Below are 72,089 nucleotides of genomic sequence, written 5' to 3' on the forward strand. Positions count from 1 at the left end.
CCAGAGTTGACCTGTTGCATAAATGAAAGACTGGGAGTAACGGTTAACTCTTGCATTAGAGAGTTGGACAGAAAAGGGATGAGAGTTTGCTGCCAGACGGGTGCTACGCGCCCGTCGTAGAGGTGGAGGAATGCAAGCAGACAGTTCAGAGGAGAAGTGACCATTAAAGTAGCGACAGAAAAGAGATAAAGATGCAACAGTGTGACGAAGAGACAGAGGTTGAAGGGAGTCAGTAAGAGGAGGAGAGTTAATGAGACGAAAAGCCTCTGACTCCACCCTATTGAGAAGAGTTGTATGTGGGGAGCCTTCCCACACATGAGAGTTGTACTCCACACAGGGGTGGATAAAACCCCTGTATTGAGTCAACAATTGTGCAGGGGTAAAGAAAGAGCGGAGTCGGCTTGGGGAAGGCTGAGGTGATCTGGATTTGTGAAGAGAATGGAGAATGAAAATTGAATAAAAATATGTGTGTGTGAATGAGTAGAGCACCATGAGGCATACCTAACAAGACTTGACATGAGGTCCTACATTATGACCTCAATGTTAAGGGACTGAACAGTGATGCTGCCTGAGTCCATGCAGCATGGAGAGCTATCATCCAGTAACAGTGGCTGACATATATATGCATGTACAATTCTTTCAATACAAAACACTTTCAGCAGCCTACAACCCACTTCATGTACTCTACTTATTCGTCATAGTGCCAGTCTTTCATAAACTATTTCCAGGATTATAAACATCATCATCATCATCTAATGCTGTGTTGCCCCATGAGGAGTTTAGGAGCCCAGGGCTAGGCAAGCTGGTCCTGACATTTGAGAGTGACCAGCCTCACTCATCCCTGAGTGGCATAATGTGAGCAGTAAACCCCAGCCACCCCTTGGATATAAACCTGCACAGGCTCAATCCGATTGGAGTGCCTTAATTACCCACTAAACCACCAGATGCCATAATTTGGTTACATGGTTACCACCCAGCATTATTAACTTTTTCCTGGTGTACAGGAAACAATTTGGATTACCACTCGGAGCTGAGTTGCCTGTAGACACAAGGAAGAGAAAAGAATGAAGGAAAGAAAGACAAAAAAGGAAGGAAAGAAAGAAGGAAGGAAGAAAGGAATGGGCAGTCACTGAAGAGCAGCACTACATCAAATGAGTGGATGATAAGTGCCCTGATTTAGCATTATAAACACAATATATAATTCTTTTATTCTAAATAACTGTCATCTACTTGTCCACAGGTAAAAATCTGACATTCACACCTTCCAACCTCATATACATCAGTCTTCACTTTATAAATAAAAAACCTATAGTACAATCCTGTAATTCATTTTCCCTTAAAAAAAAAAAAAAAAGTCTATTGCTACTCCTGTTGCACTAATGGCACTATTACGCCACAGTACAACAGCTTCTCACAGACATCCTACCTAACCCTCCTTTTTTCTTTTTTAACACCAATGGACATCAATGCACTCGCCTCCATCTAGATCAAGAGAGTCTGGAGTGGCATTTGGGTCTAGAATCTCTCCATCAAAAATAAACTTCAAGTTTTTTAGCTTGGCTTTCTGTAGTTCAGCATACCGAAGCATAAGGATCTTCATTTTATCATACTTGTGGAGATGAAGGGTGACAGAGCCCTTACGATCTGAATTCTGCACTTTCAAAAGAATGGAATCTGGGTCTTGGGTATTAGGCTGCTGGCTCACCTCCTCAACTCTATCACATCTGCTACCCCCACTGACATCCTCTTCTGTCAGGATGCCACCCTCTGTTGAGTATAGTATGAGCTATGACAAAGAACGAGAAGAACACAGAAGCATATATGTTACTGGATTTACATTCACTAAAAGCAGGGATATATTGTCTGTGTTAATAACCTACATATGGTGTAGGATGTAAAACTTGTATTTATGTGAAACATCACTGCAGTATAGTAGAATTAAAGGAGTCATTGCAGTGCCTTATCATCATCTTTACCATGATCCTGAACTTCTGACCATTATTCCTACCTAAATATGGGGTGGGGCTGGAACCAAAAACAAGGAAACAGCAAGCCTCAACTATGCATGTATAATGGAACCACGATTCCTATGACTTCAGTGATGTGTAAATGACTGTATGATCTATTCACTATACATGCTGTTGATACTGCAGTTCTCCCATTTTTAAGCTTTCCTTTTACTTGTTTCTGGATCGTACCTCACGTTATTTGTAGGTGGAAATAAGTCTAGATTATGATGACGAATATCATCTGGTAAACATCCAATAATTGTTTTTAAAAGAAATTCCTTGAACTGAAGTAGTTAACGAAGAAAACAAAGTTAAAGAAATATCTCTTCCCTGATTCAAAACTGACCAATGAAATCAGCAAGAGTGATGGCAAGGTCACGTGGACAGAGGTCAGGAGGGATGAGCCGGTCATTGTGGCTGAGAAGAATCCTGGTTGGGCTGACCTTGTGCTGCTCGCCTAAAACACGGTACACCTCTGAGAATGGCTGCAGCTGGAGGGTCATAATAATTCTTTGTAGTAGCACTGGTGCAAGGTATTGCGTTATATACCCCACTTTACACAAGCATACAATCAAGCAATCAGTCAATGCATGTATTACACGTAACAATAGGCACAAAAAACAGGAGGGTGATCAGCCTTGTGTCTACTTGGGCATAATACAGTCGTTTGTAAAACCGCTATGAACTGGTTAGTGACAAAGCACTTATCTCTGAGCTAAGATGAAGTATAATGCCTCCCATCAACATCAACACGTATATAAGAATGATTATTAATGTGTTAAATGTGAGTTTTGTTGACACTTGAGCATACAAACTTTATCAAATAAACTTCTTCAATCAGTGCTTGACCAGGCAGCCTCCCCCATCTTTAAAGTTTTGGTCAATCAGCTGATCAGCTGTATTCATTGTTAGTGAACAGCCGTTCACTAACAATGAATACTCATATTTCAATCTTAACTGACTTCTTATGTTTACAGTGTGTTAGTTGGTTGTAATCTGTTGAGCATTATACATATAAAACTATATGTGATATATATATATCAAACAATGGAAGTCAAAAATAAAGCTAAGCATACTGGCTCATAGATCTTTTATTTTTGCAAACTGCAGGCAATATTACAGTGTACAAACAGAAACAGGAAACTGCAAGAAAAATACTTCAAAATTATTTGAGACTAACTACAGTGAACATAAACTCAGATTTTCTACTCGTAATGTAACAAACCGAAAAAGGGACTTGCAAAAAAAATACATCATAATTATTTGACACTACAATGAACAAAAACTCACGTTTTTCTACTTGTTATTGCATTTTTTAAAAATGTGTCGAATCTCAGATGTGCAAGTTCCACACAACAATTTTTTTGCAATGATAACAACATACCAAAAGTTCGGTTCTTCTTACAGAGTATCTTCACTTGGCAGTACTTTTTTTGTTCTGTTTGTTGCTGTGTATCCTTTCATTAAGCTTCGCTGTGAGTGGCCTTTCTTGACTGCATATATGGCTCGGCTAGCTCTTCTGCCAGATTTTGGAGGAATGTTCTTCTGGAAATATTCTCCTTGGTGATTTCCTTGTAAAGGATCCATGCATTTATAGCGCCTAGATCCAAAGTATTTTGGAACAAGTGTACAGGCCACCATCTTGTGCTTGCAAGAGTGTAATGTACAAAGATAGCAACAAAGCCGCTTCGTCGTGTTATATTCTGGTTCGTGTTACTTTAGATGTGCAATATAATGATATAATACTTTTGGATTTTCTTACAAATAATGAGGTATAAATGAAATCATTCACACTACTATTAACTCCAATGATTTCACAATGAACCCCAGAACAACTGAACAACTACATGTATAGTCACATTAACTGAAAACAACACTTCAAATCAGTATATCAAAAAGGAGTCAAAACGACTCCCCTGGGCATTGGTGGAAATTTTTAAAATATCAACTAAAAATATGACTGTAGCAAATCCTCCTACATGTGTTTGTGTAAAGCCACTGAAATCATTATAAGTCACCAATGAACTTCGGTCAAATGAAAGAAACAGAAAGGGGAAAGCCGTTAAAAGAGCTAGAAGTTGTCAAAATGACTCCTTCAGGCATTCTAGTGTTAAATTGGGGGTATAAAAAAAATTTGCACCACAGGAGGGGAGAAAAAGTGGACTTTGGGGAAGAGTGCGGAAGGAAATAGGGGTTTTCAAGAGGCCCTCTAACGCAATATTTGCCTAATGCGAGGTCGGTGAGGAAGCTAATGCCCGTGTTAGGGCAGGAACATCTGTATAAAAGTTCTACAAGCCACAGCTTTCTGCGCATTAACCCCTCCGTGGCCACCGGCGTCGAATGACGTTTAGCCGATAAAAGGCTGCCGGCGTTGTTTGAGCATGGCCTATAAAAAACTGCAAAAATTTCTAGGAAGTGAACAAACATTCTGAATGTCTTCACACGGATCTACACTACACTCCCATACACCTCATCAAGCAGTTCAGAGCCTGCTGCTGTGATAAGTGGATTATCAGTTTTTCCCCTCCTGGCCATAACTAAACAAGCACAACTACACCCATTTTCTCGATCTAGGCAGAACATATCATCTTTGTCCTCTCTTGCAAAACACACACAACCACCTGTTTATGATTATAAAGTAATACAGGCACATACAAAAATGACATGATAATAAGTGAAAAATACATTTTTGTCTTGGTCTCTCTACCTATTTGCTCAGGTTTGCTGGAATGGTTTTGGATCATTAGATGCAGTGCAACTTGTAGAAAACTGTGAAAACCTTCGGGAAGGGAACGAAAATCTGGGACATGGGACTGACCTTGACTTCACCCTCTCACATATCATCTGTCAGTTCACCACCTGCTGTCGTGACAAGTGGATGTACAATTTTTTCGCTCGTGGCCATGCCTAAAAACACATAGTTACACCCATCATCTCGACCCAGACAGAAAATACAATCTTTTTCCATCCATCCATCCATCATCCAATCCTACATTGCCCCATGAGGAGCGTAGGAGCCCGGGGCTAGGCAGTTGGTCCCGACATTTAAGATGAGAGTGACCAACCTCACTCATCCCTGAGTGGCATTACGTGAGCAATAAACCCCAACCACCCCTTGGATATAAACCTTCACTGGCTCAATCCGATTGGAGCACAATAATTACCCACTAAACCACCAGGCGCCAAAATTTGGTTATATGGTTACCACCCAGCGTAGTAAATGGTTTCCTGGTGTACAGGAAACCATTTGGCTTGTCACTCAATGCAGAGTCACCCACAGGCAGAAGGAAGGGGAAAGAATGAAAGAATGAAAGACAGAAGAGGGAGTGTAAAGTCACCCATAGGCAGAAGGACAAGGAAAGAATGAAGAAAAGAAAGACAGAAGAAGATGAAAGGAAAGAAGGATGGAGGAGAGGACAGGGCAGACACCCGAGAGCAGCACTACATTGAGTGAGTGGATGGTGAGCGCCCCCACCTACCACTAAGACAGAAAATACAATCTTTTTCCTCCCTTGCAAAACACACACAACCACCTTGTTTACAAGACAGCAATATATGTTGCGAAAATAACAAGGTAAAATGATAAAGACGAATGTAAAATGATAAAGATGAACATGTTATAACGGAAAAAATACGTTTTCCCCCATCTGTAAACGTATTTATTTCTGTTTTGTATCTGTATTCGTAATAATTAGACTTATTCATATGTCTGAAACTGCATTATGATTCTATTTTTAGTCATGCTCGTGGTGTGGGAGCTTGAAGTTGCTACTTAACTTCCGTATTGCTAATCGGATCTGACCCTCCACTTTATTCTTCCATGGCAGAGTCTAACCTTGGAGGACGTGCAATTTTCTCATTTAGGACTGGAAATTCAACTCTTTCGCTCCCTTTTCCAAGCATGAGCACAATGATAACGTACAAAATAACTTGAAACTACCACAAACATATTTTATGTCAAAAAAGTGAAAGTATTCATAACATTTTTTTTTCCAGCCATTCCTAACAGATTATGTACTGAAATCATTCGATATCATCATGTCTCATATATGTGCAACATTTCAGCACCATTTGCATTGTTTTGGGAGGTAAAAAAAAAATAAATAACAACACCTGCCCTGTTGCGTTCTGGCAGTGCCCCTGGGCGGCGGATAGGCTATTGATTGCCGATATTTCTGCAACTTCTGTGCTCCATTGCAAACCACAAAATGTGTCTAGGACGCTGGGATTTGCACTGTTAGGTGCATCTGAACTTTCTCTTCAATATGGCAAGAAAAAAAAAATCAATTTTCGAAACTTCAAAAAATGGCCCCGGCATCGGCCTGGCATGCACTGAAAATTTAAGGCCTTCGGCCACACAGGGGTTAAATGAATGTTGGGATGTTACTGTCCCCCCCCCCCCCCCCGACACTGGGCAAAGGCTTCAGGGCCTATCCCCAAGTCCCAGTAGTCCTCCTACACCTCCACATGTCACCACATCGGTGCTAACACCCACCGTCCATATTGATTACATGCTAGGGCTGTCTCATACAGGACTGGTGTACTGGTATTAGTGGGGGCATTTTTACGATATGTCGATGGGTCGTCTGGTAGATCATTAAAGTCTGCTTTGAAATTCAAATCCACAAACTGTTCCCTGCCTCAGCCAAGATTCGAACCTGGGTCCATCAGGACTGCAGGCCACCTCTCTACCAATTCAGCCACCGCCAATCATTAACTGTCAACAAGGAGGGATAAAGGAATGTTCTGCAGCAGTTCTGTGATAATTTTAGGGCTGTTCTTTCCCCTAAACAAATGAAATTTGGTTTGTGCAAGATCATGTTATGCCTTATACAGCTCATGACACTGTCACCTTCTTCAAGGAAACTTTCCCAACTGCATGGTCAATCTTGGCATCATTCATGAACAGGTCTCAGACAGTTCTGTTCTCAACTCTCTCAAATGTTTCTTTTGGGGTACTGTGAAATGCTAGCTTTATACAGTAAGTATAATCCCAAAACCCAACTTTTCTAAAGACTGATGTGGAAATTTACACCTTTAATAATGCCCATTACCCTACGTCTCAAGTGGGGTTGGTGGAGGATTAGTGCCCCTCCCTGTAAAACAATTAACTCTAAGCCCTTGGCCACCCCATTTGGGATACATGGCGTCTGGCAATGAATGAATGAATGAACATGTCACAGTTACTAAAAACCCTGGAATCAGTGTGTATTCCAGCTGACAAGGTACTCATACTGAAAAAGTCAATTACTTGTAAAAGCAATGTGTGTAAAATGGTCACTTTCTGAATTTCTTAGAGTGAATTTCAATAAATCATCCTTCATTTCTTATCAAAATTTCTGTAGTGCAGTATCTATACTACAGTATAGAAATTTATTTTATTTATTTATTTTGTTAAAACACCCTGTGACTTCTTACTCAATACATAACACAAGGCAGCCTACTGTAGAATAACTAGAAAGTGGAGCTGTGTTAATGAGGATTTAAGGAGCTCTGCTGAGGCCACCCAGGATGATTTCTGGCACTGAGTGTCTGGCATCAAATGGATAACTGGTTAGCTATGTCTAAATCACTGTCGCACTCACCTGTCTTATAGGAACACGAAGAATACTAGAGCCCCATTTGATCCTCAAACGTATCTCTCGATTGACCTCCTCATCTTCGTCATCGCTCAGTACTGTCACCTCGCTCTGGTTGTGCTGATCATATGCCTAACACATGGAGGATAAATATTTTTTGAGACAGAACAAAATGTGAGACATTTTTCTCATAATGTTGCAATTGATTACTGTATATTACAACATGACATGTATTACCATAGGCTGTGCTACACAAAGTAAGGTAAAATTCTTACAATATATTTTAATTATATTTTATAAACCACCTCCAATTTTAGGGTGTACTGGAATTTAGTAAAAATGCACGCTTAAAAGCTTGTACAGTAATCACTCAATTATCCAGATGCTCCACATTCGACATGCTCTGTATCCAAACGTTAGGCCTTGGCTCTATTATATCTGTATCCAAACATAAAGTTTCTGATATCGCCAGTTGGGAAGCTACAAATTCAAAAAATCAGTTTGGTGGCCAGCCAGCCTCTCTGGCCAAGCATGGATAATAGACCCTAACCCACAAGCCGAGCAAATATGGTTGTCCGGCTGCTCACCAGATGGTCAAAGCCCCCTAGCCATCCACATCACTTGGAGGTCACCAGCTGCGCATGAGTAATACAGACCCTAACCCACAAGATGATCAAATATGGCTGTCCGCCTTCTCACAGAATGGTCAAAGTCCCCCAGTCGCCCGGATCACTCGGACGCTACCGGCTGCGTGTGAGTAATACAGACCCTAACCCACAAGCTGAACAAATACGACAGTCCACCTCCTCACCAAGCAGTCCCCCAGCCTCCCGGATCACTTAAAGCCAACTGCCGTGCATGAGTAATACAGACCCTAACCAACAAGCTGAGAAGTAATAGCTGTCTGCCTCACTACTGAATGGTCATAGTCGCCTGGTCCCCCTCTTGAGCCGAGCTGTGCACTGGTAAAAGAACGTAACGCACCAGCTGAGCGGAAATGGCTGTCTGCCTCCTTACTGAATGGTCAAAGTCACCTGGCCCCCCTCTCGGTCTGAGCTGCATGCTGGTAAAAGAACGCAACCCACCAGCTGAACATAAATGGCTGTGTGCCTCCCTACCGAATGATCACAGTTGCCTCACTCGCCAGTACAGACATGGCATCACTGTGTTCTGTGGCAGTTACCACATGTCCCTACTCTTTGTCCATCTGCAACAATTGGGGAAGGAGGAGTTTTCCAACATTTGTTAAGTGATTACTAGTGATGGGCAATACCAGTGATTAAATATAAATATGATACCGATTACTTTGTTCGAAAGTATCTGTGGTATCGATTACCGATACCAATAGGTATAGAGTTTTGCAATTAACACCTTTTCAGTCCGATGAACTACCTGAAAGTTTAATAAAATTACTCAACGGGCTCAGTCTGGCTTAAAATAATTATATGGCCACTGTTTTAGGGGAACATGAGCACCAAAACTGCCACTCGGTCCACTAATAAATCTTAAAATCATCACTTCCCAATGAAAAAGCATTTTTGAAAATATATTTTCAGTTAATCGGGGACTTGTGAAACTGCCTACCACTAAAGGCCACCACCGTTTACAGCTTGTCCGCCCCGAGTACGTGTTTTACCACGATTTTTCTCTGTTGATGTGAGAACCTTTGTGGCAAAATACCATCATACACTGTTGAAGTACTGAAAAAGCTTCATTTACAAAAATATAACAGGGGAGAATACATTGCTCTCATTGTTTTATTTCCCCCAAAACAAATCCCGAATTTTGAAAACCTGGCACTTATATATTTCTTTTCATCATTTTTAATGAAGCTGCTACAAAGCTGAGTTAATTCTTGCCTCCTGAAATGTTTGATATACACTGTAGCTTTAGCCAGGCACTTGTTTTGTTTGTGTCAGTCTCTCTCTTGGCAGAAATTTAATGATGATGTATTAAACTATTCTACATCAGCCATCCGAGCTCTGAGACTGTCCCCATTCCAAGATTTGATATGACTTATTTGAAAGTGGTGGTAGCGTGTTTTCCTAGGGGGATAAGTCACAATCAAATCTTGGAATGGGGACAGTCTCTGAGCTCGGATGGTTGATGTAGAATAATTTAATACATCATCATTAAATTTCCACCAAAAGACAGACTGACACAAACAAGTGCTTGGCTAAAACTATAGTATACAGTAATCCCTATACTACAGTATCTGGATGCCCACTTTCCGGACACCCCACTTACTGGAGATTGTGGGCCTGGACCTTCAGAACCCAAAAATGGCCAAAAAAAGAAAAAAATACCCCCCAAATCTGATTTTTTCCCCTCCCGTAATTTGAAATTGCCGCGCGGCGCCGAACAGCTGTTTACACCATGGCCCCTTCACCCCCTTCTTCCTCCCCCCCTCTCCCCTCCCCTGTCAGGGTTGCCATTTGGTATTTTTCATTGCCAAATGTGGGCCAATTTGGTAATGAAAAATTCGTTTGGTAATGAATCAGAATAATGCATTACCAAATGGATTTTTCACATGTTTGAGGATACACAGGATGGAGATGGTGGATTGTCTGTTCTCTATGATTAATCTGCTAGCCTACATAGCGTGAAAATAATCAACATGCTGTTAATTATAAGGAGAGTGATTACATGTATTTCCACTTGTATACAGTATACAATTAGTGAAGAATAAATGCTAGCTTTACAAATTTGGTAATGAAAAGTTAAATTTGGTGATGAAAATTGAGAAGCTTGGTAATGTGGCCATTGCGATCTGGCAACTCTGTTTCCCCGTCACCAACAGTCACTGCTTAACTTCAATCGCGAGCAGATGCTTTTCGCAGTGGATGCCACACGTGGTCGTTTTTTGTGAATAAACAGTGAATAAACTGCAATACCTCGCCAGCAGACCAAACGGGAATTTATTGTGTTGTGCAGTGTTAAGAAATTAGAATTTAGAGTGCAAAGGATTAACTGTGGAGTGGAAACTTGCGTGGTGCAGTTAACAATGTGCAGTGTTAAACAATTATAACTCACAGTGCAAAGAATTACTGTAAGTGCAGCACAACACTGGATTACTGTATGTGCTTCAAGAGTATTTTCACCACTGCCAAAGCCTTAAAGAAGGGCCACACACGTGCTGTAAGTACCCTGGCTGAGGTACAGTCACTTTTATTTCCTCATTCTTTGGTTCCTTTTCATTTATTTCATGCTTTATGTCCATTATTGGTGTGACTAGGGTCTTAAAAAGGTTTAAATAGGTGCTATGCATGTCTGGTAGGGAGTTATTTAGGTGGCATTCAGAGTTAGGCTAGGTTAGGGTCCTAAGTACCAATCCAGCAGGCACGGGCCCACTTTCCGGACATGCCTTTGGCTCTATTACATCGGATAATGGAGGGATTACTGTATACTGAACATCTCAGGAGGCAAGAATTAACTCAGCTTTGTAGCAGCTTCATTAAAAAGAACGAAAATAAATATATAAGCGCCAGGTTTTCAAAATTTGAGCTTCGTTTTGGGTGAAATAAAACAACGAGAACAATGAATTCTCTGTTATAATTTTGTTATGAAGCTTTTTCAATACTGTACTTCAATAGTGTATGATGGGACAGTATTTTGCTACATGGGTTCTCACAGCAATGGAGAAAAATTACGGTAACTGATCAAGTGCTCGGGACAGAGAAGCTGTTAACATTGAGAGACATCCGGTGGTTGATAATTTCCAGAAGTCCTTCACTGGAAAGTCCATTTTAGTACAGTAGGCCCTCCACATTCGCAGTAGTTAGGGGACACAGACCTCCGCGAAAGCACAATTTCTGTGAATGTTTGGCGCGTCACCCCCCTCCCCCCCAAAATGCCTCTACAGCCACAAATTACCCCTTGTGAGCAAATGTGTACATACTGTACCTAATAAACCATATCTGGGACCTGAAAGCAGCATAAAATATCACAAATAGTAACAGATCAACTGTATAAAAAAGTTTAATAACAAATAAGTTTTGATTGGGTATGGCTGTACAGTACTAAGTTAGGGTAAATATGTACCTGTGGACAATCCACGAATGTTCGAAGCCTGCGAAAGTTGAATCTGCAAATGTAGAGGGCCTTCTGTACTCACAATAATCAATACCTCACCATCAGTATCGATATTTGTAGATAAAGAGTTAGTATCGGAAGTATCAATATTTTGGTATTGATAGGGCCACCAATAACGATTAAGTTAGCCACCAGACCACATGGGATTACTGTACACCAACTACAGGCTAGTGGATTATGATGCCTGTCTAGCATTCATGGGGTAGTAAGTACTGTACTTACCACCCAGTGGATGAGTGTGTGAGGAAGAGAGGTTTGGAAGTCAGTGAGGCTAGGGGACTGACAAGAGACTGAGACGGCTGGATGAATACTGTGAGAAGAAGCACATGAGCAGAGATTTGGCACCGCTTTTTAACGTGACTGCGTCCGGATTGACTCTATTTTGATACGTTTATGTGGAGCTACAGAACGTGGTGAATGTTTTTGGCATATCAGATAGAGGCAGGATTCCGGTGACTTGAATGGTGAGTGAATGGAAGTGAGGCCCATTGGATTGGGCAAATTTGGGCTGTCTGGACATTACTACTCCTCACCCTGCCCTAAGGTGGGAAAGGAGGACTGGATGATGATGATGATGATGATGATCCTGAATTTTTATCAATCAGATTAAACAAATTTTTCATCAAATTTCAGATAATTGTGTATGAACCTAAGTGGTGATAAAAATTATAATAGCTTAACATATACAGCTTAACCTAATCTAACAGTCAATTGTCAAGCAAAGTCAACCCTAACTTTGGCTTAAGGCATTGGCAGGGATGTGAAAATCTTATTCTATCTGGCTCTATCTGATATGTTACTAAAAAGATGTTCAAACACCACTAATACAGTATTCCACAGGAGTCTAGCTGTCTACAGTATCTTGAAAGAAAAAACAATGAAACATTTCAGTCTTTGTGATATCTCCTCTACGTATTACTGCCCAATTTCAGGGTTATATGCCTCTGGGGTCAGGACCTAGCAATACTGATACTGATTCAGTTCATAAATCACTTCATTACTACTTTATCAAATCTAATCTTGGTGCTACTGAGTTGTCCTACAGGTACTGTACTTGGTTCTCGCAAGGTTCGCTGTCATTACCAGTCACTCTAAAACTAACACAACTCTTCACTAAAGCACACACATAACATACTTCAACTTTAAGAGAGCAATTACACTGTCTTATATGCCTATCATGATAATAACAGCTGAATATCAAAGAAATCTTCTCTTTACTGGAGTATGATTCTCAGACATTGTAAGTGACAGTCAGTTGTGGGCCTGGCATGGATTGTGACGTCATAGTGAGGGTGCATGTTTCGCGCAAGGTACAATAATCTCCAACTTTGATTAACTATTTTTTTTTCATAAATATTAAATTGGAGAGAAAAATTAATGATATTCCAATGATCAAGAGTGACCATTTTATTACTTATGTAACTTATGCATGACCATCAACCAGTCCACTGGGCTGATGCCAACATTACTGACATACATTTTTTTCTATTCAGATAAAATTTCAACTAAATAGCATTTGACAGATTTGGTTAACAAGAATTTTTTCAGAAAAGTAAAACAGTGGCTGGCATTAGGTCCCACCATTGCTTTATACCTACATCAATAAATTATCTGAACATGAAATGAACACCACCAGATAATAATTGAGGCACTGAGTTCAATACCGGGCTCAGTGCCAAAATGGCCACCAAGCACCTACATGCACTAAGTAGCTAAATCATCTCTCAATACGCCGGAAATAAAAAAATGCTAAGAAACAACCTACAAAGGGGTCAAAACCCTGGTTAAGTAGACATGTGTGTTGCACCGTCGCACCACACAGCAAAAGAAAAACCATCCGGTTCCGCACTAGTGCTCAAGGCAGGCAACTGGGTCCAGAATTCCGCCAGCTGTATGGTCGCTTTTCCTATGAGTTCAGCCTGTCTATGTTCCTTATGTCGACTCCTCGTGGTGTTGGAGCGAATGTGATTTCATTACTGGGCAATATCCAAGTACCTTTCCTTCCCCCCCTTGAAGCTGGCCAATCAGACAGTTAGACTGCACTATAGCTAGCCAATAAGCTGATGCCTGACACTACTCCCAGCAGCAGCTGTGAAGGGGAGAGGAGAAAGGACAATACTGTTCTCTCACCCGCCTTGTGGGTGCTTTCTCATTATTATAATAATATTTTTTAACCATTATTACTATTATTATTATTGCCATTATGTTTGTGAAGTTACTGGTACTTGTAGCAGTTTCTTTTTCAGGTTCCTTTTTTTTTTTCTTTTTTTTTTAAGGTTACAGGGGTTTTCCAATAATGTCCTCATACACTGAATGCTGTCTCACTTTTTTATTATTACAAGCAATATAATAATTTACTATGTTTTTCTTGATGTTTGTCATGTGGTTCGTATTTATTGGTGATTCAATGCTCCGATAAAAACACGCACAAAGTTTCCGACCTTTAAACTGCTATTATAATGAAAATAATAATACTTATGTCATAGAACTTTGATTTAATTCCACAGTACGACACTCCTGGGACATTATGCTAATATATTATTGACCTCTTATGATGTATTTCTGTAGTTATTTGTAGGATAAAAATATTTTCTTAGCCGATTGGTCCAGCAGGGTGGGGCAAAATTTTACTTCGTCATACCATATCATCATGATTAATGACATAGCACAAAATGGAGATTATTGCAATAAAGAAAATACCATTAGCTACATTTAAAAAAAACACACATCAAAATAACACAAGTGGTTAGAGAGATATCAAAGTTGTAAAGTCGCCATACTTTAAACGCATTTCCTGGCGTTTTGTAGTTTTAGCGCTTAGCCCGGTAATGAACTCAGCACCTCAATTACACCTCTGTTTGTGTAGGACAATTAAATGAAATACACAGCAAGTGGTAAGACTGCCAGCCTGGTAGATATAATGCCTGTATGTACGATTCCAACTAGTACTGTACATTGGAAATACAAAAGATCGGTCAAATGAATATTTCGATGCATTGGTAACTTTCATGAAAAGGTTGTTTAACAATGTACTCTCTGGGCCTCCAATATCAAAGAAGGATGAGTGCTGGGTGCCCCTACAACATATTCTATGTCTGGTTGATGCACCTAATACCCATGGAAGAGGTGCTCGTCATTAAACATTAAATCAAGGTGATCAAAATAAGGTTTTGTCTCTCCTCCCACAATACTGTATGATGTGTAATGTTATAAAAATTATTGTTTTTAGTGGCAATATGGTGTAAAAAGTGTACTATCAAGGGATTGTATGATATGTCTCATCCAAGTAGTTTTCTGTCCTTGTACAGTAGATTTAACAATATATCATGTACTCAGAAAAGTCTTCTATTTCTAGTATGTATTCACCTGTTCTTAATTATATCACTTCACATTCAATTATATAAACCTAATGTATTTCTACATTAAACATGTAGTGGAGATGGTATGGGGCACAAGGGTTTAAGGGTAAATGCAGATAAAACAAAAGTGATGATATCTAGGGTTGGTGGCGGTAAGGTCAAAGACGAGAGAGAGTGGCCATGTGCAGTCTGCCACAAAGGCGTGGGAAGTAATTCCATCTTGTGCGGTGTGTGTGATAAATGGGTGCATAAGAGATGTAGTGGTATCAGAGGCAGACTGAGAGATAATGCTGATTTTATGTGTACGGCGTGTCGGGATGAGCAGGTGGAGATTGTCAGATGTGAAAGGATTGAACTTGCTGGTGAATCTCTTGAGTGTGTGGAAGAGTTTTGTTATTTAGGAGACATGTTGTGTGCTGGAGGTGGGGCTGGAGCTAGCTTTGTGGCTACGGTGAGAAGTGGTCCTGACATTGAGAGGACTCTCCCTACGTGCTAAGGGGTTTTTGTATGCAGCATGTAATAGGAGTGTAATGCTGTATGGTAGTGAGACCCGGGCAGTAAAGGAGGAAGATATTCGCTGGCTCAGACGTACAGAAATGACAATGATTAGGTGGATGTGCAGTGCGTCCCAGCGTCCAAGGCCTGGAGGGGCTGGGTTTACGATGGAAGAGTTGAGAGGTAGGATGGGACTGGAGTGTATTGGTGTTGTGATGAGGAGAGGTAGATTGAGATGGTTTGGACATGTGGAGAGGATGGGGGATGATAATTGGGTGAGGAAGGTGAGAAGTGTTAATATTGGGGGTGGGGTTATGAGGGGTAGACCGAGAAAGACATGGGACGAGGTCATTAAGTGTGACCTCAGGGTTAGGGGACTGAACAGGGAGGCTGCAATGTATCGTGCAGCGTGGAGAGCCGCCATTAGGTGACCAAGGCCGACACATGCAAGCAAGTTGGAGCCTTTAAAAACAAAATTAAACGAAACACACCAAGGACAATGAATACAGTATCTGGAGGCATTTCAGTGAAGTAAATGTGTACTTTTGAGAAAATATATGTACTTATCAATATTTTTCTGTATGCATTTTATCATGAAATTGGTAAATTTTTGTCATTTTCTTAAAAACAGAAGTATACTGATACTAGTGCTTCAAATGAAACTTTGCATAAATAATCTTCTTCATCATCATCATCCGAATCTCCTTTCCCACCCTACGGCAGGGTGAGGAGTGGCAACGTCCAGAGAGCCCAAATCTGCCCAGTCCAATAGGCCATGCTTCCATTCACTCATCATTCAAGTTCCCGGAATCCTGGCTCTATCTGATATGCCAAAAACATTCACCATGTACCGTAGTTTCACATAAACATATCCGATAGTCAATCTGGATGCTGTCACATTAAAAATGGGTGCCAAATCCCTGATCATGCGTTTCTCCTCACAATATTCATCCAGCCAGCTCGATCTCTTGTGTGTCCCCTACCCTCACCGACTTCCAAAACTTTCTTCACACATTCATCCACCATATCTCTCCACCTTCTCCTTGGCCTACCTTGCCTCCTCTCTCCTTCAAATTTGCTCAGATATACCTTTTTCACCACTCTTACTGTTTTCCATTCTCTCCACATGACCATACCATCTCAGTACACTCTCTCAGATTCTGGTGTTGACAGACTTCTTCACCCAACATCTTTTACAAATCATATTATTTCGTATCCTACCCACTCTCTGTACTCCACATACATTCCTCAGCAGTCCCATCCCCACTGCTCTCACACCCAGCTTTTCATTTTCATGCCACACCATAGTCTCACATCCATATGTTAAAGTTGGCACTAACACTCCTTCCTGTAAGCCTCGTGCAGCTGCAACACTCAAGCCTCTGTTTCTTATCAAGGCCTTCATAGCACTGGCTACTTTCCTTCCTTGTGTCACTCTTCTGCGCATTTTCCACTCTTTTTTATCACTGTACCCATGTATTTGAACTCTTTCACCACTAACACTCCTTCGTGTAAGTCTCGTGCAGCTGCAACACTCAAGCCTCTGTTTCTTATCAAGGCCTTCATAGCACTGGCTACTTTCCTTCCTTGTGTCACTCTTCCGCACATTTTCCACTCTTTTTTATCACTGTACCCAGGTATTTGAACTCTTTCACCAATTCCAGTCTCTCTCCATTCACTGTAACATCACATTGGGAGCCACCTTCTCGGTCAATAATCATCACTTTACTCTTATCTACATTTATTCTCAAGGCACGACACTCACAGACATCAGCAAAACTCTGCACTAGGCTACCAAGTTCTTGTCCGGTATTTGCAAGAAGTACTGCATCATCAGCATAAAACAAATTTGAGATGTTCCATCCATCACCATTCATTACCAATGCCATCCCCCTCTCCATTACTCGTGTTTTTACTTCTCTCATCACCCCATTCACGTACTGTATGTATGTATGCATATATATATATATATATATATATATATACATAAATATATATATACAGTAGGCTCGCACAGTGCGCGAGAGATTGGGCGGTCCACGACCTCGCGCACTGGGAATTCGCGTACTGGGAATACATAATCTTATGGGAATAATTACATATGGGCGGTACCCTGTCATACCTGGACATTTTTTGGCCCTTAGAGACATAATAAAGGTCATATTTTTCAGACATTGTACTAAAGCTATAGCTACAATAACAAAAATATGGGTTGTCACCTTAATAACAGTAGACAACAGGCCTGATGACCTTAAATAACAGGGGTTCCGAGGCGCGGCAACACTTACAGCGCCGCACTCCACACCGCACCAACACTTCCCTCCACAGACTCCTCTTGAGCACCTTCCCCAGGAGCATCAAAGTCACTCACTTTGGCCATAAACCCTTCAAAGTCCAATGCTGATACTTCTGACATTGCATCCTCTTCATCCTCAACAGGAACAGGAGCAGACGATGTTGCTGGTTCCGCAATTTCACCAACTTGAGCCCGCTGTGTGTAGCTTGTTATGAGCGTCTGTCTTCTCCTGTTTATTTCTTCCCTGTGCCTGTCTGTGTAGAAATGGAAGAGTTTGTTGATACCAACCAGAAGTTCCTCCGTTCTTAGGTTGCTCACTTCCTGTTCCTTCACCTCTTCCTTGAGCTTATCCACGGCAGCAAGGATCTTGCTAATGTTTGACATACACAGCTTAGTCCTGCCTTCCATCATGCTAGGCTGCTCAACTTGACTCTGCCTGGCGTCAGGCTCTGCGTCAGCCCTGTCTATCCGTTGCAACACTTTCTCGGGAGGCTGTTCCTCAGTAGCAGTGTGCACTTCTTGTATGTCCGCCAATGTGACGTCCTCGAAACCTGGTACAGCTTGTGCTGCTGTCAGTGTTGCTGCCTCAGCTTCGGCCAGTGGTTGAATGGCCATCTCCAGGGTTGTGCATAAGTGAGGCACGAGCATTCGCCACGCATGGTTCACCGTTGCAGGTGTAATCTGGTGCCAGGCTTGTAGGAGAAATTCAGCTGCGTCCTTCACCGTAAAATTACGCCAAAATGCCTCAACAGTCATGGCATCTGTGGCAGGTCAGGATACAGGTGCTGGTGGAGATGGAATGGGAGCAGATGCCTCATCAAGGTCTTCGTCGTGATCTTCTCGTAGGTCATGAAGCTCCTCTTGTGTGTCTGTCTTCCTGCGTAGGTAGTCGTACACTTGCTTATGGTAGAAGTGCTTCACAGTGGCGATTACTTCTTGATCCAGTGGCTGCACTAGTGACGTCGTGCGGGGTGGCAGAAACACAACATGACAATCCTTATGTAGATCTTCAAGGTATGGAGGGTGACTTGGTGCATTATCAAGCACAAGGAGCATCTTAAATGGAATGCCCAGTTCCCGACACTTGGCCCTGGCATCAGGGACACACCGCCTAGTTAACCAGTCTGCCATAATGTTCCCGGTCATCCAACCATTTGCGGACTTGTACCAATACACGCCACTTGCATCCATGTTCGTGAGGTTTTTGTAGCACCTTGGGTGTGAAGCTGTGTGTACAACAACTGGCCTCATCTTGTGGCTCCCAGACAGGGTTACAGTGAACATTACCATCATCTTACACTTCTGGAGCTTGCGACCAGAGGCTTGTTTCTGTTTTTTGGCGATGTAAGTTGATCTGGGCATGGCCTTGTAATATAACGACGTTTCATCGATGTTGTAGATCTAGTCCTTGGTGTACTGTCCCTCTTCAATAATCGCTCTAAATATCGCAGGATAGTCTCTCGCGGCCAGCTCGTCGGCAGAGGCACGTTCACCAGACACTTTCACGTAACGGAGTTCCTTGCGCTTGAGAAAACGGTCCAGCCATCCAACCGATGCCCTGAAAGGTTTTTCCACTTTTAACCTGCGAGATGATGCCTTGTAAAAGAGCTGGGCTTGGTTCCGAATAAATCTTCCATTCAGTGGAACACCTTCCTTTTCCTTCCTCATTATGAAGGTGGCAAGATAATGCTCCATTAGTATCATAGCACGATTTCCCACCCGCGAATGGCCGTCTAGGTCAGAGGCACCGTACACCTTCACTACAGCCTTTATGGCTTCATGGTTCTTCCACACAGTTCTCACTGTAGATTCTGCCAGTCCCAGGGCTCTCCCGATGGCAGTGTTTCCTTGACCCTCCTCCTTCATCTTAAAGATCTTTAACTTGGTGGTGTGCATCAGAAGTTTCTTAACTCTTGGGGTTGGAGCCATGGTGCGGCGAAGTACAGGCAAGGATGGAGCAGCACAAAAAACACCACACGTTGTACACGACAGGTTAGCTGTAGAGAGCGGATCCGCACAGTGCACGAGCCAGGACTGTTATGGCGCGCCCGCTCCCTTGTACCCCAAGCTGCGCAGTAGAATGCCTGGGAATTTCTGCGCATCAACATGACGACACGTGATGCACTGTGTGAGGGATGGTCGCGCACTAATAGAAAATGGCATTTTTGAGCCACTCCTTGCCTCTCCCTCGCGTTCTGTGCGGTAAACTCGCGCATTCAAGGGTTTTTGGTTATGATTTTTGGTCACTCGAGCACAATGCGAATCACGCACTGTGATGACGCGCACTGTGCGAACCTACTGTATATATATATATATATATATATATATATATATATATATATATATTGAACAAACTATGGAGACATCACACATCCTTGTTGCATCCCCGCACCGATCATGAACCATTCACTTAGATGCCCATTTACCCTTACACATGCATCACTACCACCATAAAAACTCTTTACAGCAGCTGGCAACTTACCATCTACACTGTACATGAACAGAACCTTCCACAGTCCTTCTCTGTCTACATTGTCATATGCTTTTTCCAGATCCATGAATACCACAAACACCTAAATGTCCTTCTCACAAGCCTTCTCCACTATCTGCCTCACTGTAAGTATTTGATCCACACATCCTCTGCCACTCTTAAAGCCACCCTGTTCATCACACCAGGACTCCTGATATCTCTCTTACTTTCTCTATAATAATTCCTCCATATACCTTCCCTACCACACTCAATAAACTTATGCCACGATAATTCTTGCACTCACTTTGCTCGCCATTCTTTATGTACAGGGGTACAATCACAGCCTTTTTCCACTCTGCTGACACAGTTTCACTCATCAATGCCATCTTATATATCTGCAACAAGCACTTCATTCACCTCTCTCCACTAACCTTAATCATCTCCGTATACACCTCATCAACCCCAGCTGCTTTCCTATTTTTCAGCTGTTTCATAGCATTCTTCACCTGTGAAAGTGTTACCTTTCTTGTCACAGCATTCCTTCTCTGCACATCCCCAAAACCAATCATGTTTACAGCCACTCTGCTCTCTCTACTCCCATTTATCATGCTTTCAAAATATTCTTTCCATCTGGCCCTTACTTCATCCCCATGGGTTAATAATCTACCACTTACATCCTTCACACATTCACATTTCTTTCTGCTGTCACTTCTACATTTCCGCACCTCTTTCCAGAATAGCTTCCTATTTTCAGGGTGATTTGCATTCATTTTTCTTCCTACATAATAATTTACCTCCTTCCTTTTCCTCTTTACTAGTCTCTTTATGTGCTTCTTGCTCTCAATAAATTCAGTTCTTATTTCAACTGAACCTCTGTCCTGTAACCACTCTAACCACTACTTCCTCTTTTCCTCCATTGCTATCTTAACGTCTTCATCCCACTATGCTGTACCTTTGTTCTTTGTTGTTACTCTGCCATTCCACACTCTGCTTAATCATTCCTAACTAAGCAATCCCTATATGCATTCCACAGGCTGTCCAGATCCATTTCATTCCAATTCACTGATTCTATCTCTTCCCCTACTTTAGTCCTGTATTCATATGCCATTTCTTTGATCTTCAGCTTCTCAACTTTCAGTCTTTCTCCCTGACTGCTCCTCTCTCTCCTGGTCCACCTCACTCCTCTCAGCTTGATTCTGCATACCACAATCATATGATCTAATAGATCTCCATATCGTCCTCCCAGCAGCCACTCCCAGCATCGAGCTCTCTACGAGCATGTAATCAATCAGGCTCCTTTCAACATGATCCTCGTTCCCTCTATACCATGTATTTTTATGTGTATCTTTGTGTTTGAAATCCATCCATCATCCAATTCTACGCTGTCCCATGAGAAGCGTAGGTGCCCGGGGATAGGCAAGTTGGTCCTGACATTTAAGATGAGAGTGACCAGCCTCACTCATCCCTGAGTGAGGGATGAGTGAGGCTGGTCACTCTCATTACATAAGCAATAAACCCCAACCACCCCTTGGATATAACGCTTCACCGGCTCAATCCTATTAGAGCACCATAATTACCCACAAAACTAGCAGGTGCCATAATTTGGTCATGTGGTTACCACCCAGCATAGTAAATGGTATCCTGGTGTACAGGGAACCATTTGGTTTGTCACTCAGTGTACAGTCACCCACAGACAGAAGGAAGAGGATAGAATGAGGGAAAGAAAGACAGAAGAGGGAGAGTAAAGTCACCCGTGTGCAAAAGGACGAGGAAAGAATGAAGTAAAGAAAGACAGTAGAGGAAGGAGGTGAGGAATGGGCAGACACCCATGAGCAGCACTACATTGAGTGTGTTTCAAATACGAGTTACAAATGCAAAAACTCCTTTCCTGACACACATCCTTCAGTTGCTTAACATTATCATTTTCTCCTGGCACTCCATTACAATTCATTGTCATCCTCAGGAGCAGAGCCTACTCTTCTATTCATATCACCCATTATGATCACTTCATGGCTCCTGGGAATTTCTCCCACTGCTTCATCCAGCTCATCCCCAAACCTTTCTCTCTCTCTCTCACTCCTGTCATCACACAGTGTGTACGCTACAATCTCAGCCACTTTCACCTTCTCAAACTTGAACATGATATACATACATCTCGAGCTGACACATTTGTAATCTCTCATTCCACTCTGCCACACTTCATATCATCAAATGTATACAAATACAAGTTAAAAAACAAAGGTTCCCATTAACTGTCATCCTGAGGTTCTTTTGTTTGAATAAAGCACGCTTTTGTTCATCATCATCATCACCATCATCATCATCTGGACCTCCTTTCCCACCCTAGAGCAGGGTGAGGAATAGCAATGTCCAGACAACCTATTTTTGTTACAAATAAAAAAAGTTATTACTTTGACAGCACCTTATGGCTTCAATTTTGTGAATTAAATACTTTTGGCAGCATAGGTAAGTGAACCTGCACCATGAAAGACAATACAGGAAATCAGAACTCTCAGACACGAACCACTATCCTGCAGTGAGGCCTAGAAGTGGTTGTACATTATGTCAATCACCAAAACTTACAGCATTATTTTCAGAAATCTGCTTGGAGAGTTCCTCTAGTTCCATCTTCATGTTCTTGTTCTTCCTGGTGTTTCCCTTTGTCTTCTTACTTCTGCCTTGACCACCATTACCTCTTTTGGATGCTGCTGATTTGCGTTTGCTTCTTCTGTTAGATTTATTACTTCTGAAAAACCAAGTATGAGAGAAGTAGAAATGGATCTGCTGAAATGCATATCTAAGCTGTGTAAAACAGAACTAGCAACATAAGAAACAATACAATATAGGTATACCTCAATATACGATACCCCGGTTTAGCGATGGGGGTAGAAATACCACCATACCATGCCTAACAATGGCCAAACCCTAGTTTAACAATGGGTTTTGATTTTTTAAAACCAATTTTGATGATATTTTAGACTAAAATTGTGTGTTTAGGTTGATTCAAAAACTGATTTTAGACTTGGATTAATGTGTTTTAGCCATAGGTGGGGTGAATCTTGTCATTTTGGGTTTCAGCTTACATCATCATTCATCATCATCATCCAGACCTCCTTTCCCACCTTAAGGCAGGGTGAGGAGTAGCAATGTCCAGAAAGCCCAAATTTCCCCACTCCAATGGGCCATGCTTCCATTCACTTATCCTTCAAGCCCCTGGAAACCTGGCTCTATTGGATACAGCAAAAACGTTCACCACCTTCTGGTACTTCACACAAATGTATCCAATAGAGTCAATTCGGATACTGCCACTTTAAAAAGGGGTGCCAACTCCCTGATCATGCACTTCTCCTCACAACATTCATCCAGCCAGCTCGATCTCTTGTGTGTTCCCTAGCCTCACCGACTTCCAAAACTCTCTTCCTCACACATTCATCCACCATATCTCTCCACCTTCTCCATGGCCTACCTCGCCTCCTCCCTCCTTCATATTCGCTCAGATATACCTTTTTTCACCACTCTATTATTATCCATTCTCTCTATGTGACCATACCATCTCGGTACATTCTCTTCGATTCTGGTGTCCACCAACTTCCTCACTCCACATCTTTCATGACTCACATTATTTCGTATCCTATCCACCCTCTGTAATCCACATACATTCCTCAGCAGTCCCATCTCCACTGCTCGCACTCTTGACTTTTCATTTTCATGTCACACCATAGTCTCACATCCATATGTTAAAGTTGGCACTAACACTCCTTCGTGTATGCCTCATGCAGCTGCAACACTCAAGCCTCTGTTTCTTATCAAGGCCTTCATTGCACCAGCTACTTTCTTCCATGTGTCACTCTACTTTCAACTTCTTTTGCACATTTTCCTCTCTTTTCTATCACTATACCCAGGTATTTGAACTCTCTCACCAATTCCAGTCTCTCTCCATTCATTGTAACATTGCACTGGGAGTCACCTTCTCTCTCAGTAACCATCACTTTACTCTTTTCTACATTTACTCTCAAGGCACGACGCTCACTGACATTAGCAAAACTCTGCACTAGCGTACTGAGTTCTTCTCCGGTATTTGCAAGCAGTACTGCATCACCAGCATACAACAAATTTGAGATATTCCATCCATCACCATTCATTACCAACGCCATCCCGCTCTCCATTACTCGTGTTTCTACTTCTCTCATCACCCCATCCACATATTAATTGAACAACCATGGGGACATCACACAACCTTGTCACATGCCCACACCGATAGTGAACCATTCACTTAGATGCCCATTAACCCTTACAGATGCTTCACTACCATCAGAAAAACTCTTGATGGCACCTAGCAGCTTACCATCCACACCATACATGTGCAAAACTTCCCACAATTCTTCTCTGCCCACTCTGTCATATGCTTTTTCCAGATCCATGAATGTCATAAACACCTTATGGTCCTTCTCACAAATCTTCTCTGCTATCTGTCTCACTGAAAATATCTGATCCACACATCCTCTGCCACTCCTGAAGCCTCCCTGTTCGTCACTCACTAGGACTTCTGATATCTCACTTACTTTCCCTATAATAATTCTTCCATAAACCTTCCCTACCACACTCAATAAACTTATGCCACGATAATTCTTGCACTCACTTCGCTCACCTTTATTTTTTGTACAGGGGTACAATGACAGCCTTTTTTCCCCTCTGCTGATAGTTTCACTCATCCATGCTTTCTTATATATTTTCAACAAACACTTCATTCCACTCTCTCCACCACAGTTAGTCATTTCTGTATACACTTCATCAACCCCAGCTGCTTTCCCATTTTTCAGCCGCTTCACAGCACTCTTCACCAGTGCAAGTGTCAAGTCTCCTGGCACTGCATTGCTTCTCTGCACATCCCCAAAATCAATCATGTTTACAGCCACTATGCTCACTCTATTCCCATTCATCATGATTTCAAAACATTCATTCCATCTGGCTCTTACCTCATCCCCAGGGGTTAATAATCTACCACCTACATCCTTCACACCATCACATTTCTTTCCACTTTCACTTCTACATTTCAGCACCTCTCTCCAGAATAACTTCCTATTTTACTAAGTTTGATTTTCCAGACTTATATTTGATGATATTCAGATTTTACTTGTTGGTTTTAGCAAGTTATTTACAGGTGTTAGGCATAGGTTATCTTCTTTTACAGCTGCTAGGCCATTTATACTGGTTTTAAACTTATTTTTGGACTCATTTGGGTGGGTTAAGGACTTGGTTGGTGGTGGTGGGGGGGACCCAAGGCTCAAAAATGCATCCTAATACTTTACAAGTCAAATGTACCCCGAGATACAATACCCCACCTAAAGATGGGTTTTTACTTAGCCAAATGCATCGTTAAACCGGGGTATACCTGTAGTTCAATCATTTGAACCAGGCAGATTATTAAAGCTTTGCAATTATTTCTCACAGCTTAATGGTGGAATATGACAATATAATTGTTCTCCATCCTTTCCATAGCACTTTTCATGGTTAATCCCAAAATTGGTGTTCATCAATTGTTTCAGCACACCATTAAAAATGAAGAGATAGGAGGAGTACACCTAGGTAGGGTGAACAGTGTATGCGGGCTGATGTGAAATACATGCAAGATGTGGATGGTTTGGAAGCCTTAAGTTAAGGATCACAAAAAGCAGAAGAGGTACAGCTTGGTGGGGCATCGAAGCTGAGAATGCAGGAGAACAAAGAAGTGGCTAGGGTAGATGGGGAAAAAAAAAAGTGGGGGGGCTTCACATAACTGAAGAGAATGTTTTAAGAACCGGAAACACATGAAGAGACTAGTCATTGTTGCTGTTACTCAACCCCAGTTCATCTGACTGGAAGCACACATCAACCATAGGCATGCAACTGCCTCTATGAGGTTGGCTTGTTGTCCCACTGGTTCCCTATACCACTACTGATGCTGCGCCTGTGTGTTAGTGTGGCAAGTGCTGTGCTGTGTTCCATTATGTGTGTGTTAATGTTGTATAGATCTATTCTACAGGCAGGGCACATGTCATATGTGATTCCATCCAACTCAAATCTAAGCTGGTAGCTGAAGAGGGTCAGGTGATATCCAGATTTAAGCCTAGCTAGGTGAACTCTTATGTACTGTACTGTACATCCGTATCCTTTATAAAGACTGGAACATGCTTGCATGCATCGGCCTTAGTCACCTAATGGTGGCTCTCCATGCTGCTTGATCTCTGGGATTCTCCCTATTCAGTCACTTATCCCTGAGGTCACACTCTGTGACCTATCTCAGGTCTTTTGTGGTTTGCCTCTTGCATCCCTATTCTCGAGTTATACCTTTCACACCTCCGCACCTAACTGCCATCTTCCACTCTCTCAACTTTCCTAAACTATCCCAATATACCCCTCCTCATCACAGCACCCATAACATCTAAGTCCCATCCTTCCTCTCAACTCTTTAATCGTAAACCTAGCCTCCCCAGGTCTTGCATTTATGGATGCACCACACATCCATTTAATAGTTGTCGTTTCGTACGTCTGTGCCTATGAATATCCTTTTCCTTTAATGCCCAGATCATACTACTGAACAGCATTACACTCCTAACACTTGCCACATACAAGGATCTCTTAGCACAGAGGGTGAACCCTCTCAAAGTTAGCACAGGCAACAGCTCCCTGAACTTCCTCCAATTGCTCCTTACCCTAGCCACAGAGATAGCTCCATCCCCACCTCCAGCACATAACATGTCCCCCAAATAAAAAAAACTCCCCCACACACTCAAGAGACTCTCCAGCAAGATCAATCCATTCATGCCTCTCAATCTCTACATTCTCTCCCCAACATACCACACACATGAAATCATCCTTATTTTGCAGCCTACCATTAATACCACTACATCTCTTATGCACCCACTTACCAAAAACACTGCACAAGATGAAGTTACCTTCTATACCCTTGTGGCAAACTGCACATGGCCATACACCCTCTGCTTTACAGTACTGCCACCAACCCTGGATATCACTTTTGCTTTATCCATGTTTATTCTCAAACCTGAGTCCCATTTCGTCTCTCCATTTCCAAATGTTTTCCTCTGCCTCCCTCTCATTCTCGAGAATCAACAAATCATCAGCATACACTATTTCCAATGCAAGAGTATTTCTGAAGTCACGTGAGAGAGCTTCGAGCACCATGACAAACAGTATGGGGCTCAAGACTGACCTTGATGCATGCCAACATTCACAGAAAACTCATCACTCAAATCTCTGTTCACTCTCGCCATAAAATAGATCATAAATGAGTTGACTGTGTATCTGGAAAAGTGTATCTTGGAATCTTATACCTTAGGGGTGTGGTGCACCTTTCCTATCTCTGTGTTTTCCTTTTCCTACATTTGGATCCTCCACACCCTCTTGAATACTGTGAAAATGAAGTATGATGATGATAAACTGGATCCTACAAATCCCTTGAACACTGTAAAAATGAGTTATGATGAAGATAATAATTTTTGCTGGAGCATATGATGATAGTCTGTGCAAATATATTCAACCCGGTGTATGACAAAATATACAGCATATACAGTTTTTGAAACTTTTTAATGTGGCTTGGGATAATGGTGGAATTCCAGAAGAGTGGAAAAATGGAGTGATTATAAAAATACCAAAAAAGGGAGATTTAAGTGTATGTGGCAATTGGAGGGGGATAACTTTGACACCTGTAGTTGCAAAAGTCTTTTCCAAAATCTTGTTGAACAGAATAGAGCCAGTAATTGATAAAATTTTAAGAGAAGAACAAGCAGGATTTAGAAAGGGTCGAGGTTGTAATGATCAGATTTTTATTGTAAGGCATCTAATGCAACAAGCTAATGAGATGAAAATGCCACTTAACATGTGTTTTGTGGATTTTGAAAAGGCGTTTGACAGTGTTTCACGTGGAGCTATGTTGAAAATTATGAGATTCTATGGTATACCAGAAAAGTTTGTAAATATTATTAGAAGCCTGCATGAAGGTACTTTTTGTAAGGTAATGGTGGGTGGTTCTTTGAGTGATCCATTTCAAGTTAGGTCAGGAGTGATTCAAGGTGGAGTTCTTTCGCCATTGTTGTTTGTTTTGGTTATGGATTATGTTATGAAAAAGGTTGTAAGGAGAACAGGTGCAGGAATTAACTGGAAAGAAAATAAGAAGCTGATGGATTTGGACTATGCTGATGATATTGTACTGATTTGCAGAAGTATTTACGAGATGCAGAGGGTGCTCGATTGTCTGGTGGAGGAAGGAGCAAAAGTGGGATTGGTAATAAATTGTGGAAAGACTGAAATTATTAATATGAACGTGGAGAACCAAATCGATTGTGTAATTGGGAATAATGTGGTGAAGAATGTAGAAAACTTTAAATATCTGGGAACGATTGTATCATCTAATGGATCATTAACCCCTTAACCGCGGGGCGTCACTTTCGTGACGCTTGGGAGCAAGGGATCATACCGCGGGGCGTCGCTTTTGTGATTCTGTGTTATTTTGAATTCACCCGGGCTTTCAAGTGGGGGCTTGTATCATCTATCAGTACTGACAATGTCCAACACTAGTCAGCACTCCTAATCTCATCTGTACTCCCATCCATTGTTGACAATTTAGCCATTTCTCCCCGTTCTTGACTCCCCTCCCTACCCCCCCTCCATTACCCTATCCTCTCGCCTGCCCGGCCATGCTACGCTAAGTAAATCTTCCCTGGAATTTTTCACTGATTTCATCCATTGAAATAAGCCCTATGTCGTATTCTTATACCAAATAATATATACAAGAAAGAAATCAGGTAAGTGAGAGTGCCATACACCTGGAATTGGCTAATTATCACCTGACAACACCTCACGTGCACTCGTTCGCTAATTTTTGCTGTTTTTTTCCCCTTGAAATATGCCGTATAATCTATTTTCGTAATAAATATACATGTAAGGAGAGAAGGGAGAAGCCTAAGTGATATTTACATTCACCTGGAACTACCTAATTTATAATGTATTGTCTAGATTTCCTGCCAATCATATCAGTGCTACACAAAGCTGTTTCAAGATTTAACATTGGTAGCTCTGATTATATATCTCCTAAGTAGGCCTCTAATCTATTTTCGTAATAAATATACATGTAAGGAGGGAAGGGAGAAGCCTAAATGATATTTACATTCACCTGGAACTACCAAATTTATAATGTATTGTCTAGATTTCCTGCCAATCATATCAGTGCTAGACTTAGCTGTTTCAAGAAGTAATATTGGTAACTCTGAATAACCCCTAAAGCAGGCCTCTAGGCTGGCTGGCCTGGCCCTTGCATTATCAGTGTACTCTCATCTTCCGAAGTGAGAGGACGTATGTTTCATCTTGCTGACTTCAAGGCCTTTTTTCACCCCCATGCAAATGGCTCTGTGACCTTTACCCCCTACTAAACCTCGTGTGGAAAGAGGTAAAGGGCTGACAATTGATAAAAGAGTGACTACGATCTTTCTATTGAGTAAAACAGTGCAAGTGGAATTGTAAATAATGTGTAAATAATGTGTAAACAGCAAGTGAAAGTAATGAATGTAAATATACGTGAACAATGGAAAATAGTTTTATAAGTTATTTCAAGTGACAGTGCACAACACAGTGTAAATAAAATAGAAATGTAAATAACGTAAATAAAATAGAGAACGTAAATAGAAATGTAAATGAGTAGTATTATAAGAATACGAGTATATATCCTAGGAGTAATGAAAGTGAAAGTTTCACTCTAGCATGTCTGAATGCTATGAGTTATGAGAGTGAAGATGAAAGTGACATTCACTCTCAATGCCAGTATACAGGACGAGAAAGTGAATGCTACGTATTTTACTGAAAGAAATTGAATCCCTACAGTGACAATAAACTAATACTACTGAAGGAAACTTATGGATAAAGACTGTAGATATATATAAGTGTTATATAGTAATAGAAATATAAAGTGTGAGGGGTTTTATGAATAATAAATGACAGACTACCATGAGCGAACTAGTGCCAGTGCGACGATCAGACGCGCTCGTAATTTCCATTGCTTTCACAGTGTTTTTTTTTTTGAGTATGGATCCCAAACTACTTGAAAATTGTAGAATAGTGTTTATAGTGTTTGTATCTGGCTGTGGTAATCATATTACGGGTTGTCGGGAAGTGTAAAGTGGAGACTTCGTTACCCTACTTCAGAGGTCTCCACAAGTCCTACGGTAACCGACGAAGGCTCAACAATCATTCCAGGAGAAAGCTGAAGGTATGTGCCATAAGCATATGTAATTTTATTATTCTAGGACTAATAACTGATTTTTTGGCAAATATTTTTTGAGAGTCTGTCGGAGCCCAAATAACCCCGCGGCACACGCAAGTCATTGGTAAACAAGCCCGCGGTGTAGGGGTTAAACAATGAAATTGAGGAGAGGATTAGACAGGCTTGGCGAGCTGTTGGAATGTTGAAATCTGTTTGGAATAATAATATGCTTTCGGTACATACTAAAGTGAAAATTTACAAGTCCATGGTTAGACCCATTTTAATTTACGGGCATGAGTCATGGTACAGTACAATTGCAGCAGATCAGAAAGTATTAGGATTTGAGAATAAAATACTGAGAAGGATTCTTGGGGTAAAGTGCCAAGACAGAGTTACAAATGAAAGAGTAAGGGATATTAAAAGAGTAGAACCAGTTAATGAATATGTGAGACTGTCTCGCTGGAAGTGGCTGGGGCACATATACAGAAAAGAAGGTTGTTTAATACAGGATGTGCCAGAGTGGATTGCTAGAGGAAGAAGAGGCAGAGGTAGGCCGAGGGAAACCTGGTTGAGGACAATGAAAAAAGAAGCAGGAGAGGAGTGTTGGTGGGACCTGAAGGAGATGGCAAGAGACAAATATTGGTGGACAGAGTTCATTGAGACCCTATGCATCCCGTGGGGTGCCACAGGAAATGATTGATTGATTGATTGATTGATACAGTTACATACGATTTCAAGATGTCTGAGTCATCCAGTAGAATGCAGTCATCATTGTTCAAATCAACAAGGCTGCAATCATTGACACTTGTGTTACTGATGACACATTCAGCTATTTGTATGTCATCTAATTCCTCTGAATTCTTTAATGCAGTGTCAGTGCCATTAACAGCTGTGGTAGTGGTAACTTTGCCATCTTCTGATTCGGATTCCTCAAGTTCCTTCATTTCTTTCCATGCATCCTTTATGGCCTGCTTATGAAGAGCTGAAATGAAAGGGATACATTTTATACACAAATATTAAAATACACGTGTGAATAAGCTTTGTTCTACTGAGCCCTAATGCATCCAGCTGAAATGGGTCTCTGAACTAAAAGCTCATGACATGGGACTGTATATTAAAGTACGGAAATGAGGACTTGGCATCCACTCACTCAATATTCCATTACCTGTGATTGGCACTATACTGTGTAACAAACTAAATGGTTCCCTGTTCCAAGTTTCCTGTAACGCAAGAAACCAGTAAATTCTACTGTACATGAATTATTTACAGTGCACAGTGTATCTTGTGCATGGTGGGAGTGGGGGGTTTGGCAATTTTCATTTCACCTTGTGTATATGGTATCTATATATAAAGCAGTGTCTCACAGATGAAAGTGCACTAAACAAATTTCATCCATCCATCATCCAATCCTACATTGCCCCATGAGGAGCGTAGGAGCCTGGGGCTAGGCAGTTGGTCCTGACATTTAAGATGAGAAGAGTGTTTGCCTGTACAACACAGATTTAATGTAGGGACCTCTTCCAAGTTTACCCCCCCCCCCTTTGATGGTATTTATGATACCAATGAAGGGGTTACCACTGCCAGCAAATGCTCTACCTTGCAGTAAAAAACTTATTGGAGAAGAATGTCTTATGTAAAAAGATTTTTACTTAAGCCTTGACTGGAAGTGTTTCTTTTGCTTTATATAATAAAATTTTTTGGTGGTAGGTGGGGGTGCTCACCATCCATTCACTCGATGTAGTGCTGCTTTGGGTGTCTGCACTTCTCTCTTCCTTCCTTCCTCTTCTGTCTTTCTTTCTTTCATTCTTTCCTCTTCCTTCTGCCTATGGGTAACTTTACACTCCCTCTTTTGTCTTTCCTTCATTCTTTCCTCCTCCTCCTGCCTATGGGTGACTTTACACTCCCTCTTTTGTCTTTCCTTCATTCTTTCCACGTCCTTCTGCCTATGGGTGATTCTACTCTGAGTGACAAGCCAAATGGTTTCCTGTACACCAAGAAACCATTTACTACACTGGTTGGTAACCATATAACCAAATAATGGCACCTGGTGGTTTGGTGGGTGATTAAGGCACTCCAATTGGACTGAGCCTTTACACGTTTATATCTAAGGAATGGTTGGGGTTTACTGCTCATGTACTGCCACTCAAGGATGAGTGAGGCTGGTCACTCTCATCTTAAATGTCAAGACCAACTTGCCTAACCCCTGGCCCTCAGCTCCTCATGGGGCAACATAGGACTGGATGATGGATGGATGAATAAAATTTTAACTTCTGCCATGAGAGGAAGTGTTTCTGTTGCTTTCTTAGCACCTTCAATACAAGTTGGAGCAATTGTTGGGTGCTTAGACATCATTCATTCCTTCACTAATGTCAAATATGTCTTTAAAAATACAGTAATAACATAAAGAAAAAGCGCCATCCATGGGGACAATAATACATGCAACATTAGATTTAACGTTCACAATTTCTCCAGGGCACAGTGACTCTGGCCACCCAGGTTGCCAAATACTACAAGGATGAGGTGTATTAACTTGGGTGGTAACCATACAATCAACAACTGGATGCCTGGTGATGTAGTGCTCCAATCACATACTGTACAGTCCATTAGGATTTGAATCCAGAAGGTGGTTGTGGTTTTTTACTCACATACCATTTAGAGGTGAGCAAGCGGTCAAACTTGCCTTAAATATCTGGGCTGAGCAGCAGAGTTCTAGGACCCCACGCCACTGATGGGACCACATAGAATAGGTATAGGTATAGGTGTGTGTGTGTGTGTGTGTGTGTGTGTGTGTGTGTGTGTGTGTGTGTGTGTGTGTGTGTGTGTGTGTGTGTGTGTGTGTGTGTGTGTGTGTGTGTGTGTGTGTGTGTGTGTGTGTGTGTGTGTGTGTGTGTTAGGTGGTGGTGACCATCATCACTCACTTGATGTGGTGCTGCCTACTTCTTCCTTAGCCTTTATAATTCTTTTTCTGTGCCTGCCCTCCCCTCTTCCTATTTCTCCCGTCTTTCCTGTCACTTCTTATTGTTTTTCTTTCCTTTACAGGTGGCTTTACATTGAGTGACAAGCCAAATGGTTTCCTGTAAGCCAAGAAACCATATACAACGCTGGGTGGTAACCATAAAACCAAACCATACGTGCTCCCTACGTGTCAACAAGTGGGTTGGTGAAGGGTTAGTGCTCCTCCCCGTAAAATAAATAACTCAGAGTCAAATGGCCACCCCTTACGGAATTATGGCATCTGGCAATAGATAGATAAATAGTATTTTCTTGGATGTGGATGTGATAGAAATTGTTAGGAAAAATACACTGAGGTGGTTTGGCAATGTTGATAGGATGGAGGGTGATAGACTAACGTGGAGGGTGCATTTGAGTCAGGTGGAGGGGGGGAGAGGGAGGGGGAGACCAGGGATGAGATGGATGGAGTGGAGAGAGATATAAGAGAGGGAGGTGTGAGCTGGGGGGAGGGCAGCAAAATGGCAGGAGACAGGTTGACATGAAGGCGATTTGTTCGTGGCCATCCCTTACGGGATTAAGGCATTTGGTGATAGACAGATAGATAGAGAGATATTTGCCTTGTCACAGTATACAAGAATTGGGCAAAGCTAGTGTTGTGTTATCTCCAAATCTACTTTTATCCATCCTGTTTTTTAACTGATGGATGTTCTTTGCTCACACCATCTCTCCTTCCAAACTGTTCTAATTATCAATACTTATACTGTATCTAGGAAACTAAAATTCCACCATCATTTAGACATCTGCTCTTCCTCAGTTTATATTAATATCCTCTTGTCCTTCCATCATCTTTATTAAAAAAAAAAAAAAGTACCCACTTTTTCCAATCCTCTACCTCTTTTCCATATCATAATCATATCTCCCACGTCCCTCTTTCTTCTCCAACTTCTCCTCATAAAACAGTTCTCTTAAGCTGGGTGCCACCCTTGTGGCAATACTCTGTATCTTCTCCTCCACTGGTGAGGGAAAGGTAGTTGTGGACAGTGTAGATAATAAAAATGTCCAGTGTCCACAGAATAACCGATTGCTGAATGATGAGTATCACTGGAACAGGGAAGGTTTGTCTGTGGCTCCAGTGACTGGTGCTTGGCCTTTGACTGATGCTGTTACTGAGAGCAAGGCAATGGGCAGAATGCAGTTGAGGAAGGTGACAGGTGCATCTGGGTTGAATGCTGAAATGCTAAGGGCATCAGAAGATACAGCAGTGGCCTTAGTTACTGGTTAAGTAATCCATCCATCCATCCATCATCCAATCCTACATTGCCCCATGAGGAGCGTAGGAGCCCGGGGCTAGGCAGTTGGTCCTGACATTCAAGATGACAGTGACCAGCCTCACTCATCCCTGAGTGGCATTACATGAGCAATAAACCCCAACCACCCCTTGGATAAAACCTTCACCGGCTCAATCCGATTGGAGAGCAATAATTACCCACTAAACCACCAGGCACCAATAACTGGTTATATGGTTACCACCCAGCATAGTAAATGGTTTCCTGGTGTACAGGAAACCATGGAGAGAGACACTGGCAAATGAGGAAGTGAAGGATCATTGTGATGAGGATGTAGATGTCAAAGGAAGTGTTAGGAGAAACACAATGAGGTGGTTTGGCCATGTGGAGAGGTTGGAGAGTGAAAGACTGATGAGGAAAGTGTATGTGAGTGAGGTGGAAGGGGGGGAGAGCGAGGGGGGGGCCAAGGATGAGATGGACGGATGGAGTGGAGAGGTACATGAGAGAGTGGGGTGTGAGCTGGGAGCAGGACAGTGAAATGGCAGGGGACAGGGGAACATGGAGGCGATTTGTTTATGGCCACCCCTTGCAGGATTGGGGTGTCTGACAAGAGACAGATAGATAGATTATATATATGAATGCATTATCCCAGATGACTGGCTGAGGAGTATACTGTAATTGTAAATGTGAACAACGGGAAGCGTGGTGTCCTGCAAAGAAGAAGTTAAAGAGGCATAAAACTTCTGGACCTGATAATGAAGGTAGTGGAGAAAGCTGCAGAAAGTATGACTGGGGAAGCAGTGAGTACTGATGAGAAGTAGTTTAAGTTTATGCCAGGCAAAGGGACCACTGATGTCATATTCGCTATCCAACAGCTTCAGGAAAAATATAAGGAAAAGGTAAAAAAAGAGTAGTACTTTGTTTTTGTTGATTTGGAGCAGGCCTTTAACAGTCCCTAAGGAGGCAGTGAAGAGAGAAATGAGAAAGCTTGGGATCGAGGAGCGGCTGGTTAGAGTAGTTAAGGCTTTGTATGTGGATGCTTGCATCCATGTGAAAGTGAATGGAGATTTAAGTGACAAAGTTATCCATGAATGCTGGCATGTATCAGGGGTCAGGCCTGAGCCCCTTATTGTTTGGCATGATGCTTGAAACTCACTCACATGACTTCAGAAATGGACTCCCTTGGGGGATGTTGTATGCTAATGACTTGGTGCTGATTGCAGAGAATGAAAATGAGATGGAGGAATGATTCAGGAAGTGGAGAGGCAGAATGGGGCACATGGGTCTTAGAGTGTGCATCCATCCATCCATCATCCAAACCTATGCTGCCCAATGAGCAGCGCAGAAGCCCCAGGGCTACACAGGTTGGTCCTGACATCTAAGATGCGAGTGACCAGCCTCACTCATCCCTGGATGGCATTATGGGAGCAATAAACCCCAACCACTCCTTCGATATGAACCCACACAGGCTCGATCTGATTGGAGCGACTTTAATACCCACTAAACCACCAAGTGCCATAATTTAGTTATGTGGTTATCACCCAGCGTAGTAAATGGTTTCCTGGTGTACAGGAAACCATTTGGCTTGTCACTCCATGCAAGTCACCCATACGCAGAAGGAAGGGGAAAGATTGAAAGAAAGAAAGACAGAGGAGGGAGTGTAAAGTCACCTATAGGCAGAAGGATGAGGAAAGAATGAAGGAAAGAAAGAGAAGAAAATGGAAGGAAAAAAGGAAAGGGCTAACACATGAGAGCAGCACTACATTGAGTGAGTGGATGGTGAGCCCCCCACCTACCATCAAATGTGGATAAAACAAAAGATGATATCTTGGCCTGGTGGCTGTACAGTGCTGTGGGACAGACAGAGAGTGGCCATGTGCAGTTTGCCGCAAGGGCGAGGGAAGTCACTCTTATCTTGTGCAGTATTTGTGATAAGTGGGTGCATGAGAGAGGTAGTGGTATGTGAGGCAGACTGCGAGATAATGCTGATTTTGTGTGTGCAATGTGTCAGGGAGAGCACATGGAGATTGTCAGGCAAGAAATTATTGATCTTGTTGGTGAGTTGCTTGAGTGTAATAATTACTATGGCCATTGAGTGATTTGCTTGAGACTGTTGTTGGCCTTGGCTCTCATATTTCATCAGCATTTTTGCTCTTTTGGTGAATGGGTTTTGTGGGTACCAGTCACCTCATCCCAAAGACCTACCCCAAACTAAGACCTTTGTGGCATTATGCACAGGGTGATTTCTGAAGCAAAATTTTTGGGAAAAAAGTGCATATTATACTGTGAGGAAGACAGTACAGTGATCCTTTGGTTACTGCACATAAATGGTACTGAACATGGTGCATGATAATGGGACTGCACACTAAATAATACACAGAACCTATGAGACTTACACTAACTGGTACCAGGAACCCCATGTGCAGGCTAAAATTTTCCCTATTATGGTAATTTAAACCCACTACTGTAATACATACTCTCATGGTAAGTACCAGACACTAACATAGGCATGGTTAAATTAGGAGACAAGGGCACAATAAAAGAGAATATATAATCTGCTACTAAGTGCACGTACCTCACCGAACTCTCAACCAGCCACTAACCTTGCACCTAACTACAAGACTCACTGAAGTAAATCATTTGGTTTAAGCAGCATGGAAACCTTACCAGTTCATGTTTTATATTAAAGTCTGTTTTCCATATTATTTTCATTATTATTATGATGGTAACAATTGCAACAATGGTGGTAAACTATGTTTACAATACCCAATGGCATCAAAGAGATGGACACCATCTCGTGGTGTGTCAAAGACAGACAGTTGCCAACTTACAATGCCATTTTTGGCACGAAATTACCCTTATCAGTGCTGAGTTATCCAAATCTAATTTAAATTTTCCCAACAACCCAACCTACTGTATTTCCCACTATATAATGTGCACTTTATCCCCCAGACTTCTATCTATCTATATAATGTGCATTTTATCCCCCAAACTTCTATCTATCTATATACAGACAGACGCCTCGGTCCTGTAGCAGGTGGCCATAAACAAACTGCCTCCATGCCACCCTGTCCCCTGCTATTTTGTTACGCTACCCCCAGCTCACATACTCCTCTCTCTTACACCTCTCTACTCCATCCCTCCATCTCATCCTTGGTTTCCTCCCCAAAACCTTGGGGGGGGGGGGAATCATGGTTTGGGGTAGGCCTATGGGCTGAGGTGTGACTGGTACCAAGGCCACCAACAGTCAGAAGCAAATCACCTGATAGCCTTATTAACTACTAATAAAAATTTCAGTAACAGACTTAGCTGGGTGTGCATTATCATAAATACACATAAAATAAGCATTCTGCAGGATATATAGGCATACAGATTGAGGATTGAGTATATAACTACACCATGCCAAACCCAATGGTAAATTATAAACAAAGAACAGCTGATTGCATCAAATGTAATGTGGAAGTGAAAATACATCATGCTCTTAATTATCTGTCGTCACAATATCTGGCCCAACACAATACCTGGCACTGCTGGCTCAGAATATTCAAGCAATATCCAGTGAAATTATGCAACATTTGGCACTGAGACAGGACGTTACCGGTGGTTCTATGCAATCTGGTGTTGTGGCATATCAACTGGCTTGAAAGTGGTAGTCAAGCGGCGCTGTACTATATTAATGTATTACTGTACTGTATCAACATTTCATTGTATTTTATGCTTAGTTTTCATCTTTTACTTATGGGAAAGTTTTTAGGATAGAGGGTTGTGACGGAATGTAATGCAATACAGCCAGACCCCGGTTTAACGATGTAAATGGTTAGATAAAACCCCATCGTTAGGCAGGGTATTGTATATCAGGGTACTTTCAACATGTACAGTTTTTCCCCACAGTACGCAAGTTCAAAGTACGTGATCCTCATTGGACGTGAGGACCTATTTTTTTCCAAATTTTAGTGTATTTTTTAATAGTACGCGAACTGAACTTGTTGTAGGCGTGACAGCAGCGAAGAGTGGCCCAAATCCTGGGTTACCTCCAGCATGCGACACTGCCACCCCAAGAAGCAATAATGGTTGCCTACACTCCACCCACCTTGTGATGTCGATGATGTGCACTCGTCACGTGATGCCCAAATGTGCCGGTTGGAGGGCGGTGAGAGAGGCCCAGCAGAGGAAACACGCATGCACTCACTGTTCCAGCTATGTTCTCGTCTACTCTGAGGCTATTGTTTTGTGAGTCAGGATGTCTGCCCCATCCTCGAGAAAGAAGAAGTGCATAACCCATCCCATGAAGATGGAAGTCATTAAAAACAAGGAGAGTGGGAAGGGTAACACCGCCATTGGGAAGGAACTTGGCATGGCGGAATCGATGGTACGAACAGTATAGGCGAACAGGGAGGCCATAAAGAAGACTGTTATGACGTATGGGATGGCGACACTTGACAGGAAAAGCAGGCTGACCAAATGAGCAATAATTCTCATGGAGCAGTACCTGGCAACATACATCCTAAGGAAGGAGAAGGAAGGACTTCCACTGAACGGGTGCCACATCAGGGACCAGGCCAAGATTTTCTACAAAGCTGCAGCTCTGAAGCTTGGTGTCAAGAAACCATTCAAAGTCTCTGTGGGATGGCTATACCGGTTCCTGAAGAGGAAGGAGCTATGTAACATTCACCTCACCGGCGAGCGTGCATCAGCGGATGAAATGGCAGCCAGGGACTATCCAGCCATCCTAAAGGGGATAATCGACGAGGGTGGCTACAGCAGGGACCAAATTTTCAATACTGATGAAACAGTCCTATACTACAAGGCTATGCCGAAGTCTACTTATATCAGTAAGCATCATCAACAGTCTGGCCGAACAGCCCCATGTCTCTAAGGAAGGCAACAACTGAGACCAGGCTTTCCCACAGATCTCTCATGGAATGTATGTTGTGTTGCTGGCAATTATGTGCAATGCAGTCTTCCACAGTTTGCTTAATAGTATGGGGTGCTGTGTTGCATCCTGGACAAGCATCAGTGACGGAGTCATCCAGCCTCTTCTGATAACTCATGAGGGCTGGATGATGCCCACATGTCAGCCAGGTCAGGTGGACCCTGTGCTCATAAGAGAGGTAGGATTTAAAAGGGTGGATATCAGAAGGCTGTGCATGCAGCTGTGTGTTGTCTCTGAGTGACTGAATAGAGCAGCACGTGATCTGAACATGGATATGCTTCTGGAAGCTGGTTTGAGGCTGGTGAGTGGGGAGAGATGATAGTGTTTGTGTATGATGGTGTGCTGGGCGTTGTTTTGATGTTCCTTGGTGTGTGTGGATGCATCAGCTGATAAATCATTCCCTTTCTTTTCCATCCATACAGCAAATTTTGGGACATGTCTGCTGATGCCCTCTTTGTATATTTCAATCAAAATTTGGATATAATGTATTCAATAATTTCCATTATACTCAAGTCCATGTTTTAAAAAAAATGTCTTACAAGGTCAAAGTCTGTTTGTCCACAATTAAATCTATCCTGTCTATATCTTTCTTCCCTTACTTCTGTACCTCCCACCAACACCTCCATCTCAGTCATAAAGTGCTCCCTCCTACCCTGAAGGCGATGATACTTCATGCTGCGTACACCAAAGTGATCTTCTATGAACATCATGTTCAGTGTCAAACATTCATCATCCCCTTTCATTCTTGTATTATCACTAACATATTAATCATACTTCCTGCTATCAAATCCATTCATCAATTTCCCAAGGACTGTGTATTACTACCTGCAGCCATTACTTACCAACTGACCTCTGCAGCTGACGCCTCTGGTCAACACCAATCTACTCTCTCCCCCAAGACAATTTTAGTAGTACACTAATGGACACTCTCATAAGCTGATAATATTCTTCCCTCTTCCATGTTCTTGCTTGTAAAGACATTACAAGTCACACCTATATCTGATTTACCCACCATGTTCTTGAATTTTCATTTCCAGTACTTTTCTTTGGTTAAGATTATCCTGCTTGCTTTATTTCTATACCAGTCACAACCATCACACCTTCATATTTCCCTCCCTATCCTTCTTCCACATATTCCTTCCAACCTAGTACTTTCAAATCAATGTCACAGTTCAGACTGGTTTGTTAGACATATAACTTAACAATTTCTTTTTAATATATCAGTAATCTAATCTACTGGCAGGTAAAGTATGGATACCTACCTTTTTCAAGCACCAGATTCTTTAAACCTGGAAGCTGAATACTTTAGGCTACAACCCACCAATTTATAAACACAAAATACTAATAATGATGTAGATATACATTTAAAAAATGTGAAAATATATGAAATTATGGGGCATTGTGGTGCTGATATGGATGTGCTGGAAAGTGTTTCAAGTACCTTGAGATGGTTTGGCCATATGAAAATAATGGAGAATGAGAGACCGACTACAGAGCAGAGGGCAAGAGAAGGGGAGACTGAGGATAAGATGGAAGGATTGGGTGGAGAGTTGCATGAATTAGGGTGGTGGAGTATGTAAGAATACAGTATGACGATGGTGGAAAGGGTGACATGGAGGTAAAATGTTTGAAGCTACAGCTCCAGGATTATGGTGTCTGACTACATAAAGATAAAAAATATATACTTACAAATTCAGTACTAAATTACAATTATTTAACTATGTACAGTATATAACATAAGTATGCATCAATTACAAAACTGTCCATCTCTGTGAACAGGTTAGGGAAGTAAATTTATCAGCATAACAGAATTGGACAAATTTATTCCTGTGGACTCAAATGGCAAACAAATATGAGCCAATGCTAAAGACAATGCATATGGTACGGCAAGTATTCATTTAGTACAGACTGTTTCATTGTACAACAATAATTAAGGAGGCTTACCATCATAATCAACATCAAAGATGTCAAAAGAGTCACTGAATGAGATACTGGCACTTTCATCTGCATGCTGCTGCTCTACTAGCATGATATCACGGTCTGCGGTGTCCGACATTTTAGCATGCTTCTTCCTGTAAAAAGTTGGATTACAAGAGTTGCATTAAACATTGTACTCCCATAACAAGCATTCAGTAACTAAAGCATATTTCAAAGTTTAAAAGTACTACTGTGTTAACAAGTTACTGCACATAATCACCTGCTGGCAAAAGCATTAATTAGATCACACACATACACACAAACACACAAACGCATGGTAACGCTCTCGCTTGCCAACTGGTGGACGGGAGTTCGCGCCTCGCTCAGGTTGCGAAAAGTTTCACTGACGAAGTGGGTGGTTACTGTCCCCCTTGAGCAAGGGGACGGGTGTGTGCGTGTGTGAAGGTCACAGCCTTGCCCTTAAATCGGACTATATGAGCTCTCAGCTCCCTTCCGGGAGGGTAAAAGCTGACGATCATGACCATCAAGTGATCCTGACCGACCCGGTGAATTACACAGTGGTATTTCATTATATATTCCCAAATTTGGAAGCACTCTTCAGGAAGAGGCTTAAACCACTTATGATATCAACTACAGCATCAGAAATGGTAATGAAATAAAGCATTCCAAGCTCTGAGAACTGGAGATACAGTGTACTACGGTACACTTTATTTCCAGTTGCATTGCTTCAAAAAGTCCAATGACCGAATCCATGGTCACTGAAGTTTGTTCAAAATTGCTGTTAGATACAGCAATGTGATTCCTGGATGGACCGTGAGTCCCATTCTTGTTGGAGGCTGCACCTTGTAAAACCAACTTTGTCACTAACCATTTTTTTTTTTTTTTTTCCCTCCAGTGTGCTCTGTTCAGTGCTCTGCTCCAACATTGGACAGTCAAACTCTATGCCAAATTATCCAGTGCATTCTGTACCAGTCCAGCAAATGTTTTCTTCTATTTGGTCAACTCTGGAACTTGTTTGTAAGGAATCTGGAAACCCTCATGACACATCAAATGCTTATCACGGATCTTGCCAAATGACAGCGGATGTTATGGTTTGCCATATGTAGTAGTAGTAGTAATACTAGTAGTAGTAGTAGGTGTGTGTGTGTGTGTGTGTGTGTGTGTGTGTGTGTGTGTGTGTGTGTGTGTGTGTGTGTGTGTGTGTGTGTGTGTGTGTGTTCTTACCTAATTGTATCTTTACAGGAATGAGTCAAGTTCATACTGTCCTGTGTCTTAAACCATATTCATCATACATCTCCTTAAATTTATGAATTGTTTTGGCACACACTATTTCATTTCAATATTGCATTCCACTAATCAATTGCCCTCTTTGGGAAACTAAACATCCTTATGTCTTTATCGCCTCTCTGTTAATGCAGTTTTTTCCAGTGTCCTCTTGCTGATGCTTCCCCATAGGTTATATATTCATTTATGTCTATTTTCTCCTTCCCTGATGTGCTTTTATATAGCATAATCGTGTCTCCTCTTTTCTTTCTCTCCTGTAGTGTTAGCAGATTCAGTTTTCCTAGTCTTTCTTCATAGCTTAGGTCCATTAAGCTTGGTACCCATCTTGTAGTGGCCCTTTGAACTCTTTCAATCTTATCTATGTGTTTCCTGAGATGAGGATTCCAGACTACTGATGCATGCTCCAAGGTTGGTCTGATGAAAGATGTTATTATCTTTCTCAGCATGTCTTCATTTATGTATGTGAATGCTATTCTCATACTAGCAAGCAGTGTATACATGTTTGTGGCAAGTAGGGGCACTCACCATCCACTCACTTGATGTAGTGCTTCTCTCGGGTGTTTGCCCTTTCCTCTCCTCCATCCTTTTTCCTTCTATCCTCTTCTGTCTTTCCTTCTTTCATTCTTTCCTCATCCTTCTGCCTACAGGTGACTTTACACTCCCTCTTCTGTCTTTCTTCCTTCATTCTTTCCTCTTCCTTCTGCCTATGGGTGACTCTACACTGAGTGACAAGCCAAAGGGCTTCCTGTACACCAGGAAACCATTCTCTATGCTGGGTGGTAACCATATAACCAAATTTTGGCACCTGGTGGTTTAGTGGGTAATTACCGAGTTCCAATCGGACTGAGCCAGTGAATGTTTATATCCAAGGGGTGGTTGGGGTTTACTGCTCACGTAATGCCACTCAGGGATGAGTGAGGCTGGTCACTCTCATCTTAAATGTCAGGACCAACTTGCGTAGCCCCTGGCTCCTACGCTCCTCATGGGGCAACGAAGGACTGAATGATGAATGAATGAATGAATGAATGTATACATGTTCCGTACCTTCTCACTTATGTGGTCAGCTGGAGATAGTCTGTTATTGATAATCACACCTAAGTCCTCTCTTCCTGATATGTGTATGGTTTTACTTCCTAACTTATAATCCCAAGCTGGACTTTTCTCACTTTTACCAAACTTGATTACATGACACTTGGCCACATTGAATTCAAATTGCCATGTATTACTCCATTCATGAAGTTTATTTAATTCTTCTCGTAGCTCTTTACAAGAGTCTGTGTTAGTAATTCTCCTTTGTATTTTTGCACGTGGAGAGGATGGAGGGTGAGAGACTGATGAGGAGAGTGTATGTGAGTGAGGTGGAGGGGGGGAGAGGGAGGGGGAGGCCGAGGATGAGATGGAGGGATGGGGTGGAGAGGTATATGAGAAAGGAGGGTGTGAGTTGGGAGCAGGGCAGTGAAATGGCGGGGGACAGGGCAACGTGGAGGCGATTTGTTTGTGGCCACCCCGTACGCAATTGAGGCGTCTGGCAATAGATAGATTTTTGCATCATCTGCAAACATATTTAAATAGCTTCCATTTCCAATGTTACTATCTATGTCATTTATATACACTATAAACATGATTGGTGCCAGCACTGAGTCCTGTGGAACTCCACTAGTCACTTCCCTCCATGATGAGTAATTTCCCCTTAGTACTGTTCTCATTTCCCCTTTTTTATGAAAATTTTGCATCCAACAGTAAAATGTGCCTGTGATGGTACAGTTTCCATAAAAGTCTTTGGTGCAGTACTCTGTCAAATGCTTTCTTGAAATCTTGATAGATACTGCCCACCCGTTCTTCTCTCTTCTGTAATGTTTCTGCAACACTGTCATAGCAGCTTAATAGATTAGTCTATCTATCTATTGCCAGACGCCTCAATCCCGTTTGGGGTGGCCACAAACAAATCGCCTCCAAGTCGCCCTGTCCCCCGCCATTTCACTACCCTGCTTCCAACTCACACCCCCCTCTCTCATATACCTCTCCACCCCATCCCTCCATCTCATCCTCGGTCTCCCCCTCCCTCTTCCACCCTCCACCTCGCTCACATACACTCTCTTCGTCAGTCTTTCACCCTCCATCCTCTCCACATGGCCAAACCACCTCAGTGTGTTCCTCACAACGCTTCCTATCACATCCACATCAACACCACAACGCTCCTTTATATCCTCATTCGTCAGCCTGTCTCTCCACGTGACTCCACAAGCTCCTCTTAAATAACTCATTTCCACTGCTCTCACTCTTGACTTGTGTCCTTCCAACAACGTCCAAGCTTCACTTCCGTACGTTAGAGTTGGTATCACAATACTGTCATGTAGTAACTTTTTTACTTCCATGCTCACTTCCCTGTTTCTTATCACTGCTTTCAAGGAATCACATGATTTTCCCATTCTGAAACCAATTGCCCTTCTTTTATGATATTGTGTTCTAGATGGTTTACCCAAAGTTTATCAGCTTTTCCAGTATCTTTCAACAATGGTTAGTGAAACTAGTTGGTAGTTGAGTAGATTTTGTCTATTCCCTTTCTTGAATAAGGGAATACTGTTTGCTTTCTTCCAAATATCAGGTAGTTTACCTTGACCCAAGGATTCCTTGAATATTAAAGATAATGGTCTACTTAACTCCTTTGCACATTCATGTAGCACCCAACATGAAATTTCGTCTGGACCATTTGCTTTTCTTTTGTCTAATTTACTTAACTCCTCCTGTAAATCTTTTCCTTTATATTTGTATATCTGGTTATATGCTTGGACATGCATATTTCATATCCCTACCAAAACTATTTTCTTCTGTAAAAACTGATCGGAAATTCTAATTTAGTGCTTCACAAATATCTTTCTTTTGTGTATATAGGATCCCCTCATCTGTAATGGAGTGTATTTTATCTTTTAATTTGGTTTTGCCTCAGATGTAGCTGTAAATAGCTTTGGTTGATCATTACTTTTGCTTATGATGTCCTCCTCAAACTGTTTTTGGGCTTCTCTCCTTATTCTTGTGTATTCATTTCTTGCCTGTTTATAGTGGATATATGCACTCTCACTACCGTGTTTTCTGTATCTATTCCACAACAAGCCTCTTTTTTCTTTTGATTTTTTACATACTTTATTGAACCATTTCTTTATTTTCATTTCTGCTTCTATGTGCCAAGGGATGTAATTCTGGATTCCTGTTTCATAAAGTTCAGAGTTTTCTAAATATAACATTTAAATCTTGTCCTCTAAGCTCTATTTCCCAATCTATTTCTAAGAAGTATTTCTTTAGGTCATGATAGTTGCCCTTTTTGTAGTTAAGGCTCTTTTTGTAACTTTCATTACTGTTAACTATGTCATACGCAATCCTAAAGTTGCAATTAAGTGTGATACATAATACTATCAATAAAATTTTCTTGCCTCGTAAATATAAGATCTAGTACTGATGGTAAGTCAAGTCCTTTTTTTCTGGTGCTTTCTTTTACATGTTGTGTTAGGAAAAACTCCTGCACAAGGTCCAGGAGCTTTTGGTTCCAACAGCATTCCTGGCTTTTTATATCTAGAGTATTCCAATTTATATTTGTATTGAAGTCTCTAGTTTGCATAATTCTTTCAGATTTCTACTCCATTCTATGTAATAATGCTCTTAAACTTTGAATTATACTCTCTGCCAGGTCTTCATATTCACCTTTCTCCCAAATGTTTAATCTGGGTGGCATGTATAAATTTGCCACAATTACTTTCCTTGGGAATTGGCTTTGGGTGATTTTTTTTTTTTTTTTTTTTTTTTTTTACCAGTACTGTAATTATAATTAGTGGTAGGTGGTGGTGACCATCATCCACTCACTTGATGTAGTGCTGCCTACTTCTTCCTTAGCCTTTATCATTCTTTTCTGTGCCTACCCTCCTCTCTTCCTATTTCTCCCATCTTTCCTGTCACTCCTTATTGCTTTTCATTCCTTTACAGGTGGCTTTACATTAAGTGACAAGCCAAATGGTTTCTTGTAAGCCAAGAAACCATTTACAACGCTGGGTGGTAACTACCAAACCATACATGCTCCCTACATGTCAACAAGCGGGTTGGTGGAGGATTAGTGCCCCTCCCCGTAAAACAAATACTCAAAGTCAAATGGCCACCCCTTACGGGATTATGGTGTCTGGCAATAGATAGTTATATAGACTTTCCCTTCAGACGTACTAATCTCTACTGCGATTAGTTCTTCCTGTGAGGGTACATCTAATTCTATTTCTTAGACTTGCAGATTTTTCTTTGTTAATACATGTATTATAATTCCTCCTCCTTTTTAAAGTTCCTATCTCTTCTCCATACCGTATATTGTATTCCTCTAGGTTTAGGGTATCGTTTGATATCCTTGGTGTTAATTTTGTTTCAGTTAAGCAAATAATATGTGGTTCTTTTTTTTTTATATAGTCACTCATCTCTAGTAATTTAAATACCATTCCATCTGCATTAGAGTATATCAACTTAATCATCTTGTTTAAATAGTCATGACTTGGGTCTACTACCTTCCTCCTTTTTATTCCCTCCAGTTTATGTACCACCTGGAATCCAATTACAGTACCCTCGTGTCCAACACGGTAATATTGTCATGCACGGGTCCCGTGTTGGACCAAAAACGTGTTGGACAAACAATAGAGCTTATGGGGAAAAATAAATTGTCAGCAACCCTAGGAAAAGTCACCCTAAATACCTACCATATACCTATACATATACTGGTACTACTGTAATTATAATAAATGGTAGTGCACTATGAATGATAACTAACCTTTTAGGATAGTGTTGGTGGGCTAGCTGGGAATGGAAGGTGGTATCCGAGGCTGTAGGTAGTCCTACTGGGTCCCAGGAGGATGGCTGCTGCTCCTCCTCAACCTCCCTCATAAATCCTTCGAAATCACACTGAGGTACCGCTCCATTATGATGATTGCTGGGTCAGTAGGCCTGCGCTTGGAGTCAAGTGGCCCGCCTCCGGAAGCCTTCACTGCCGCCAGGATCTTGTCTTGGTTTTTTATTATGGTCCTCATGCTGGCTTCATTCATGTCGTAGGCCTTGGGGATGTCCACATTCCTTTCCCCTTTCTTCTTCCTCTCAATGATTTCTGGCTTGGTGGCCTGAGGGAGGTGCTGCCGCTTCTTGGGGTTCTCAGAAGGCTTCCTAGGCATCGTGAGCAGGGTAAAATGCAGTAGCAAGGGCAGAAAATGCAGCGAGGAAAAAGCACCATCCAATGCGAGTTATGTGACTGAGTGGCGCTGTGGCAGGAGAAATTTAAACAAAACATCACGTGAGACCAAAAGCGTTTTTAATTGGGCGACTTCACAATCACATCGCGATAACGGGCGGGGGATGCTACTTGAATGGAAGTTTTGATTAGCTGTCAACGTCACGGGAACATCCAGTAAGACCGTGTTGGACCAGGGGTGACTGTGCTAGAGGCGAACTCTGCGGATTTCTCCCACTTCTTGGAGCTCCGTCCATGTTATGCTAACACACCAGTGTTACAGTAATCAAAGCGTATTAACCCTTTCACGCACGATAAGTTTCAGTAAGTTTTCTGGCTCACGATTTTATCTGACGAAGCCGCCCGGCCCGGGAGCCCGCGCGCAGCAAATTTGGGCGAATGAAACACATTCTTGTCTTATTTTCGCCACCCAAAAATCCATTTATTCCCATCAAACCTTTCTCAAGGTAGGCATCGATGTTTGTTCTATCTGATAAACAGGACCAAAACACAGGAAAACACCAAAAAAAAAAAGTTATTAGCCCTGGAAGCATGGTAGAGTGAACCTTTTTTCACTTCCCAACATCGTCGTTTGAATGTTTTCCATCATACAGGAAAATGATTCAATAAGTTTTTATAGAGAATTTCATCAGCATTCTAACAAAACAAATCTAGTTGTGATACAATGTATACTTTTCGAGAAAATGGCCAAAAACTGAAAGCCATTTTCGGAAAAAATTCACTGACCTCTGATAGATAAATTTTCCCTGGCACCTTATGTTTTTATTACATAGTAATATGCCCAAATTCACCAGCTTTCCCCATCTCAAAGAAGAACCCCATACACCTCATAGTTCTCGAGTAACTCAAAAGAAAGTACTAGGCACTCCATCCGTGATTGACTTTCGTAATGCACGCACGGTGTACGCAATATTCCCGTCTACGTAACAACGAATTCTTATCACAAATATTACATAGTTATGTATTGTACATACGTAGAATTTACCGCTCTTCATCATGGTTCAAACGTGAAATCGATACGTCCAATAGTTTTCGAGTAATTGGCCGACAAACTGAGAGTATTACTAATTTTTTGCTCTCCATGCTCGACGCGAATCGTGCTGGACAAACGCGTGTTGGACGCGAGGGTACTGTACTTTGTAAAAAAAAATGTGTTCTTCTCTTCCTCTGATCTTCCCTCATTCTTTGTTTTTGCCTCCTCCCTCTTCTCTTTTAGTAATCCCAGTTCCTCTTGAGTTAGGCATCTTTTTATCCATACATATTTGAAATCCTCTTTTTCCATAAGTTTGTTTGCATTTTTTAGTACTTCCTCCACAGTGTTTACACTCTGGAAGGCTACTTTCAGGGGCCCTGATCTGTTTCTCTCATATTTCCCTAGCCTTTTGTGTTCCTCTAGCTATGTCTTTGCTACAGATTTCCTCTGATACCTCCTTCAATGTGCTCATTACATTTGCCATCTCCTTTTTGTCTCTCGAAATCTTGTTTTATATTTCTTCCTCCTCTATACCAGTGATTACTATAGATTTGTTGATGTGTGTGTGTGTGTGTGTGTGTGTGTGTGTGTGTGTGTGTGTGTGTGTGTGTGTGTGTGTGTGTGTGTGTGTGAATAAAATAACCAAATCAGTTTCAGTTTTTAGCTGATTTTAACCAATTTTGGTGGTAGGATCGGGAGGCAGTTCATGAGGAAACATTTTACAGTTATACCCCGGTTCAACAGTGCAATCGGTTAAGTAATAACACATCGTTAGGCGGGATATCGTATCTCACGGTAGATTTAACGTAAAGTATAGGGATGCATTTTTGAGTCTTAGGCTGCCCCCCAACCAAGCCTTAAACCCACCCAGATGAGTCCAAAAACAAGTTTAAAGCCAATCCAAATGGCCTAACAGCTGTAAAAGAAGCTAACCTAAGCCTGACACCTGTAAATAACTCACTAAAACCAACAAATAAAACCTGAAAATCATATATTCCTTGTTTATTATAGGATCCTCTTCATACCTGAAAACACACTTCTGTACACCTTTACAAAGTCACTGAATCAGTTCAAAGGTACAGATAAGCAAAAAATTTTGTTTATTTTTAAGAGGTGATCATGTCTCCTACATGATTACCTGCATAACTGAGTGTATGAAATATTGTAATAGCAATTATGGAATGTGACTATCACCCACTCACTTGACGTAGTGCTGCCTGTCTTCTTTCACCTTTATCATTCAACTTCTGTCTGCCCTCCTCTCTTCCCATTTCTCCTATCTTTCCTGTCACTTTTTATTCTATCTATCTATCTATCTGTTGCCAGACACCATAATCCCGTAAGGGGTGGCCATTTGACTTTGAGTTATTTGTTTTACGGGGAGGGGCACTAACCCTCCACCAACCCACTTGCTGACACGTAGGGGGCACATATGATATGGTTATATGGTTACCACCCAGCATTGTAAATGGTTTCTTGGCTTACAGGAAACCATTTGGCTTGTCACTCAATGTAAAGCCACCTGTAAAGGAAAGAAATGCAATAAGAAATGACAGGAGAGATGGGAGAAATAGGAAGAGAGGAGGACAGGCACAGAAAAAGAATGATTACTCGTTTTTATTATTATTTTTTTTTTTTTTGGTTTTACACTGACAAGCCTAATGGTTTCCTGTAAGCCAGGAAGCCATTTACAATGCTGGGTGGTAACCTTATAACCAACCCATACATGTTTCTTGTACATCAAAAAGTGGGTTGGCAGAGGGTTTGTGTCCCTCCCTGTAAAACAAGTAATTCAAAGGCACATGGCCACCCTTAGGGGATTATGGAACCTGGCTCTAGAGTAAGACAGACCATCACCTTGACATTTACTGAAACCCATACTACTCCTTGTGTGAACTATATACTTATTCTGGCTGCCATGGGAATAAGCTAAGCAGTAAATTTGGTAATTCTTTACCAAATGGGCACAGTGATTCCACTTATGTTACAGTAATCCTCTGCCAACCATGGAGTTCTCCAACTGAAAAATCCACTTACACATGGTAGTATGTATTTGTATACCACATCACCTACTGCAAGGCCTTGGTTCACATACTGCCTGGTGGAAGCAACGTTTTCCCACGCAAATAACTTTCCCACCTTCCAGTTCAGTCTGTGTTGTTACTAGGAGCAGACTGGGTTGGTGTGCTGTTACAGTATCACTCTCTCAGTTTATCATTTATCCCATCGTCATCACTGAAGCAGTGACAGAAAAGAGATACAGATGCAACAGTACGGAGAAGAGACAGAGGTTGAGGGAACCAGTAAGAGGAAAATCAATGAAACAAAAAGCCATTGACTCCACCCTATTCAGAAGAGCTGTATGTGAGGAGCCTCCCCACATGAGAGTTGTACTCGACACAGGGGCGAATAAAACTCATAGTAAAGTCAACAACTGTGCAGGGGTAAAGAAGGTATGGAGTCGCCTTAGCACACCTAATCTCTTGGAAGCATGTTTTACAGGTGATGTAATATGATCTTTACAAGATAAGTCCCATGTGAATGAAACCCCAAGCATGTTCAAGGATGATGCAGGATTGAGCTGGATATTATTAAACATTCGTGGGTACTCCTGTGGAATATTTTGTCGGGTTGATAGGTGTAAGAACTGAGTTTTTGATGCATTAAAAACAAGATTATTTTTACCCCAGTCAGAGATACGAGCCAAGTCAGACATCAGGTGTGCCATAGCCCCATCCCTTGTTTGCTGAAGTAACTGCTAAGATGGACGTTGCACAAACCGAATGGAAAGGTGAAGGGTAGAATCATCAGTGTATGAGTGGACAGGGTTAGATGTACAGCTTAGAAGGTCATTGATGAATAAAAGGAAGAGAGTTGGTGATAGGACAGAGCCCTGAGGAACACCACTGTTGACAGATCTAGGAGGAGAACAGTGGCCGTCTACAACAGCAGGTACAGAACGACCAGAAAGGAGCTATAGATGAAGGCACAGATAGAAGGATTGAAACCGTAAGAGGGCAGTTTGGAAATTAAAGATTTATGCCAAACTTGATTAAAAGCCTTTGAGATGTCAAGTGCAATGGCAAAGCTTTCGCCAAAGTCCGGAAGGGAGGATGACCAGGAGTCTGAAAGGTAGGTGAAAAGATCTCCAGTGAAGCGTCCCTGACGGAACCTATACGAACGATCAGAGAGAAGGTTGTGATAGGAACAGACATGGGGTAATAGTAATATGTAATAGTAATAGTAATAGACTATTACAGGGTTTTCAAAGTACTGGTAATAGTAATAGTAATAGATCACAAGTTCCTGGTTGTAATAGTAACAGAAGGCAAAGTAATAGATAATTGTATATTACTTTCTCATTACAGACACTTCTTTAATATCGTTTACCAAAATCAACAAAAACACCCATCTCACCTTGGTTACCTGTTGGCTGTTCTCCAAGCTGCAGGTACACCACAGGAGACCGTGCAGAATGGAGAGTGGTCAACAGGCCATCAGGTGATCTAAACACACCTGTGCATTCAGTGGAACAGCCTCCCAATGATAATGAAAATCAAAACCATTTTCAAGTTAATTAATACCGTTATCATAAATAATATATTAATAACAATAGTAATGCTAATAGATGACCAAGTAATAGTAACAGTAATAGGAACAGAGGACACCTAAAGTAATTATAATAGCAATATAATAGACAGCAATTGAAATTAATAGTAATAGTAACAGAAACCCAGAAACAGACCTCATGTCTGGATAGGAAAGATGCTCTAAAAGATTTCTGTTAAGAATAGACTCAAAAACTTTTGAGACACAGGATGTTAAAGCAACTGGACAATAGTTGGAGGGTTGGGAATGGTCATCCTTCTTTGCGACTGAGAGCAAACTTCCAGCATGAAGAAAAGGTACAAGTTGATAGACAAAGGCAAAAGAGTTTACCTACACAGGGTGTAAGTACACAAGCACAGTTCTTGAGGACAACAGGAGGGACTCCATCAGGCCCAAATGCCTTGTTAGTACAGAGGTCGGTGATGGTAGAAAATACATCAGCTGAAGAAATTTTAATGTCAGGCATGAGGAAGTCAGAGGGGGGAAGTGATGGAGGAACAGCACCAGAATCATCTAAGGTGGAATTGGAGGAGAAAGTCTGAGCGAAGAGATCTGCTTTATCAGTAGAAGAAATAGCTACAGAGCCATCAGAGTAGAAAAGACAAGGGAAGAATGATGAGGTAAAGTTGTTAGAAAGGTTTTTGGCAAGGTGCCAGAAGGAACGGGAAGAATTTGAGATGGAGAGTTGAGAGCATTTAGTACGGATGAATTTATTTTTAGCAGAGCGAAGAAAAGACTTAGCACAATTCTGGGCAGAAACATAAAAAAGATGAGATTCAGGGATGAGTTGGCTCTGATACCTTTTATAGGCCCTCTCCTTGTTGTGGACAGCATTAGAACAAGTGTGATTAAGCCAAGGCTTTCTTGCATTAGTCAAAGGATATGAGAAGGGAATGTATGCTTCCATGCCCAACAAAATAACCTCCGTAATGCGCTAGGCACACTCAGATGGCTCCTGGCCATGGAAGCAACAATCATTCCATGGAAAATCAAAGAAGTACCGTAAACTGGGGTGAATTCGGACTCGGGGCGAATTCGGATATTATTGCAATAAAAAGTTATTTAAATTAATTAATAATTAATGAATAACCATATTAGAAATCTGTTTGTGCCCAACTGTTTGTAATTCTTTACTGCACTTTTGTGTATAAAGATATTTAATATATCATGTGACACATACCAAATATAGCCTATACTAAAAAGCAAACATATACTGTATAAAATGAATAAAATTCGTAACACTGGCAAACTTTCTTTGGCAGAAATGTTGATGAATAGATGCAGGGAAATCTTCAGTGCCCAGATGTACTTTCATGCGTAGTGTGAAAGTGCAAAGTAAGTAATTGGCGTTATCTTCTCAATTAATCTCTTACTCGGGCATTTAATGAAATTTTTAAAATTTTAATGCAAATTGGAGTCAATTCGGACATTGGGGTGAATTTGGACAGGGGGAGTATGACCGAAAAAATAATATTTTTTACAAAGTACAATTGCCTATAATTTGCCAGATGTGGATATTGTGTGTAACTGGGTTCATATGAGTCATTTACAGGTATACTCTTGAGTTTTTATGGTACTACCTGTTTAAGCAAGGTCATCCAATGACTCGAACAGTATAAGAAAAGAACTGGTGGAGATCAAGGTCCTTATCATAGTGAAAAAAGCAAGCAGAAAACTGGTAAAGCCAAATAAGCATGTTAAATATCACGTTTAACTAATTTTCCATTAGTCTTCCAAAAACGAAATTATTAGTCAGAAATAATTGTTAAGTATATACAGTACTGTACTAAGGTTTGTAGCTAGATTCATATCATCTACAGTTCTAATATGTTTTATTTAAACCAAGGAAAAAAAATTAAATTGCTGTTGTGTTCATATCTCATTATAGTCATTAGCTTATTTTGTCAGGGAGTGACATTATTTTTTTACAGGAAGAACATTTTTTTAAAAGCCCCAGAACGTCCGAAATGGCCCCACATACGGCCGAGACTAAACTGGGAACCCAGGGTAGTCATCTGCATTCATTTTCTATTTATGTACGAATTTATACAGTGTGTCCGAATTCACCAAAGTTTGAGTACCATACAAATTCGGACACTCATCACTATATTTGCCATAATTATACACGAAACATTTTAAATTTTTTACTGCTATGATTCGATACCCTAGTGGACCAGCCCCACATACAATGCTTAAGATCTTGAACTGAATTAAAAACTAGATTCCATGGCACAAAAAAACGAAAAAATCATCCGAATTCACCCCAGTTTATGGTACTGCCTGACGGCCTCCAAATCTACAGCTCCAAAGTGCCACAATCGACATTTCTTTGGAGGGCCAACAGGCTGCACCAGAGCACCAGGACAGGTTAAGATAATAAGGTTGTGATTGGAGGAGCCCAATTGAGAGGAAAGATTACCAGTAAGAGTGTAAGCAGAAGGACTAGTTGTAAGGAGGAGGTCAAGTATGTTGGAGCTCTCTCCAAGGCAGTCAGGGATACAGGTAGGGTGCTGTACAAGATGCTCTAGGTCACTAAGGCTAGAAAAGATGTAGGCTTGTTCACCAGGTGGACCAGTGAAAGGAGACGAGAGCCAAAGGTGGTGGTGAATGTTGAAATCTCCTAGAATGGAGATTTCAGAGAAAGGAGAAATGGATAGAATTTTTCCATCGTAGAAGTAAGACAGTCGAAGAATTTTTCATAGTCAGTAGAATTAGGGGATGAGTAAACAGCACAGATATACTTAGTCAGAGAATGACAAGAAAGCTGAAGCCAGAGAGTACGGAATTCAGAAGAATCAAGTTCAAGAACGTGAGAGCAAGATAGGTTGCTGCGTACATATGCACAACAGCCCCCTTTGGCTTTAAAATGAGTATAGAGAAAGGAGGAGGATACAGAAAAGGGTTTGCTATCAGTTGCCTCAGAGAGTTGAATCTCAGTTAGGAGAAGGTGAGGGGTAGAGGAGGAGAGGCGGTGCTCAACAGAGCAAAAGCTAGAGGAAAGGTTGTGAATGTTGCAGAAATGAAGAAGTGAGTCAGACAGTGGTTCCAGGCAGCTCTTTGAGCTGTCACTGGGAGAGGGGCAGAAGGTGGGGGTATTGATGGTCTCCCCCCCCCCTTGTTCACCACAGTAAGGTAAATAAAAAGACATGTTTATCAGTATACAGTACAGTATTATTATACAGTAATCCCTGTAATAACCGGACGCCCAATTCCCAGACACCTCAATTTCCGGACATTTTGAACCCAGGCCTTCATAACCCCCCCCCCCCCCCCCCAAAAAAAAAAAAAAAAAAAAAAAAAAAAAAAAAAAATTCAACTGTACTTTGAACTTGGCGGGCGGTGCTGAACAGCTGTGTTTTCACGCAGAGTAGAAGGGGCACCATGCTTCCTCCCCTCCCCAGTTCCCGCCTGACTACCATCATGACTAGATGCTCGTCGCAATGGCTGCCGCATGTGCTCTTTTTGTTAATAAACAGTGAATGAATTGCAATACCTCGCCACTAAACCACATAGGAATTTATACTGTTGTGCAGTGTTAAGAAATTAAAATTTAGAGTGCAATGGATTAAGTGCAAAGCGCAAACTGACATGTTGCAACTGGCGTGGCACAAGTAAAAACAGAATGTGCAGTGTTTAACAGTTATGATTCACATTGCAAAGGATTAAGTGCAGCATAACACTGGATTACTGTGCGTGCTTCAAGAGCATTTTCACCACTGCCATGGCCTTAGAGGAGGTAGGTTAATCTTTGTAACAGTCATGGACATGTAAGTACCCTGTATACTGGTAAATATTTTCCATAGCTACTCACTTCTAATTCCTCATTCTCTGGTTCCTTTTCATTTATTTCATGGTTTCTGTCCCTTATTTGTGTGAACAGGGTCTTAAATAGGTGCTATGCACGTCCAGGAAGGAGTTATGTAGGTGGTTTTCTGAGTTAAGCTGGGTTTGGGTCCATAAATACCTGTCCAGGAGGCATTTTCCCAATTCCCAGACATGCCTTTGGCTCTATTGTATCGGTTATTGGAGGGATTACTGTATATACCTTTTGATTATAGTAGTGAATATACAATACAGCACAATACTGCAATGGTGGTGAAAACAGTTTAAAAACCGTTGGTGCGATCCGAACTAATGTCTGCTATATTGGAAAAAGTCCGGATGCCACTTTTTTGGAATGGCCTGGACCCCAAGTAGTCCGTTATAGTGAGGTTTTACTATATTTCTGAAAATTTACCATTGCTAATAACAAGCAACCTATGAAAGACTCATTTCAAAAGAAAACATGAAAAAACCATGCCCATTTGGGAAAGAATTATTGTAAATCTGGTATTATTTTAGTTTTGCACATCTGGGGAATTTCACAAATTAACCCTCCCCAGTCTTTAGATCTTATCTGGAGTATTTTGAACCCATGACCATGCACTGGGAAATTAATAATTGTGTTGCAAATTATTTTACAAAGTTTTTCCACATTTCAGACTTTACAGTAGTTGATGTCAGGAGATCTTTCACATGCTGTGAGAGAGCTCCTGTACGTTTGTTACTAGTCGTCGGCAAGCAAGAGCTAGTGCCAGACCTGCACATTGCCTTTCTGCTTTTTTTTAGGCAGTTAATTGGTGCTTTTGTCTTCTCCACCAATCACAGGTTGGCATTACTAGTGGCCACTTCGTGCCTGATTCTGAATTTCATTATGAGAACGGCGTATCTGTGCTCTGGCTTCGAGAATGGTTACTTCTCCATAAATTTGAAATTTCACGGAGATTATGCTGAAACTATTAAGTTTTTAAGAAAGCATGGTGTTCTGTCAGCTCCGGTGATGTAAAAACTGTAAAAAACCATGTTCCTTCAGAGAAGATAAACATATCTGGTTTTGTGGCCACTGCGTCCCCATTTCGAAAACGAAAGAGAAGAAAATGCAGCTACTAAGTGTCTGATTTTAAGGGTACTTTCCTTGATGGGTAGGTTAGGTTCAGGTGGATTTAGGCTAGGTTGTTATTTTAGGTTGTATAGGGATTTACCGGGTAGGCTAGACATGCAAACTAAATTTTTCTGGTGGTTTTTGATGTTTTGAATGATTTTGACCATAATTTCTATCAGAACTTGCAATTTTTTCATTTCCCCCCCAAAAGAAAACCTAGGTGGGGATGGAGGAAGTCACAAAAACTACAGTTGCAGCACGCGACTCTGAGGTTGTTATTATCGTGCCCTGGCAACCTGCTATTCAAGAGTGCATCTGATTTCGTGTATAATACGAGACGCATGTGATTCGTGTATAATAATATGATTTGTGCATGATATGATACGAAATTGGACACACTTTTGAATGGCAGGTTGCCAGGGTACGATAACGACAACCTGAGTCGTGCGCTGCGACTATACCTGTAGTGATTTCCAATGGAAGGTCAAAACCGATCAAACCATATCAAAAACCACCAGAAAACATAGTTTACATGTTGAAATCCAGAGATGTCCAAAACTAAAAATTTACCGTAACGTTAAATTTTTCACAAGTGGCAGTAGTAACCCTTACTACATAAACTATTGCACCTTAGGTAATGGCTACTTTCACTTCGCTTGTTCCACACATAAAACAATACACACGCAGAATAAATACCAACACTGCTTTTGCAATGGTGTTCAACATGCAGAACGAATACCAACACTGCTTTTGCAATGGTGTTCAACACGCAGAATGAATACCAACACTGCTTTTGCAACGGTGTTCAACAAGCAGAATAAATACCAACACTCTGCTTTTGCAACGGTGTTCAACAGATTGATACTTATGTAGAGGTGAGGGCTGCGATAACGTTCAAAATCCCAATCATGCAACAATAACCAACACGAACCTCCCTCCTCTCCACGTTTGTTTATGTTCATAAAAATTTAGAGGGACCATTGTACTTTTTTTTTTTTTTTACTGGTATTCAACATACAAAATGTAATGACTTTAAAAAACTATGCTGTCAAAAGATATGGATCCTCTGAAAATTATATGTTATAGGGTTAAGATTTGAAGGTTATTTTTCTGTAAGCATTCCCGCCCATTCAGAGGATATATTTTTTCTTAGTATGCTGTATTTTAAAGCCTGAATAATGGTCTAGTCTAACTTTTACCAAACGTAGGTTTAACACTAAAGGAGGGAAATTCGTGACGAAGTATCCCAAATGTAAAGCTTAAGCTTACTCGTGAGGTTTTATTTTCGTTTATGCTCCAGGTCACAGAAAACAGAAATCAAAGGATGACTCTAGTAAGTTGTTCTCACAACCACTGAGCTCTACTATATGGCGAGGGTTTCTCATGGCTAACACAGCGTAACTAAAGGCTCGTTTTTGTGAGGCCTGAGGCTCAAGCCTGGCTTCGCTGTTTGGCTTAAGCCAAAGTGGCCCCGCAAAAACAGTACTCGAGCCGTACTGACGAATGTAAACAAACACGCCGGTCAGCTGACGACGCAAAGCAGAATGGCGGAGGGGGCCAGGGGACTCCCGTCAGGACCGCCATAGCGTGCAGACGTTTGTTGTGGTGTTCTGCTTTGCCGAAATTGTTAGCTTTCTGTGGTAAACCTAGCTCATATACAGTTTTCTACAGAACGCCAGAGGGATGTGTGATCCATCTGTGGATCCGGGAGGAGTGTCGCAATTATGACATATGGACGAGTCCTCCGCCGGTGTCAAGAGGACCCGTGACTCTTCTTCCGGGGATGGTGGTGAATCTACTCAGGTAAAATCTACTAGGGGCTCTGCCTACCACCCTCCTACATCATCAGGTGAGCCCCAAGGCGATGTTTTTGCAGTTTTTCATATCCAGGAGGCTTCTGGGTCTAGGGTATTTACTGCCCCCCCCAAGATCACTGAATACTTGGTCACAGCGCCCTTTGCTACCATAAGTGGCGCCGTGCCGATAAAACAATCATCAAAGGAAATGGCATGACATTGGGGGTGCAGATCCTGGAGACGGACTTGTGTGAAATAAATACCCCCATGGAACAGCTAGGTGAACTTGGCCCCTGGAAAGTGAAATGTCGAAGGCTACGGGAATGGGAGGTGGGTACAGGTACTTACACCTTTGGCACTATAGGCCCTATTGCCCGCGAATGTTCAGTAGCTGATCTGGCCACAGACATCAACATCCTGCAGCGCAACCATGATCGACCCCTGGAGTCGTGTCGTCTGGTGGAGGTGGTCCGGCTCCCGGCCAGATTTCTTGCACCAAGTGAACCAAAGGACTCCACAACACTGCGGCTTCGATTCGCAGGTCCCTTACCATCGCGTGTGGTTTACGGTGGGGTGTCTTTCCGGGTAAGTCCTTATACTTTTCCCGTCTATCGTTGCTTTCGGTGTCATGCTTTTGGTCATGGGTCTACTACTACTACTATACTATATACCTAGGCTGCTTCCCCCAAGTAAAGGGAGGTAGCCGAGACAGGACGACACACTCTCCATTTACTCATCCATTCAAACACATTCATTCACATCTTAGTCCCAAAGGGGAGAACGAACAGATCCTCACCGCACCACACCGCACAAGGGTCAACTGCGCAATGCAATCAGTGACATCCGCAGCAGGGCCCGACAGCAGAACTGGTTTACCCCTGCCACATCATAACAGACCCATCCCTTTACCCGCACGTGACCTGACTAGTTGATCAGACCAAATGCGGGAGAGTATCCCCTTAGGGCTGCGTCATCACTTATTCATTCACAACTTCTCTCCATTTATTTCTGTCACGCACAGCCACTCTTCCTTGCTCAACAGACATCCCTCTCGCATCCAGCGCTCTCTTCACACTGTCCATCCATCCTATTCGTGGTCTTCCTCTCAGCCTTACACCTCTCACATCAGATCTAGTTATCTTTTTCACCAATCGCTCATTATCCATTCTCTCCATGTGCCCAAACCATCGCAACACCCTCTGCTCAACTCTACCAGCCATCTCCCGAGCAACTCCAGTTCTCCTTCGCACTTCATCATTTCGCACCCGATCCATACGCGTCACTCCGCACATACTCCTCAGACACCTCATCTCCATTACATTCAAACTTTTCCTCTCTGCTACACCCATATTCCATGTTTCAGCCCCATATAATGCAGTTGGTACCACAACATCCTCATACAGCCTTCTCTTTACGTCCATTCTAAGCGAACGACATTTAAACACTTTTTTCATTCCTCCCAGCACCTTTCCTACTTCATTTATTCTAAACTTCACTTCTGCATCTATTCTTCCATCCACAGCAACATGTGACTCTAGATATTTAAAACAATCTACCTCCTCAAGCAACTCACCATTCAAAACTATATTCATCCCCCTACCATCTATCAACCTCATACACTTCATCACTTTACTCTTATTCTCATTTACTTTCAATTTCCTCCTTTCACACACCCTTCCAAACTCCTCTACCAACTGTCTCAATCTCTCCTCTGAATCAGTCACCAGTGCAGTATCATCTGCAAACAGCAGCTGCTTCAGATTCCACTCTCCACCATCAACATTTACCAGACTCAGACCACCTAAAACTCTTGCATTCACCTCCCTTACAACACCATCCATGTAAATATTAAACAACCAAGGCGACATCACACATCCCTGTCGCAGCCCCACTTTCACGGGAAACCAATCACTCACAGCATTTCCCACTCTTACACATGCTCTACTATTTACATAAAAACTTTTCACCCCTTTTAGTAACCTACCATCAAGTCCATACATTCTTAAAACAGTCCACAAAGCCTCCCTATCAATTCTATCATACGTTTTCTCTAAATCCATAAATGCCCAAAACACATCCTTGCCTTTTGCTAAATACTTTTCACACACTTGTCTCACAGCAAACACCTGATCAACGCATCCCCTCCCTCTCCTAAAGCCATATTGCTCATCACTAATCACTCCCTCTGTACCCTTTCTAACTCTCATAATTAACACTCTACCATACACCTTACCTACAACACTCAACAGACTTATACCCCTAAAGCTAGTACATTCATACTTATCACCCTTGCCTTTATACAACGGGACCACACAAGCACTTCCCCAGTCAATTGGCACCATACCTTTCTCAAAGCACACATTCAACAATCTTACTAACCAGTCAACAATAGTCACTCCACCACCCTTCAGGCATTCCACAGCACACCCATCCATACCTGCAGCTTTCCCTGTTTTCATCTCCTTTACTGCCTTCTCCACTTCCTCCTTCGTGATCAAAGAATCATTCAGCTCTCCCAACACATTTATTCCTTGCACCCTTCCATCCGCCACAATCTCAGCCACCCTTTCCTCCTCTACATTTAACAATCTTTCAAAATACTCTGCCCATCTCTTCCTTACTGCATTCATCTCAATTAACATCCTTCCAGCCTCTGCTTTTACTCGTTCTTCCTTCCCAGATTCTCCCTTTCGCACCCTTTTCACCTCCTTCCAAAACATTTTCTTATTCTGTTGAAAATTCTCTGTCAGCCGCTTACCCCACCTCTCATCTGCTGCTACTTTAGCATCACACACAGCCCTTCTCGCTCTATTCCTCTTTTCCTTATACCTTTCATATGACATCTCATCCTTCCTCTGCAGCCACACTTCATATGCACGTCTCTTCTCAGCCACAGCCATACTTACTTCCTCGCACCACCATTCACTTCCTTTTCTTACACCACCACCCACACGTATCACACCACACACCTCTTCTGCATGCCCCACCACAGCACTCTTAAACAACTGCCATTCCTCCTCCACGCTGCCATTTTCCCGATCTTTCACTGCGTTCCACTCATCTTTCAATTTCTCCTGATACTCTATCTTTTTCTCTCTTTTATCCAACTCACTCACTTTCAAAACCTCCCTGCCACACCTAACCCTCCTAGCTCTCACCCATCTCTTACCTACTCTTAACTTTCCCTCCACCAGGTAGTGGTCAGACATACCTCCACCCTCCCCTCTCAGAACTCTCACATCCAACAATCTTCCTATTACATTCCTAGACACAACCACATAGTCCATCAAAGCTCTATCAACAACCCTTCCACCCTCCTGTCTCACCCATGTATACTTATAAATATCTTTCTTCTCAAACAGCGTATTCCCAATCACCATCTCTCGCTCAACACACATCGCTATCATTCGTTCCCCATTTTCATTTCTTCCAGGCACACCATGCATACCAACTACGCCTTCAACTGCTACATTTCCCACTCTAGCATTCAGATCTCCCATCATTACCACATTCACATTTGCTCCAAAACTCTTCAGACACTCATCAACATCATTCCAGAAAGACTCCCTCTCTTGTTCATCCCTTTCACTACCAGGCCCATATGCACTCACAAACACCCACAACTCACGTTCAAATTTCGCTTTCACCCACATCAGTCTCGATGACACCTCCTTCCATTCAATCATACATTGCTGTACTTCCGGACTCACTAACAAGGCCACACCTTCTCTTGCCCTTCCTCTATCAACACCTGACAATCTTCCATTCACACTTCCAAACATAGATTCCCCCTTCCCTTTCATCTTCGTTTCACTCAAAGCTAACACATCCAACTTTCTTCTCACAAACATTCTCCCAATCTCCTCCCTTTTAGCCTCAATCGTACTACATCCACGCACAGACCCAATCTTCAGGGTACGGGGATAACTCCATCCCCCATCCCTTTCTCTGGCCTGTCTCTTTTTAGGAACTAAAAAACAGAGGAGGGGGTCCCTAGTCCCCTCACCCCGCCCCTTTTAGTCGCCTTTTACGACACGCAGGGAATACTGTGGCAGTATTCTTCCTAACACAACCTGGTCGCAGAGTAGTAGTACCACCTCATAGTGCAGCCAGGTTGTGTCCCCCCCACATGTAAATCTGGCTATCGTTGTTCTATGTGTAGTGGCAACCACAAATTTCAATCGAATGATGGTACCACTTGCGCCTTAGACCCACACTGCTACTTGTGTGGTGGTGCCCATAGGCCGGTCTCGCATGTGTGTCCGGTCTATCGCATGGCCTTGAATGTCGACCGTGAAGGCAGGACCTCTTCAACACCCATGGCAGACATCAATAAGACCCTGCGTGCCCTTCCAGCCACCTACCGACGGGATCATCTTGTTTCCGGCGGAAAGTTACATCTGCCAGCTCCTTTGGAAAATGCCCCCCAAAACGGCTTCGGGGCCCCCTCGCGTGCCCCTGACCACTGTAGTTCCTCATCCACAGGATCGGGGTTGACTCGTCCTTCGGTGGGAATACCTGTTAAGAATCGGTTTGGCGTCTTGGAAGAACAGGACAACAGGAATGTAACAACAGATTTAGGTACCTGGGATTCAGAACCCTCATGAACCACACAGGCTGATACGCCCGCCCAGAGATTATTATATTCAGCGGTTGTCCACTTGCCCCCGAAGTTAACGCGCCCTCGTGTGCCTGAATGTCATCGTCATCACTCATGTTTCCCAGTAGACAGGACTCCGATGGATGAGATCTTGCCAGCTCCACTCCCCTCCCAAGGTCAACAACAGGAACGGGCCCCTCATCGTGCCCACGCGACCTGCACCCCGACAGCCAGACCCCAGCGACCTACTTCACCGCCCCCTCCCCTCGGTAGCCAGCTGCAACCTCTCCCCGCTATGGACCTTGCTGCCCTTCTCCAGATCATCATCGATGCCATCTCTTCTTATCTTCAGGGAACCTCACCCAAGGACATCTGTGAGCAATTCATGCCCAGGTTATTCTCTCTCGCACCATCTTCTTAAACTCCACTTCTCAGTCTTTTACCATGGTGGTGTGGAACGCCCATTCAGTATTGAGAAAAACCCACGAATTTAAGATGTTTATGAATGAACTACTCCCTTCGGTTATTAGGGTGAGTGAAACGTGGTTACATTCACATCTTCAATTTAATCTTAGGGGATACACTGTAGTAAGACAGGATAGGATGGCTCAACAAGGGGGAGGTTTGGCTTTATTGGTCAGGGAAAGCATTCACTGTAGGTCCTTTCCCCTCACCGCTTGTCACAATGGAGTTCTGGAGACCTTGGGTGCACAGGTAGAGCTTCTGGGATGTCGAGTTTCCTTGCTACTATTATACAACCCCTGCCGCACTCTTACAGTCGCCGAATTAACTCATTGCCTTGATCAGCTCCCTTCGCCAGCACTGGTCTTTGGTGACTTCAATGCCCGTCACTCCCTGTGGGAACCTGACCTCCCTCGTAGCTCTGTCAATGCCTCTGGTTCATCCCTGTTTTCTTACCTGCTACAGTTGGACAGATACACTCTTCTCTCCCCGACGGGCCTCAAGACCCGTTATGATCCACACACAGGAGTGGGTTCAGTTTTAGACCTGTGCATAGGGGATGTTTACTTTCATGGGGCGGAGTTTACCGTGGGACCCTTTATGAGTAGCGATCATCTCCCACTGATAATCCACTTCCCTGACATGTCAGTTTCCACCTCGGTTCCCACGAGCCCGCGTTGGTGTCTGTGGGATGGTGGTTGGACGAAGTTTTCAGCGAACTTGACGGACTCCCCGCCGGTGCTTCATTCTCCCTTAAATATCGCTGCGGGTGCTTTCCCAGACTGGTTGATAGCGGCAGGCAAGAATACATTTTCGCTAATCACTTCCCGTCAGACGCCACGGTGCGGTGTCCCTTGGTGGACAGAGGAGTGTCACCGGGTGGTGTCAGCGAAGCGCCGGGCTTGGCGCGCGTGGCAGACCTGCCTATCTGAGGGCAACAGGATTCAGTATCATCAGCTAAATGCGGAATGCATTCGTACCGTCACAGCCGCAAAACGAAAAGCTTGGGCAACTTTTGTAGCCTCGCTATCATTTTCCACCTCCTCCACTCGCACCTGGCATTTTTTGCGGGCCATGAAGGTTAAGCTGACCTCCTTCTCATATCCACTAACTCTGGATGGTGTAGATCTACTTACTACCACGGGGAAAGCTGACGCACTTGCACGACATTACAGCATGTCTATTAGTATCCCTGCTCCCCTCCCTGACTTGCCCCGGGTCATGCATGTGGTTGAGGTAGCTGAAGCAGAGCCCTCCCCCACGGAGTTGTCGTCCCTTATCACATCCCATGAGTTGACAGTCGCAATCCGTGCACTGCCCCCACGCAAAGCTGCTGGACCGGATACTATACCATATGAATTCCTGACCCACCTTCCCTCTGTGGGATATGATCTCCTCCTAAAGCTGCTAAACGACAGCTGGCAGATGGGGGTCTTTCCCACGGCGTGGAAACATGCCTCCATTCTCCTGTTTCCAAAGCCAGGGAAAGACCCCACCCTGCTTAGTAGCTACAGGCCAATAGCACTTCTCTCCTGCCTTGGAAAACTCATGGAACGAGTGGTAAGTAATAGGTTACATTGGTGGGCAGAGAAAAAGGGTCTTCTGCTGGAGGAGCAATGTGGCTTCCGGCCAGGACGTGGCACTCTGGATGTCCTTCATCAACTTGAGCATTTCATCCATGTTACATATAGAAGTAAACAAGTTATGTTGGTTCTTTTTATCGACCTGGCAGGGGCCTTCGATTCTGCTTCCCATGAGGGGATCCTGTATAATTTATCGAGAGTGGGGATAGTGGGGAAGCCTCTGACTTGGTTCCGTAGTTTCCTCTCAGGTAGAACCTTCTCAGTTTCCCTTGGGGGGATAACATCTTCATTCCCGGTTCATAGAGGGGTACCTCAGGGGTCAGTCTTGAGTCCCTTCCTCTTTAACATGTTGTTGTCCACACTTCCCCGTCCTCCAGGCACCTCCTTCCTAGTATATGCAGATGACTTAACCCTCTTCAGCTCAGCATCCACTCTGCTAGAGGCGCAGGACTGTCTCCAGTCGGGGATTAACACCCTACTAACCTGGTTTGGGAATTGGGGATTCAGGGTTAATGTAGACAAGAGTGTTCTAATGTTTTTCACCCTTAGACGTGCACTACCCTCTCTGCCCACTATTCATATTCATGACACCCCGGTCCCTCTCAGGTGTCACCATACTTTCCTGGGGCTCCGACTTGATGGCCCAGTTTTGACTTGGAAGGCACACATTGATTATTTACGGGTCTCCTGTATGAAGCGCCTTTCCCTCATGAAATGCTTAACTGGCTTCCGATGGGGCGCCTCCCGGGAAATCCTGTTGAAGTTTTACCGAACATATATTAGGAGCAAACTGGACTATGGCTGTACCATATATGGATCCGCATCCCCCTCCCTTTTACGTAAGCTTGACACAATTCAAAACTCTGCCCTCCGGACAGTACTTGGAGCACTCTGTTCCTCGCCGGCCATTGCAATGCATGCAGAGGCAAATGTGTTGCCCCTGGAGCGATGGCGAGTGTTCCAAGACTGCTCATTCCTATATAGAAGTCTCTCCTTTTCCCCTTTCCATCCCTTGGCTATACTATATACCCATCCTAGTATCACCCATGATGATCCTTCCTGGCCTCTACATTCCCGTGTTCCATTCCTCGTCCATTCTTTGCAATCCTTTTGCCGATTGTCCTTGCCTCTGCCTCATCCTTTCCCCATGTCTCCTGTCTCTCCAGTTCCCCCTTGGTTCCCACTTCCCTCCTTTTTTCACTTACACCTCCATGTTCTGTTTACTAAGTCCACTGACTGTCCCAATGCCCTACCCCTCTTTGGTGAACTAGTGTCCCTCCGTTACGCTAACTTTATTCAAATTTTTACAGATGGCTCTCATGTCCCCCTCCACGACGGCAGCAATCTTTGTCTCTTGTCTTTCTCTGTGTAAAACTTGGAAACTAGACGGGCTTCATCCTATCCTTGCTGCTGAGCTTTATGCCATCCTGGGCGCCTTGGAGTTTATCAGAGAGACATTTCCGCCCCAGGTAGTTGTCATTTTTTCCGATTCCCAGTCTTCCCTAGCCCTTTTGTGCTCCAGGCGTCCATCCTCTCATCGCAAACTAGTCTTCAACTGTCACTCTGTTCTTCTCTTTCTCCATGAACAAGGTTATATTGTACATTTTCAGTGGGTCCCGTCCCACACAGGCATCCATGGAAACACCGTAGTTGATGCTGCAGCCACACTGGCACATGACATGACAGATATTCAGTCCTATCCTCTTGACTTTTCCTCCTTCTCATCACACACCTTTAGCACCCTCTTCAACTTATGGAATGCTGCTATCCCTGACCTACTCCGCAACACCACACTCTTGGCATACCGTTCCTCCTCTGCCCCACAACCTTGGGTTCGCTCCCCCAGCCGCGACCTAGACACCGCATTGATTCGACTACGGCTTGGTCACACTGTTCTCAATGCACACCTGCACATGATAGGCCTTTCCCCTACTCCTTCATGCCCATGGTGTGGTGACACAGAAGAGACCATCCTCCACTTCGTCTTTCGGTGCCCGAGATTCTTCTCTGCTAGAACCTTTCTTCGTTCAGCCTTGATCGCCTGTGGTGTGTACGACTTCACGCTCCCCATTCTGCTAGCTGGTGTCGGGCTACCAGAGGACCTCAAGACCAAGGTGCTACGCAGCATGAAACAGTTCCTCTGCATCACAGGTCAAATTCGACGCCTTTAATCCCTGTTAGTGACATGAGTCTCCACTGCTTTTTCCAGATCTCAATCGATCACTAGTTCATGGTCATCCCTGCAAGACCCCACTTCCTGGTGTACCACCTCCACCTGGTTAGGGTGTATAAGCTACACTGCTTCACTACCCTCAACCTAAGAAGAAGAAGAAGAAGCATGGCAGATATTGGAGAATCAGATATTTTCGATCTAAGCAGTAGTTCTTCCCTCCAGATGGGAACTTTTCCATTGTTTTGCAGAGACACAAGAGTCTGCGACTGTTCTGTCCACTCTTGTAGAGGAATACATGAGCCAGGTCACTGCGTTGTCGTCTTTAATGGCAACAGGCACTAGGTACATAAAGCAGCTGTGTTAATCACTGGAAAGATGAAGGGCATTATATAAGGAAAGCTTTAAATTTACAAACTTGGGGTGCTTGTTGAGAACCCTAGGAACAAGGTACTCTCAGTGACAGTGTATGGGAAAGAAGACAGAACTCTTATTGATATTATGGTGTAGTGGTAGCAAACTTAATAATAATGCTGGAGACAACACATTTGTGACCATCATGTTTGTAATGTGGTCAAAAAGTTATGTTGTTGACAGTAGGAAACAACTGGAATCATGGACTGTGAGCATTGCACCTTGAGAGTAAATGTAGAAAAGAGAAAAGTGATGGTTATTGAGGGAGAAGGTTACTCCCAGTGCTATGTTGCGGTGAATCAAGAGAGACTGGAATTGGTGAAAGAGTTCAGTTACTTGGGTACAGTGATAGAAAAGAGGAAAATGTGGAAAAGAAGTTGAAAGTAGAGTGACAAGGAAAAGTAGCTGGTGCAATGAAGGCCTTGATAAAAAACAGAGGATTGAGAGTTGCAGCTGCATGAGGCTTACATGAAGGAGTGTTAGTGCCAACTTTAACATGAGACTGCAATGTGGCATGAAAATGAAAAGTCAAGAGTGAGAGCAACTAAGATGAGACTGCTAAGAAATGTATGTGGAGCACCGAAGGTGGATAGATACGAAATAATGTGATTCGTGAAAGATGTGGAGTGAGGAAGTCGGTGGACACCAGAATCGAAGTGAGTGTACTGAGTGGAGAAAATGGATAACAATAGAGTGGTGAAAAAGGTATAGCTGAGTGAATTTGAAGGAGGGAGGAGGTGAGGTAGGCCAAGGAGAAGGTGGAGAGATATGGTGGATGAGTGTGAGGAAGAGAGGTTTGGAAGTCTGTGAGGCTAGGGAACTGACAAGAGATCGAGCTGGCTGGATGGATGTTGTGAGAAGTGCATGATCAGGGATTTGGCACCCCTTTTTAGCGTGGTATCGTCTGGATTGACTCTGTTGGATACGTTTGTGTGAAGCTACAGAACATGGTGAATGTTTTTAGCGTATCTGATAGAGCCAGGATTCTGGGGGCTTGAATGATGAACGCATGGAAGTATAACCCATTGGATTGGGCAAATTTGGGCTGTCTAGACGTTGCCACTCCTCACTCTGCCCTAGGGTGGGAAAGGAGGTCCTATTTCTTGATATTTCCCAAGTTGACCTGTCAAATAAATTTCAGTATCTTACACTGAAAATGCTTGGAAACTGTAAATAAGCGCAAAAGTTAATATTTCATACTGAAAGTATTATTGTGATTATTATTATTTTTGTATTTTATTATTGTTATTTTTTTTTTTGACAGACAGGAGTTTAAATGATACTCAGAGTTTGCCAGAAGTGCAGATGTTAATTATAAAGTTCCACAAAATCATAACACAATTATTGTGTTTTTGACACCTGGAAACGTAATAAAAACATCGTTGAAAATACAGAAATCAAATATAATAGTGACAAATACAATAGTGACAGGAAATGTGTTGCAAATCCTGGTTACAGAATGCATATAATAATTGCATTAACTATCAGACAGTACGGTAATGAAGAACACACAGTATTTGTATGATATCATATAAACTCCAAAGATGCATGAATGTGAGAATATGTGTCTATAATAAAGGATTGTAAAACTGAAAAAAATAATTTACCAGCTACTGCTGCTCTGTTTATCTATCTATTGCCAGACACCTTAATCCCATAAGGGATGGACACAAACAAATTGCCTCTATGTTGCCCTGTCCAATGCCATGCTCCCAGCTTACACACCCCGTTCTCATGTACCTTTCCACTCCTTCCCACCATCTCATCCTTGGCCTTGCCCTCCCTCCACCTCACTCACACACACACTCCTTGTCTGTGTCACTCTCCATCTTCTCCACATGACCAAACCACCTCAGATTGCTTCTCGTAACGCTTCCTATCCCATCTACACCACAACGCTCCTTCACATCCTCATTTGTCAGTCTGTCTCTCCATGTGACTCCACATGCTCCTCTCAAATAACTCATTTCCATTGCCCTCTCTCTTGACTTGTGTCCTTCCAACAAGGTCCAAGCTTCACTTCCATATGTTAGTTGTTATCACAGTACTGTCATGCAGTAACTTTTTCACCTCCATGCTCACTTCCCTGTTTTTTATCACTGCCCTCAAAGAACCTGCAACCTTTCTTCCTTGTTGTACCCTTTCAAGCACTTCATCCTCCAAACTTCCATCTTTACTCATCACACTACCCAGGTACTTAAATGCACGCACATTTTCAATTTCCTCCTCATCCAATCTCACTCTGCATTCACTGACTTCACTTCTCTCAAAGACCATAACTTTACTCTTCCCTACATTCACCTTTAGATTCCGTTTCTTACACACTCCCCCAAACTCATCCAACAAGCCTAGCAGCTCCCCTTCATCTTCACTTAACAACACAATATCATCTGCAAACAACAGTACAAGGAGTTTCCACACACTGCCCTCTGTCATTAGGGCTGCTCCAACATCTGCTGTCCTACCTTGTATCTCTTTTATAACCCCATCCATATACAGATTGAACAACCATGGAGACATGACATGTCCCTGTTTCAATCCAACCCTCAAAGAGAACAATTCACTCAATTCCCTATCCACATACACTGCAGCCTTAGCACCCTTATACATACTCTTCATGGCTTTCAACAACTTCCCATTTATTCCATGTATTCCTAATACTTTCCACATTCCTTGTCTATCCACCCTGTCACATGCTTTCTCCAAATCCGTGAAGCCACATACAACTTCTGTCTGTTCTCTAGAAACTTCTTCAGTAAAGACCTAAGAATGAATATCTGATCTGCACAACCTCATCCCTTCCTAAAACCTCCCTGTTCTTCAACTAATTCCTCTGTTATTTCCCTAACTCTGTCAGTAGGTCTCCTACCATACACTTTTTCCCATTTTCCTTTGTACAGGGGAATGATTATACCTGACTTCCAATCCTCCAGGACTCTGCCTTCCTCCCAGGCCAGTCTGCACGTCTTCCAAATCCATTCTACTGCCAGTAATGATACTTCTCCACCCCTTAGTATGAGAACCCCTTATGTCAAGCCCATCTCAGGTCTTTCAGTGGTGTGTGTTCCTTATTGTGTCTTCACTTTCTATTAATCTAACTGTGCCTGTGTGTGTTTCTGATACACAGCATATCATAATGTATGTATTTAGTTGGTCTGTGTTATTGTCAAAGGGAAAATTTGGGATTGCACTTGGGATGCCCAGTACTATAGGGTAAATCCCATAGGTAGTGTGCTTTTGTTATTGTGCAAGTTCTTTATCACACACCAAGCCTTGTACCAGTTATGCATGATAACCAAGGGATCACAGTACCGTATATAAACGTGTGTTGCCAGGTGAGCTTGACTGCG

The 72,089-nt window shown here is 42.4% G+C and overlaps 1 protein-coding gene across 1 annotated transcript; it reads right to left on the reverse strand.

Moving 5' to 3' along the window:
• Positions 1-1,433: 1,433 nt before the first annotated feature.
• On the reverse strand, positions 1,434-56,246 carry LOC145413829 (uncharacterized). The gene is made up of 7 exons (XM_080283491.1): positions 56,116-56,246; positions 41,668-41,795; positions 31,282-31,534; positions 22,884-23,046; positions 7,595-7,720; positions 2,356-2,500; positions 1,434-1,767 (listed from the first exon to the last, which is right to left on the reverse strand). Exons 1-7 carry the CDS (start codon positions 56,244-56,246, stop codon positions 1,448-1,450), a joined length of 1,266 nt encoding a protein of 421 aa, XP_080139617.1. The 3' UTR covers positions 1,434-1,447.
• Between the last annotated feature and the right edge of the window lie 15,843 nt (positions 56,247-72,089).

Source organism: Coenobita brevimanus, chromosome 97 (genome assembly GCF_032717465.1).
Source record: "Coenobita brevimanus isolate Jiangsu-jjx chromosome 97, ASM3271746v2, whole genome shotgun sequence".
NCBI lineage: Eukaryota > Metazoa > Arthropoda > Malacostraca > Decapoda > Coenobitidae > Coenobita > Coenobita brevimanus.

Coding starts and splice junctions, on each gene's coding strand:
- LOC145413829 (XM_080283491.1), bottom strand. CDS start 56,246: ATGCGGCAGCCATTGCGACGAGCATCTAGTCATGATGGTAGTCAGGCG. Junction 31,535..41,667: donor CTTTGATGTTGATTATGATG/GTAAGCCTCCTT, acceptor CTTTCATTTCAG/CTCTTCATAAGCAGGCCATA. Junction 2,501..7,594: donor TTCGTGTTCCTATAAGACAG/GTGAGTGCGACA, acceptor ATGACCCTCCAG/CTGCAGCCATTCTCAGAGGT.